This window comes from Amborella trichopoda, chromosome 4 (assembly GCF_054954075.1).
Source record: "Amborella trichopoda isolate Santa Cruz 75 chromosome 4, AtrichopodaSantaCruz75HAP2 v2.0, whole genome shotgun sequence".
Classification (NCBI taxonomy): domain Eukaryota; kingdom Viridiplantae; phylum Streptophyta; class Magnoliopsida; order Amborellales; family Amborellaceae; genus Amborella; species Amborella trichopoda.
Window position 1 is genome coordinate 8,772,895 of NC_142339.1, and position 60,948 is coordinate 8,833,842.

The 60,948-nt window shown below is 35.5% G+C and overlaps 2 protein-coding genes across 8 annotated transcripts; both read left to right on the forward strand.

Annotated features, from left to right (window-relative positions):
* Positions 1 to 20,216: 20,216 nt before the first annotated feature.
* LOC18442882 (synaptonemal complex protein ZEP1) lies at positions 20,217 to 42,048 on the forward strand. 5 transcript variants are annotated; one of them, XM_020672575.2, is made up of 21 exons: positions 20,217 to 20,649; positions 20,788 to 20,837; positions 24,695 to 24,902; positions 25,773 to 25,898; positions 26,343 to 26,441; positions 27,606 to 28,064; positions 28,163 to 28,380; positions 29,367 to 29,615; positions 30,872 to 31,000; positions 31,078 to 31,146; positions 31,262 to 31,372; positions 31,653 to 31,760; positions 31,841 to 31,951; positions 33,066 to 33,155; positions 34,550 to 34,639; positions 34,780 to 34,884; positions 35,092 to 35,178; positions 35,286 to 35,357; positions 39,612 to 39,711; positions 41,230 to 41,374; positions 41,738 to 42,048. In XM_020672575.2, the coding sequence occupies exons 1-19, from the start codon at positions 20,502 to 20,504 to the stop codon at positions 39,708 to 39,710; spliced, it is 2,628 nt and encodes an 875-aa protein (XP_020528234.1). In that variant the 5' UTR covers positions 20,217 to 20,501; the 3' UTR covers position 39,711; positions 41,230 to 41,374; positions 41,738 to 42,048. The 5 variants fall into 5 exon arrangements, with proteins under 5 accessions (XP_020528234.1, XP_020528235.1, XP_020528237.1 ...); XM_020672576.2 differs by having other exon boundaries at positions 41,235 to 41,374; XM_020672578.2 differs by lacking the exon at positions 34,550 to 34,639.
* Positions 42,049 to 46,352: 4,304 nt separating this feature from the next.
* Positions 46,353 to 59,570, forward strand: LOC18442884 (Tetratricopeptide repeat (TPR)-like superfamily protein). 3 transcript variants are annotated; one of them, XM_088864807.1, is made up of 6 exons: positions 46,353 to 46,630; positions 48,739 to 51,368; positions 55,321 to 55,476; positions 55,635 to 55,740; positions 57,151 to 57,647; positions 58,987 to 59,570. In XM_088864807.1, exon 2 carries the CDS (start codon positions 49,185 to 49,187, stop codon positions 51,363 to 51,365), a length of 2,181 nt encoding a protein of 726 aa, XP_088720933.1. In that variant the 5' UTR covers positions 46,353 to 46,630; positions 48,739 to 49,184; the 3' UTR covers positions 51,366 to 51,368; positions 55,321 to 55,476; positions 55,635 to 55,740; positions 57,151 to 57,647; positions 58,987 to 59,570. The 3 variants fall into 3 exon arrangements, with proteins under 3 accessions (XP_088720933.1, XP_020528317.1, XP_020528318.1); XM_020672659.2 differs by lacking the exon at positions 55,321 to 55,476 and adding an exon at positions 53,296 to 53,554 and having other exon boundaries at positions 46,398 to 46,630; XM_020672658.2 differs by lacking the exon at positions 55,321 to 55,476.
* Positions 59,571 to 60,948: the final 1,378 nt, after the last annotated feature.

Sequence of the window (60,948 nt, forward strand, 5' to 3'; positions counted from 1 at the left end):
CAGATATCCACTTTTAAGTGAAGCGTATGCATGTGCGAGAGATACCCTTATGCGCAATAAAGCTGTGGTCGCATTAGGTCGTGGTGACCTTGACTCGTCTCTAGGAGAGAACCTGTAATCCACAGACTGGGATTGCGACCCCTTGATTCATCGACCTGACTTTGGCGACCTACTAATGAGCCCCTGCTTGGACTGTGGGTCATGGGAAACACTGGGTCGGTTCGATAGAACTAGTGTGGTCTATAGTCCACAGTTGAAGGTGGAGTACCCCGTTATTACAGATTGGATTCCTAAAATCATATAAATCCTTTTCACATCATATTAATTTAATTGTGTTCATTTTATTATTGAAATGATTTTAGTTTTATTATTAAAATTTTATGAATCTCTCAATATTTTATTTGTGATTTTTTGACTTATAAAAATATAGTTATTGTTCTTAGAAAGTTATAAAAATTCAAGTATATTTTAAATTGTTTTATTCAATTTTAAAAATGATATATTTTTTATAATATTACATGGGGGCCCATAGTGCACATGGGCCCACCATGTGGCATGTAGGTGGGGGCCCACATGTGCCACAAAAGGGTGGCATGCCCCACCCTCTTTGGAATCTCTTGTTTACTTTTCAGATAAGGTTAGTTTGATTTGTGGCATGTGGTCAAATCTTGGAAGGGATATATTGACCACATAGCTTTATCTATTTTGTAGCAAGTTTGTTTTAAAGAGATATGGTCAATTTGAATTGATATAGATCTTATTTTATCTATATTTGGTAGTATTTGTCTACTTGATATTATTTGATATATCCTTATGGAATATGCGACATGGATCGTGCAATTTTATAGAATGCATGATATTTATTTTATTTAAATATATTGATGGAAAAATGGTTTAAGAAAGGGGGATAATGGTTCATACACCTTTCATAATATTAATGGCCCATTTATGGAATGAATGACTCAGATCTCTCACCCCACAAGTCACCCTTGATCGACAGTTTACGTTCAATCTCACAAGAAGAAGCAAACTAAGGAAAACCCTAAGAAATCCTAATCTTATTCAAAGCCTATAAAAATAGATTGTCTCTACCCAAAAATATCTACACCTTATCTCTTGTACCTAATTCTCATTTTCTCTCTCATATCCCAAAAAGGGGGCACGCACCACTCTCTCATGTTTGATCTCTCTCTCTCTCACATATTGTGAAAGAACCTAAGGGTTTAGTTTATAGAGTTATTCTCTCCAATCTCTCAAATATGGATTTATGGCTAAGGGTTTTAGGGTTTAGCAAAAAGAGAATCCATCTCTCTCAAACTAGGTTACTAAGAGAATTCACCTAAAGTTTGAGTTTGTGTTCAAAGGAGTTCATGTTCCATTGGTGTGGCTTGGCTGAAATTTGCTTTCCCGATTCGAGATTGAAGCCAGACTGTTGATTTCGCGCCATTGGGTGGTAGTGACTCGGTGTGGGGTATAATAAGCCTGGTTGAGGTAATCTCTGGCACTCTTATTTTTTTGTTTATTGCAATCTTATCTTTTATTCTCAAACATAGTGCATAGTTGTTTCAATGGCATCAAGTTGTCAAGATATTGGTTTTAATGTTATGTTGATTTTATTTTGAAATTTATCTTATTATAATAAAGACCACCTGTAAGTGATCTTTTGCCAAAAGAAAGGGGTGAAAAAAAAATGGTATTCCCCGACAAAAGATCGCATAGGTCTTTCTTTCAGTTACGCTATAACGGCGGCCATGGACAGAAGCTCACGATCTTGACTGTTCTTTATGACTGAAGTCAAAAGACCTTATACTCCCGGTGGTGTATTCTTTTCATTTACTCCCTCGGGTAAATCCAATATAAGAGAATTTGAGATCCTTCAAATTTTGGCCAGGCGACTTGATGCAGTCGAGATTATCGCATTCGACTATTTAACACGATCAGATTACAATCGCAAGAAAACTAAATAAAATATAATTTAATTTTTTAAATGAATCTTTATTTTATTTTATTTTAGAAGGAATAAGTCTTTATTTTGGTAGGACTTTTTAACTGTCATTTTGAATGCGTCATTTTTATTGGTATATAAGTTTTAGTATTTTCCTTTAGAATTTTTGCCTTATGTGATAAGGACAAGACTATCTACTGAAGAAAGAATCGTGTTTATTAGAAGGGAAAGGAGTGCGTTGAAATAAATGATAAGGTGGTTTTTTATGCACAGATAACGCCAACCTTAAGAACGAGGGTGGGATGTGCTTTCTTTAATAACAAAGGTTCGTGCTTTGTAAAGGACAGTTGGTTTTGACGTGAATAACAAAAAAAAATTGCTTTAGAGAGTGTAGAGAGAGAAAAATGGGTCATTGTGTGTTTTTTTTAATACCTCTTATGCTTGTGGGCGGTTTTGGAATACTTGGGTCCGCACGTTTTATTTTTTATTTTTGTTATTCCCTTCTCATTTTTATTTCTCTCTCTAAAACGCAGTTAATTTTTCCGGTGTTGTTTGCTGGTAAATTTTATACTGCGTCAAGTAGTATCAGATATTAGATTCATATACGATTGCGTGCTCTTAACAAGCGATCATGGTTCGTGGACGTCCTTGACAACAAGGTGCTGGGAATAAGCCGATCCAGCAAGAGCGGAACTTCTGTAAGGTAGAGTTTAAAATTTTGAGAAAGCAAGGAGAAAAACTAATCCAACAACGCTTGGTGCAAAATCCAACCCCTAGACGCTCCGAAAAAGATGCATTTCTAGATTTAATAAAGAGAAATTATCAAAAATATATATTCATTTTCCTCAAATTGGAAAGAAACCTCCAACTTTCATAAGCCCCATCCACACCCTTTTTTTTAGCATTTTTTTTACTAAAATAGCTTTCACATTAGTTGTATTATTGTGAAGCCCTAGCATTAAGTATTGTAATGACTCCCCATTTTATACGACATTTTAAATTCTATGATAACTCGAAGTATTTTAAATGCCAAAATTGAGGGAAAAGGGTGCGAACAAAGTCTATGAAAGTTGAGGGTTTTTTTTCTAACTTGTCAAAAATTAAGGTATATTTCTGATAATTTCCCTTTAATCAACTAAAAAAATAAGATTTTAAGAAATCCCAAGACTTCAAGTGAACAACTAGAGGATAATACATTCGGGTCCATATTCCATATCATAGAAACACAGGTTTTTTATATCATATACTGAGAATGGGCAAGTTTCAGAGGTTTAATCCTCTGTTACAATTTACACAGCCCGACTTAGGCCGAATACCCTTGATTTGAACACAAAAGTACTGTGATATGAATTATTGTTCTTTGAGATCAGGCTTCAAGTCGGCTTGGTAATTATAATCTCTTTCTATATCAGATATAGCTCATAAAACAGTTATAGAAGGCACTCGTCCATGGCGATACAGTCATTTTCTATCTCTCTCTCACACTATCACGTTGATTCAATCATCGCAATCCAAAAGAATCGAACCCCTCTCCCAATCAAGGAAGTGGGTTTATACAGATTTATTAACTCTTTACCATAAAATCTTCAGTCATTATCCATCTACTGACCTGCATCCTCAAAATTACGAAGTGATAAGCACGAAAAGTGCCATCATCATACATCTTTTGATCGTACGTCTTCATTTTCTTAATTCAATCTTCAAAGTGATGAATATGTATTTCAAAAGCTCGTATAGGTGTCTACTGATGACAATCACACATGTCATTCAATGCTTATCATCAATTTGAGTTCATGGATCCCAGATCCAATAAGGACATCGTGTGAGAAACATCAGGGATTATGTTATCTTTTGTAAGTAAAGCTTCTGCAGCACAGTCTCGACATGTCTTCGTATTTTTTAATCATATTCATATGATAGATTCATTAATCATAGAATTTAGAAAGATGAAAGAAGACACAAATATGAACACAATGGTCTAAGTTTCACTCTAAATGGATCACGGATGAAAGAGATCTCGTTCGTCAAAGGTAAGCATATTTATGCTGGAAATTACTTCAGCAAAACCAATATGATACCAGTAGATTACAAGTGCAACCTCTTTTCAATAGAAAATATTTTAAATTTGAAATTTGTGAGTTGAAATAGGACTTAAATACGAACGCAACAGTCTAAATCTCACTTTAAATAGATCACGGATGAGCGAGATCTCATCCGTCCAAATTAACTTATTTATGTTGGAAATTGTATCAACAAGACTAGTGGATTGCGGGTGCAATCGCTTCCAAATGACAAATCCTTTGAATATGAAATTTGAAAAGGTGAGAGAGGACTCAGACATGAATACAATAGTCTAAGTCTTGTCTCAAATGGATCTTAGATGAGAGATATATGATCTGTCTAAATTATTGTATTTCTGTTGGAAACTGCATCAGCATAACCAGTGGATTGCTGATGCAATCGCTTCAAATGTACAAGTCAATAAATGTTGCACCTTTTAAGAATAATAAAGCGTTGAATCACAAATCCAACGGTTTAAGTTCCATGAGAAAATTCCTTATATCGAGAGAGAAATCTCAATTTTGGTGACTACGTGTTATCATGGCTGTAACGCATGGGGGAGAGAGCTTTTAAGACTCCAATTGTCGGGGCAATGTGGCTGATAGGTTAAGCCACCTCCGATTGATATGAAACTTTAGTGAGATAATCATAATGCCTCAAACATGAGTCCCTAAGAATCTCAGTTTGATTGCAAAACATAAAGCTCTGGGGTGTCAGTCAAGGCAGATCTTAACTGATGGTGAATATAGACATGGGTTAAGCCAAGTCCAAATATTGTCCAAGTTATATCATTCATGGACTTTAAATCATATGAGGCATTAGGGATTTACCTCAATATATCAACATATGACGGTGTTTCTCTTATGTTTCATCTATTAAAACCCCATATCCTTAACTGACGGGTTAATAAAGTCATATCACATCTTACCCAAAACTCCTCTAATATCCAATTGAGATGCATCCATGTACCATGGGAGTTTATGTATCCCAGAGTTTCGTCTCAGATTGAAACATCTTCATGATCTCTTGTCATAGATCTTATATTACGATATATATGCGTAACTAACAATGGATTTAAGAAAATATGTATATCAAACTGTATCAGGTTCCACCATATATCACATGGATATGTTTGGGACTTAAGAGTATATATATCATAGAACTTGTCTCACAATGAGATGATTTTGATATCTTCTATCATTGATCGTAAGTTAAACTTGAGCATGCTTAACTAACGAACTATTAGTATCATATCTTTCATTAGCCGTAAGTCATGACATATAAGGGTTGCTGTCGAGTTAGGGTTCCGAAGGCATATTGGGGCCCTTTCATATCACGAATCCTGAGCATATAATATTTTCATATCATGGGGAACATCTGAGCAAGTGTTATCAAGAACCATGCTCATATCTTATCGACTGTCTGTTAAGACAATTATCAAGCGTGCATTAACAACTCCACTTTATATTGGCATCTTCAATCTATCAAGCATTCGTTGGAACACACTTCGTCTCATATGTGACTAAAAACACACCCAAGAGCCCCGACACACTATGGTAACAATTGTGAGTTAGAAGCTAATTTTCGAGAACCCGTTCCATGCACATGCTCTGCTGTGAGAGCCCCATGTTCAAGATAACAGATATTGAGATCTAGGTATTAAAGTTGATCTATCGGAGTTTGTGGGTGGATTGCAAGTGGAAAAATTTATTGATTTGAATGATTCTATCGAGCGCATCTTCGAATAGAAAGAGGTGCCCGATGATAGGAAGGTTAAGCTCGTGGTCATTAAGCTTAAGAATTGTGCATCAGCATGGTGGGAGCAATTGAAAAAGGCTCAGGATAGACAGGGAAAATCGAAAATCTCTGATTGGAAAAAGATAAAGAAAAAGTTAAAGGAGTAGTTCTTGCCATTTAAATATACGCAAATGATGTTTCAACGACTTTTACCTTTCGTCAAGTGGGGCGGTCTATTGGTGATTATACTGAAGAGTTCCATCAATTAGTTGTATGGAACAACTTGTCTGAGACTGAAGAGTAGCTAGTTGCTGATACATAGCAAGACTGCGACAATCAATTCAGAATGTCTTAAGTTTACACCCTTTATGGACTATTTCAGAAGTCAGTTAACGAGCTTTAACAATAGAGAAACAACATTCTAGGAGCAGGTTCACAAGGTCAAAGACTGTAGGAAGTCGAATAGTCGTCTTGATAACAGCACGGAACTCATGATTGTGGCTGAGAACCTAGATGATGCTGATGTGTATGATAGTGATTCAGTTTATGATGAGGAGCCAGATGATGATGATCTTGTCTATAAAGATGTTGGAAAGTCCTTAGTTATTCGAAAGAGCCTATTAACGCTTAAGCAAAAAACTCAGGAGGATCGGTTGAGAACTAATATTTTTCACACCACCTGTACTATTGGAGGAACGATGTGCAAGCTTATTAGTGATAGTAGGAGTTGTGAGAATGTAATATCAGAAGATGCAGTCACAAAGCTCAAGCTCGGCACCGAGAAATACCCCATCCATACAAGCTCACTTGGCTCAAGAAGGGCAATGAGGTACGAGTAAAAGTACATGTCATGTTTTTTTCTCTATTGAAAAGAAATATGTTGTTGATGTATGGTGTGATGTGTTTGTCATGGATGCTTGTCATCCATTATTGGGTAGACCATGGCAATATAGTCATAGAGCTATACATGATGGGAGGAGGAACACATATGCTATGTGGGAAGGAAATAATAAAACTATGTTAGCTCCCATGATAGAGAAAATTACGCATATGTCTAAACTAGTGGAGGGTGTAAATTTACCCTCAATGGTTAGATTTATGCAGCAAGTTCAAGAGACTGGGTTAATGTTTGCTTTAGTTCATGATGAGGGTTTAGATTCCATTATTCCATAGGAGGTTAAATATCTGATTGAGAACTATAGTGATGTCATGCCAAATAACCTCTCGTCGAGTTCACCACCCATGCGGGATATACAACATCACATAAATCTCATTTTGGGGTCTAGCTTACCAAACAGGCCAACATATCGCATGAGTCCCAAAGAGCATGAGGAACTTAAGAGACGGGTTATGGAATTACTTAAAAGGGATTTTATCTAGGTTAGCATGAGTCCGTGTGCAATGCTTGCTATATTGACACCAAAGAAAGATGTTAGTTGGCGAATGTCTGTGGGTCATAAACAAAATCACTGTGAAATACCATTTCCCAATTCCTAGGTTGGATGACATGTTGGACCAACTTTTTGGAGCCAAGGTCTTTTTCTAAAATTGACTTAAAGAGTGGTTATCATCAGATACGTATTAGTGAGGATGAGTGAAAAATGAATTTCAAAACATAAGATGGTTTATTTAAGTGGTTGGTTATACCCTTTGGATTATCAAATGTTCCTAGTACCTTCATGAGAATAATGAACCATGTGCTCAGATCGTTTATTGGCAAGTGTGTTGTCATGTACTTCGATAACATATTAATTTGCAGCCCTTCATGTGAGACTCATATGCAACACCTCAAGGATGTTCTTGAAACTCTAAGGCAAGATAAACTATATGCTAATATTAAGAGATGCAGCTTCATGATAGATAGTGTGGTATTTTTGGGTTATGTTGTTTCTTCTGAGGGGATGAAAGCAGATCAATCCAAGTTAACGGCTATTCTTAAGTGGCATATTCCAGGCAACATACACGACGTCTGCAATTTCCATAATTTAGCTTCTTTTTGGAAGTGTTTCATCAGAAATTTAGTGCACTTAATTTCACTAGTTACATATTGTTTGAAAGTGTGAAAATTTCAATGGACTCCAGAAGCAAAGCAAAGTTTTCAATTGATTAAGAAGAAAATGCTAGAAGCACCTGTATTGGCCTTACTAACTTTGATAAAAAAAATTGAAGTTGATTGTGATGCATCAGGAGTTGGTATTAGTGATGTGTTAAGTCAGGAAGGAAAACCGATGGCATTCTATAGTGAAAAGCTCAATGGGTCCAAGGTTAATTATTCTACTTATGATGTTGAGTTTTATGCCATTGTACAAGCACTGAGGAATTGGATACATTATTTGTGCAACAAGAGTTTATTCTTTACTCAGACCACGAAGCTCTTGAATACATCAATAGTCAGCACAACTCAATAAAAGGCATGCTAAATGGGTGTTTTACTTGCAGGAGTTCACTTTTACCTTGAAGCATAAAGCAGATGTTCATAATAGGGTAGCTGATGCTTTGAGCAGGAGAGCTACACTACTTACCACTATGAAGATGAATGTAGTGGGATTTGATACCTTCAACTTGTACCAAGATAATTCTAAATTTGCAATAATTTTTACTGAAGTTTTAATAGGAAAGTGTGATGATTATTTTGTGGTGATGGTTTTCTCTTCAGATGCCTGAAACTATGTATACCAGGTTGCTCACTACGGGATAAGATTATCAGAGAGTTGCATAATGAAGGTCACTTTGGTAGTGACAAAACCATGGCCTTGGTATCTAAAGATTATTTTTGGCCCAAGATGTTTCATGACATTGATAGATTTGTAGACAAATGCCAAATGAAATACGCAGAATATTGGACTCTATACTCTATTACTAGTGCCATCTGCACCTTGGGACGATATAATTATGGATTTTGTGTTGGGGTTACTAAGATCACAGAGAGGCATGGATTTATTGTTTGTGATGGTCAACAGATTCTCTAAAATGACACACATTATTACCTGCAAGAAAACTATGGATGTTTCTAATTTTGCAAAAATTTATTTCAAAGATATTGTTCGATTGCATGGCATTCTAAAGTCAATCACTTCAGACAAAGATATAAAATTCATGAGTCATTTTCTAAAGATCTCTATGGAAGTTGATGAGAACTGAGTTATGTCTTAGCAAAGCATATCATCCACAGATTGACGGTCAGACAGAGGTAGTGAATAAGGGCTTAGGAAGTTTATTCCGTAGTTTGGCAGGAAACAAGCCGAAGTAGTGGGATTTGGCTTACCTCAAGATGAATTTGCTTTCAACAGGTCCCAGAATCGAACTACTCAGAAGAGCCCATTTGAAGTTTGTCTATGGAGATAATCTAAGCAGTGTACTAGATTTGACTCCTATATCTCATGCAAGGAAATTTAGTGGCAAGGCAGAAGATTTAGCTAACCAAATCAAAGACATTTATGAGTAGGTTAAGAAGCAAATTGCAGTCAGTAATGCAAAATACAAGGTTGTTGTGGATAAGCATCGTCGCAAACAAGTGTTCGAAGTTGGAGATTATGTGTGGGCTATTTTGACCAAAGACAAATATCATGTTGGGGAGTATAACAAGCTCAATAATCGGAAGATCGGGCCATGCGAAATTCTAAAGTAGATCAATGACAATGCTTATAAGTTAAAGCTACCAAGCCACATACAGACTTCTGATGTTTTCAATGTCAAGCACTTAATTTCTTATGCTGGAAATGGTTATAGTGACGAAGAGCTTAACTCGAAGACGAGTTCTCTCCAACCAGGGGAGGATGATGCAGTCAAGATTTATCCCACTCGACTATCTGGAGTGATCAGATCGTGATCACAAAAAGACAAAATAAAAGATGATTTAGTTTTTTAATGAGTCTTTATTTTTATTTTATTTTAGAAGGGATAAATCTTTATTTTGGTAGGACTTTCTACCTCTCATTTTGAATGCGACATTTTTATTAGTAGATAAGTTTCGATGTTTTCCTTTAGAAGTTGTCTTATGTGATAAGGATAAGACTATCTACTAAAGAAATGATCGTGTTTATTAGAAGGGAAAGGAGTTTGTTGAATTAATTGATAAGGCGGTGTTTTATGTGGAGATAACACCAACAAAGGTTCGTGCTTTGTAAAGGACAATTGGTTTTGACATGAATAACAGAAGCTTTTGCTTTAGAGAGCGTAGAGAGAAAGAAAGAAGCCCTTGAGGTTTTTTTATTTACCTCGTATACTTGTGGGCTGTGTCAGAATACGGATCCGCACGTTTTGTTCTTTTTTCTTGTGATTCCCTTCTCATTTTTATTTCTCTCTCTAAAATACGATTAATTTTTGCCGGTGTTGTTTGCAGGTAAATTTTATATTACGTCATGATCTCTTTGACCCGTGAGTAAATTTCTAAAGGGATTATCTACAAAGAGACTAATTATCTTTTTGTACAAGCAGGTCACAACTATTTCTACTCATTAGATGTCAAATTGGATGATTTGGGGTAAGTCATGCAAAACCCAATTTTTTTTTTTTTTTGAAATTGTGTCTAATCAATGATACTTTTACAATCATCTATTTTGAAATTTAAAGAATAAGAATAATTGCGACCTCCTCGTACAAAATGTAAATAGTTTCTTTAAAGGCAGTCCCATTTCTAAATTGAACTATGTATTAAAAGAAAATAATACTCGAGATTGAACTCAACGCCTAATTTTTGAAGGGCATGTTCTAAGAGTAAGAAAAACTCAAACTTCAAATCTTTTCTTTTAAAATAATTATCTAGCGATTCTTAGATCGTTCCCAATATTTTAGAATGAAAAAATTCTCTATAGATTAACCTCCTAGAGTGTTAGTTGCTTGAAATGGGATTGCTAAACATAGTGAAGCCAAAAGATATTCTACTCCTGTATGAGTAGAATGTTCATTTACTCCTTTGGATAAAAGCCTACTTAGAAATAATTTAGGACCCCAAAATTTGGGGATCTAACCTATTCAACCTATAGATTAACCTCAATAAAAAAATTTCTAATTTTACCTTCTATGTACTTGAAAAAAATAATGTTTTAACATTGAATAGATTTAAGAGTCAAAAAACTCAAATTTCAATTTTTTTTTTTGAATAATCAACTAGTACTTCTTAAGCAGTTCCCAAAATTTTAGATTGAAAACAATCTTCCCAAGTAAGTGCTATGGCCAAGGGGTTAGAAGTAAACTTTGCTCCTGAGGGAGCATAGTACACGTGCTCATTAGTGAAAAGATAAAGAAATTTTTTACTAATGAGCATGTGTTTTGCCATAGAATTATATACTATGGGACCATTTATCTATGTTACAAGAATGTCACAATTATTCCTAGCTATTAGATGTCAAATTAGATAGCTTGGGGTATGTCATGAATTTTAAAATGTTTTTTTTTTTTTAACTTTGAGTTTAGTCAAAGACAATCTTACAACCATCCGATTTGAAATGTGATAGATAAGAGTATTTGTGACCTCCTTGTGCCAAAAATGAATGGTCTTTTTTAGTATTTTTCCTTGTATCATTAGTTGTTGTCAAATACGTTGGGCTTGAGCTAGGTTTCAATCGAGCTGAACTCAAAAGTGATTCACAACTTGTGGAGCTGGCTTAGTCCGCATTTATCATTGAGATCTTAGCTTGAGCCTAACTTGGGCTAGCTAGAAATGTTAGGCCAGACATGAGCCTAATTGTGATGATATACCTATCTAGAGGAAAAAGCTTATTTCAAGTGCCAATTTTATACTAGAGAAGTAATGTGCACCTCAAAATCCACCCAAAAAGGCATTTGAAAGACCCTACCATTGATATCTTGACCTCAAGATATATAACTATGAAAAAAAGGAATTCAAATATTAAAAATAACACATATTGTACCACATAATCTAGACGTCTATCTTTAAGTATTTATAGATTTACTTGATCTAACTATCTTTGGATCTTTGAATTTCATAAGAATAAAAATAGATTTTTAGGCCATCATGAAAATTTCCGACATAAAAACTACATCTTTTAGCGAGACTCATAGAAGGCATGACCACTTGGCTACCCTACTCATGGACATAGTAATACGTGAAAGATAGTAAGAGTTCCACCGTATAGTTTTCCTTAAATTAAACAAGCAGCCTCCAAACTTCATGCAGTTTATTTCTTATAATGGTACCCTAATCATGGATGTAGTACTACAATTAAAGATAATGAGAACACCTTGTTATATATTTTCTTAAACTAAACAAGCTGCCTAGAAACTAAAGGTAGTTTACTTTATATTTGTGCCCTAATCGTGGATTTAGTAATAGAAAAGTAAACAATAAGAAAATTTATCTTTAGTACAAGGTGGTCACAATTAATATTGATAATTAGATGTGAAATTAGATGGTTGCATTTATTTCATTGACCAAGCTTAAAGTTCAAAATAAATTTTCTTGAACTTTACGTTACACCCAAGCTATCAACTTTCACATCAGACAATCATAAATAATTCTGACCTATTTGTACCAAAGGTAGACAGTCTCATTGTATATGATCCCATAATGGAATATATTGAAGATAATGAGAGCATCACTCTTTATAGTTTTGCTTAAACTAAATGACCTGCCTAGAAACTTCATGTTATTTATTTCGATATTTGAATATAAATAATAAGAAGTAGACAATAACGATAAACATAAGATAGATTTTTTAGAGTAATAGCCGCCCAAATCATCATTTGTTATCATTTCATAGTAAGCTCAAATATTGGTTTTGGTGTTCGGTTTTTCCCATGCTTCATGTTGACCATGTTATTTTCTTTCATTTGAATATTTGCTTCTTCTCTTTCATTGTTTCAGTTAAAGCTAGGGCTTGCCTTAGTTTTCACCTTCTTTGCTCCTTCAGTTTATGGATGAGTGAATCAATGTCCATACCCTTTTCTTCTGCGAATCTCGAAGAGTGAGAGATGAGTATGGCATATTCATTGCTCTCAACTGAAGAATAGGATTTTCTTAAAAGTAGTTTTCATTCGTCAAGTATGTCAACGTTTATATATTTAAGTGGTCCAGTAAGTTGTAAGTGCTCTGCACTTTTTCTCTTGGGCCAAGTCCGCAGGATTAACGGCACTGTCTTAAAAAATAGGTGATCAGGATATGAGCTAGCCTCGCTGGATTGAGAGTCGGACATGCTGATTTGGATCCCATAAAATGTTGGGAATCAGTCAGTTTCCCCATGAATCGGTTGGTTTTGGCCGGTCTGTATTGGTTATCTGACAGAACCGACCAGTTATGTCAGAGAAACGGTGTGAACTAGTTCTGCATTTTTTTTAATTTTTTAGCTCTTAATCATTGAACTAGCTGATTTTGACTAGTTCTAGCGGTTCTCTAACAAAATCGACTGCCTTCACTTAATTTTTTTTTAAAAAAAATTAATGTTTTTTAAATTGCTAATCCACTAAACTGGATTGGTTAAACTGCGATCTAGAAAGTGTAAAGCATCCATCTTAAACATGGATGCAAGTAGGTGTTCCATCTAAAAACAATGGAAACCAACAGTCCAAATGTTTTCTTACTAAAACTATTATTTTTAATTTTTAAAATTTATTTAGTAATTCATATTCATGATTTTCATGCTAGAGGTTACATTTCCTTAAAAATTAAGTCTTAAAATTCATCTCAAAAATAGATTTATTGAGAGGCCCACATTTCTCCGATCCCCCTATAAAAGTCCTTTTTTTTTTAATTTTAACCAAAGAAAATTAGAGATGGCCCCCTACAGAAAAACAAATCGCCTTGGTCAAATTTGTATATCGAAATTGAGCTATTTTTGTGCTTTTCGAAAAGATATGGCATCCTGTACAATCTAAAGCCTAATTTAGTCCAAGAACAATTGTTTCATGCGGGCTGGACCGACAACATTTCTACAATATGTGGTCCATATGCATAAAGCATCCCTCTTAAAGATGGATGCAAATAGGTGTAAGATGAATGCAAATAGGTGGACAATCTAAAAACAATTGTAACTAACGGTTCAAATGTTTTCTTAATATAATTATTATTTTTAGTTTTCAAAATTTTTTATTTATTTATTCATATTCATGATCTTTATGATAAAGATTATATATTCTCTAAAAATTAGGATCAAATTATATTATATTATATATATATATATATATATATATATATATATATATATATATATATATATATATATATATATATATATATATATATATATATATATATATATATATATATATATATATATATATATAAAGAGAGAGAGAGAGAGAGAAAAAAAAAAAACCTAAAAAACGTTGTCCGTGACGTTTTATTAAATGGACCTGCAACAGACGGCGGGCCGTCCGTTGGGGTTCCGCGTGAGTTTTTTACCGTCACGGACCTAGCATGTCCGTGGCAGTACATGCTAGGTCCGTGACGGTAAAAAACTCATGCCACCTGATTTTTTCGAACGGTGATGCGCCTATGGGCTAAAACACTGTTCATTTTCGCCCATAAACATTGCGTAAATGCTTCATATATATATATATAGCCAAGCCCGCATTTCTATAATGTGTTGCCTGGACGCATGCTAACCGCGTCCCTAATCCAGTTAGGATGAGTTTTGAAAGGGTTATGGATTGAACGCTACATTTAACGCTTTTGAATTAGACTAAAACAGGTTGAGGATAATGGGGTTTAAGGTCGATGAGGATCCGTAAATATTTAGCCAAAATTAGGGGGTTTACAAACCTAATAACCATAGGGAACTACAACGTACAATAATTTGGCACCCAAAACCCTTGGAATTAAAATATAAAAATCCCCATACAAATCTAATCTAAATTGGACTAAATTTGAGTTAGATTATAGAGTACTTCACAAGCTTTGTAAATGTCCAAAACTATTGTTCAAAACTACTCATTCCGATATACCGTTTGAAAGTTATGGCAACATACTAAAATTGATAGAAATTTTAAAGAAACTAAAATTGATAGAAATTTTAGTTTAATCCCTCTGCACACAAAATGTAGATACACATACCAAAGCATGGAGGCACAAACACAAGTGTCTGCGCAGACACAATATGTCGCTACATGAGTGAGTAATGACTTCCCTTGGGACCCCGCTTGCCTTTGGGGCACTCTAGAAGTGTCCTCGAGTTACTTTGACCCTAGAAATATGAGATTTTAAATTCAAAATACCCTTCGATCAGATCAAGCCCTAAACTCCAAAATAACATTCCTTCTTAAGCTGAAAATTTGAAAAAACTAAAGAAAACCTACTTTGTCTGGGACCGTAACTTGATATTATGGATAAAATTTTAGTTCCAAAGTCCTTCTCCCAAATGGATTTTGGTGAGAGATGATGGAAATATGACCTATCAAGGCCTAAATTCCGGTAGTCTCTCATTCAGTGGGAACGATTGAGATATTGAAATCTTGACGTCTCGCGAAATGAAGTCCAGATTCTTTTACCCCGATTACGCATGAGGCATCGAGAGTTCACGTGTTGAGAAAACAATTTCTTAATGAGGTGTGAGGGTCACATCCTAGTCAGGATTTTATATATTAGCCTCATGTTTAGCTGCAATCGGCCAGGGCTTGGAGAATCCAAATAAGAAAAATAGAACCCGAGTACTTATTGATTATTCACCTTGTATGTAATAGTCAAGACTTATGGGACATAAGTCCGTATCCTGACACAAGACCATTGCATGACATGTGCATTTTCATTTCGTATGAGAAGCTACTCTTCCAAATGCATTATCCGAGTTTGGAAGAGCCAGTGCACATGTGCTTTGAGAGGACCCCTGTAATTAAGTTAGATCATGTCCCACAGGGATACACCTGTAATCCATTGAGAGCCGAATGATCGGAAGTTCTGGCTCAGTGGCTTTGATGTGACCAGTTATGTGTCTCTACTTTAAACTGTGGAACATAGGTATATTGGGTTGATCTAAGACTCGACGGAACATCATTCGGGACGAGCCCAATAGAGTACTCTGATTCCTGTATTTATTAGGTTGAGATCTTATTATACCTTTTGTCCAATTTTATAATGATGAGAAAAACCTAATAATTTCTCAAAAATATTTTAAATATTTATTGTGAATTTTAGAGAATTTTTCAGAATTTTATTTGCTAAAAAAATGAGGGTTTTCAAATTGTTTGACTCAAATTCTACTTTAGTCCTGACCTGATAGTATCATGTGGCGCCCGAGTGGTCATAGGGCTGCCACTTGGCACCCCACGCCTAACTCTAGGATCACCGCCCAGTGGATACTGATCCTTAGGAGGGGATTAGATTGGCACTTGGTTTCTTGTTTTTTAAGGGGTTGTATTATGGTGTCTTGTTATATATTGTTATATTTTGTTACATAATATAATAAATTAAGACCTTCTTTTTATCACATGTTTTAATTAACTCACAAATGGGTCATGCATGGCATGTGTAAAGTTTAATTAATTAATTTATTTGATATTAAAGAGAAAATGTATTTTCAAATTTGAGTTGAAAAATATCTTCGTACACATGTGTGAATGAGACATTATCTTTAAATTGATTGGTTTTAAATTTTAGATCTACAAAATGATTGACTTTGATAAAGTAGAATATTTTCACATGTGTGGGCTTCACCAATTACTTTTTTGCCCTTTAAGCATTGTAGTTATTTACTGTAATGCATTATTTAAAAAAAACTAAGGGTATTTTTGTAAGGGCATATTGGATACAATTGGAACAAAACATGGGCCAGTGACAAAGTGGTAACGTGACATAACTTAAAGTTAGGTTGAGTTATAATGGTGTTAAATCTCATCCCTTCATCCTAGTGGTTAGATGGGGATGTGTGGCTCGGTACATTAGCATCTCATGTGCCTTTGGATTAGGGCATCAAGGGTGTTGATTGAGTCCAAGGTTACACCCATGTTATAAAAAGCACATCATGAGATCTCAACCCTAACTATCTTAACTCTTGAACCATTTTGGAAAATTGTTGCTCCCCTCCTTCTTCTAAGGTTTTGTGAGAGAAAATTGAAACGAGAGAGCTTTTAGAATTCCTTTAAAGGTGATATTGATGGTGATCCTCGTTTCTTATGCTTAAGTCCATAATGTACCTTTATCAAGGTAAACTCCATTGAATTTTCTTTTATCATAAGATCATATTCTTAGCATCTATAGTTGTTAGAGTTTTGAATTTAGAAAAGTTTCTTTGATCTTAGAATCCCCATTTGATAATCTTTTTCATCATGCTTATTTATAGTGTGGTCTTTCATGAGTTATAGCCTACATGCATGAGAATCCATGATCATGCATAGTATCATTTGATTACTTTGCTTCAAATTCATTAAATAATTTAGTCTTAGAGTGTCACTCAATTTTCGAAACTTTTTCATCACATTTTTACCTATGGGGGTTCATAATCTTTCCATACAATACTGTTTTGGTGGTTCGAGGGACCACAGTGTGTAGTTTAGTTATAACTTTATTGTTCTTTATCCGATTCGATTCAAACCATTTGCATTCTATTTTAGATGATAATTCCAGTGTGTTGAGATATTAAGAAGTGATTTTAAAGTGTGTAATTGCTTTCCATTTTGATTAGACCTTATTGTGAGATTTAACCACTTTTGTACAATTTGAATGGACAAAATTAAGTCCTTATATGGTCCGATTGCGTGGCCCCGACACAAGGGGTTCCAAACATGGCTTCCCTATTTTAATTTGAGATTTTAATTCCTTGTTTAATTGATTTTATTCCTTAGAATTTTGCTTTGTTTAGATTAGTTGCATGATGTATTTAAGATTGGAGACATAGTTTATGTAATTTGTGTTATGAAATTGTAATTCTTAAGTTAGTTTTGCTTTATATGTAATTACCCCATAAGGGGTTGGTATTTGAGTTTATTTACAGTGGTTATACAATGCTAGAAATGGTTATAATTGTTATTTAAAGGATTGTAATTTATTCACGTAGCTTGGTTTTTAACAAGTGGCTTGTTGAAGTTGCCCATTTTGCCTTGTTTTTTGGCTTGAAAATTTGCTTTAGTCTTTGTATCCACTATCAAGAAATGCTTGTAAACATTGGTAGACACATAGTTAGCAAGTCGTGAATAATAATACATTTGCAAATCAAAACATAAGTGATAAATTAGTATTGTTCCAAAAAAGAGGAAGAAAAAAATGGGTAAGAAATATAGATTGCTAAAATTAGGTAAATTAAAGAATCATGAATTTCAGATTTGACTAAATAAAATTATGATTTGCAATTGTTTTAAGGGTACACTAAAGTGAGCAATAATTTTATACCCTTACCTAATATTTTGAGGTATTACTTGACCATTGTTTGTCTTATTTTTTGCTAAATAAAATAATGATACTTACTTTGCTATCACGACACAAAATATTAAACATAGAATAAAAGAACAAAAACAATGTTAAACATAACAATTATATTAACAAATAGCAAGAACTACAACCCAAGGTATAGGATTACTGTTAGAAAAAAAAGAAAAATATAAGCTCCTCAATATAAGACTATAGTTAGGACTGTTAATGGGCCCGAGCTAGTCATGGGCTTTCTGTCCATTAGTTTCAAGTCGGGTTTGGGCTATATGTTAGCCTATGGGCCGGGTACGAGCACGGGGCAAGCTTGGTAGGCCCAAAACATTTTGGGGTAGGTCCGGGGCAGCATAAAATCTAGGTGGATCCAAGCTATAATCCACCGAATCTCATGATTTCATATTGGAAAAGTATATAATGAAACCATTTACCTTTGGTACAAGGTGGTCACCGTTATTCTTGAACATTGATATGAAATTGGGTGGGCACATTTATTTTATTGACCAAGCTCAAGGTTCAAAATAAATCTTTTCAAACTTTGTGACACACCTAAGCTATCAGTTTTTATATTGGATGGTTGTAAGTAATTGTGACCTTCCTATACAAACGGTAAATGGTCTCATAGTATACAATCCATCTTGTATGACCTAGTCAAAATCATATCATATTTTCTTGGACAAAACCTATACAGAAGATTTTTGAATCTTTTGAAAAAGTCAGATTGCTTAAGTGCCAGTTTGGATGTACCCAAAGTTGCAATATTTTGGATTGCAATTCAAAATTCTTGTGAAATAGATTTGAACCGTTTGGACAACCTCAAAATTTTGTTAAATTTTTAGATTGAAATAAAAAATACTGCAGGGTCAAGGCAAAAGTTACCGTAAAAAAAAAAAAATTCAAGTCAGACTTGAATTTTTTTTTATGAAAGTGCAACTCTCTCACCCCCGTGCAAACCTCAACCCGTGACCCAACAACTCCGTGATACCTCACAACCCCAAATCTACTCTCTCTATGAAACAAAACATTTTCATTTTCTCTCTCTTTGAAAAAACACTCAAGCCGTGACAGCCCTAGGTGACATCTTTGTAAAGCCAAAACCCTTTCTCTCTCTACAATAGGCGAGCCTTTTCTCTCATACCACACCCATAGAAAACCCCTTATCTTCATGAATAAGGAGAAGCTCGGGTTGTAAAAAAACCAAAGAAGCTCAAGCCCCATCTATGGCCACCCTAAGAGGCATCACGAGCCTTTTCTCTTATACCACACCAATGGAAACCCCTTCTCTTCATGAATTAGGAGAAATTCGGGTTGCAAAAAACCAAAGAAGCTCAAGCCCCATCTATGACAGCCCTAGGCGAGGTCTTTATAAAGCCAATGCCCTTCTCTCTCTACAAAAGGCAAGTATTTTCTCACCCATAGGGAGCCTTTTCTTTTCATGAATAAGGAAAAACTCTGGTTGCAAAAAACCAGAGAAGCTCGAGCCCTATTCATGGCAGCCCTAAGCAGCATTTTTGTAAAGCCAAGGTTATTTCTCTCTTGGATAGCCTTTTCTCTCATACCACGCCCATGTGAAACCCCTTCTCTTCATGAATAAGGAGGGTTGCAAGTTTGCTTATTGTATGAAAGCAAATTTTTTACTACTGCGAGACATACAAGAAAAACTTTTGGATCTGCAAGAGAATTTTGGAAGGGTAGAATGCGATTTTGTTTATAGTATGTTAACTCTATCCAAACAATCCAACATAACAATGAAAAAAGATGGCAATGTTTCTTTAACCGAAAAAAGTTTATATAAGGATGCTACCTTACAATGTAGAACTATGAATGCCCCTGAAAAATCCATCAAAAAAAGTAGTTTTAATGTTGAAAAACCCTTTGATTGATGATCTCGACATCAAGATGTATGACTATGAAAAATTTAAAAATTTTAAGTCTCAAAAATAGTGCATTTTACAACATATTATCTACAACGTCCATTTTCAAGATTTTCTTATGTTTATATATCTACTTGATTTTAACCATCTTTGAAATTTAAAATTTTATAATTGGATATAAAAATAGATTTTGAAATAATCTTAAGAGCATTTTACATCAAAATTATATACCTTGAAGGTGCACCTTACCTCACCCTTCTTAACCAAGAAAACTTAACGAATTTTTTTCAATGCGAAGGTTTAAATTTTTTTTTTTTTCTAAAAGATCGACTCGCCGAGTATGCGCGGGACTTCGCCCGTAAATAAAACGCCGCCACTCAAGCGTAATTTCAAAAATTACAAAACGGAGCGGACACTATAAATACCTAAGCTTCCCGCCGCATTTGATTCATTTGATGCGCCTGGTTCTGGCGCTCTTTTCGTCTCCAGTATAAGGCTGCTTTTCTCTCTACAGGGTCTTCTTCTTTTAATCTAGGGCTTCTCTCTCTCTCTCGAGAGGAATTTTATTTTCCTTATGATGCAGAAGCTTAATTCTTCTGGTTTGAGGTCTCTGGATCAGTTCACATCACTACCTGGAACTTCGAGATTCTTCAATAACCCTTCACGATCTTCTCACGAAGTTGCATCAGTAGGAAGTTTTGCAAATCTTAAGCTTACTGCAGGTTTTCGCTCTTTCCTTCCTCATCCATTATCTCTCTATGTAAAACATCGGAAACCCCTTCCTCATCCATTATATCTCTCTGTAAATCATCATATTAACATTTATCTCTGTTTCCCTCTCTATATCTATTTGATTTCAGAGAAGCTGGTTCACGATCAAGCCTGCGCCAAAACAGACCTTGAATTTGCAGTAAGATAAATTTGTTTCCTTCGCTGCTCTCATGAAATAATCTATTCTGGCATAATTTATGTAAAGTGCCTGTATCTTCTACTTGACACTTCCAATTTAGGCTTAGATTGCAGTAACGCACTATTTTACTAAAACACTGAAGGATTTTTAAAAAAACTGAAGCTTATTAACTGCAATTTATGTAGAGGAGTGGAAAATTTTGATTAAAGCCCCCACACTTGGAAATATAGCATCTCCTTTTTATATTATGCTGAAATACAGGCAAATAATTTGGAGATTTGTGCCCCCTTTTAGGGTAAAATGATCAAAATAATCATATGAATGATTCATCATACATAAATCTTGAATTGATGTGAAAATTGACAACGTTTGATCTCTTGTGTTATAAAACATGTATATGTACATAGGTTTCTATTATAAAATGTGTACTCCACTTAAAAATATCGAATTCTGGTTTAGAATCATTTTGAGATATGATTTTGACCAAGATGTAGGTTAGTCAAGCAGGAATTCATGTATATCTACTGTTCCTAAGATCAATAGTTCTGGTTGGATGAATCTTACTTAAGAGAACCTGGTATATGTGGCAATGCAAAGGAGAAATGCTTAAATACTCTCAAAATCTTCGTTGAAATCATGATAATACAGATACTAAACTGGAATGTAGAAGAGTTATGCCTGAGTGAATGGGTTCTTATGTGTGAAAATGTTCAAAACTCAGAAGAAAAGTTAAACAAATCATGGTTAACAATAATCTGAGCTCATTCTCCTGTCTCAAGGCACATATATTCAGCATAATGCCATAATATGTTTCAAAAATACCAAATTTTTTATTTTATGCCTCTCAAGTTAGGGTTGCAGGCCACTATTATATGCTGATTATATGGAAATGTGAAAGAATTAATCAGGTAATCATGGACATTTAGTTTGCAATGGATCAATGTATGGAAGATAAAGAAATTTCAAAGAAAAACCTAAGTCTCATTCTTTTACAGGCTGATGTTATAAAACAAGTTCTGTTTGGTGTAATTTATTTAAAGGAACTGTACATTCTACTCAACTTTGGAATCAAGGATAATAATCATGATAGGATGCTCCTTGTACTGAAATATAGAAGTTTTATGCATAAGCATGTGGGACTTTAGTGTACAATTGACTGAAAGCATCGAGTGGAATTGGAGCAGAGAAAATCTTAAGTTCAGGATTGAGCTTGTTGTTGTGGCAAAATGAGTAAGTTGGAATTTATGTAAAAGAACTGTGTATTCTATTGAAAACATCTAATGTGCTTTACCAACATCATTTGTAAGGTTTCTATACTGAGATATGGGTGAACTAATAAAAATTTCACAAGAATTTAGCCTTGGTTTCCCTTCAAATCTCTACTCCGCAGCCTTAAGAACCTCTCATGGTTCATGATCATCATTAGAGAGGTTTTGAGGAGATCCTCTTAAAGTGCCTTTAATGTTTGAAGGCACTTTTATTATTCAAACTATCGTAGTAAGTAATTACGATAATACCCAATATGGGTGCCTTGCGTCTGGTTTTATAACATCTAGTCTGGCCTCTACAATTATTTTAGGAAAACTGAAAAGAAATCCATTTCTATTGATGTCTTACTGAATTACATCTCGGTTAATAAAGAAACTGAAGCACAAGACTAGGGAATAGTCATTCATGTTTCATAGAAGATTGCAGAAAAGAAATGTGGAGAAGTGAGAGCATGGGGTGCACAAGGATAATACAGTGAGTCTTAGAGGGTTCATTGCCGTCCAAAGAGTATTGGAAATATGATATGTAATTTAACAAGATAGAAGACATCCTGTGCAAATGGATGTTAAAATCTGAGTTCATGTATCCAACTATCACAGAAAAAAGATTTAGAGATTTCAAATTGCTTGAGGGAGGTCAAGGACTGATAATTACCTGCAAGTCAATGAACAGAATTGCACTAGAATAAAGAGAATGAATTAAATAGTTGGAAAAGAAGAAATTCATTTCAAGGGAAGATTAATGCATGTGAAGATTTTTCAAATGAATAATGTGAAGTTTCTGTTGAGATGCTAATGAGAGAATTAATTGCTTACATTCAAATGAACTCTATGGAATACAATAAAAACAGCCACCATTGGTTTGTGAAAAGAGAAGTAGACAAGAAGGTAGGGGTGTAAATAGATTGGATCAGGTGCGGGTCAACCTGAACCCGACTGGGTCCTTGTTTGATCCCAACCCAACCCGGGCCCTGGTCAAGTCCCCGTCCAATAAGGTCCAGGCCAATTGGACACAGCAGGTCAGGTTTGTACGGTTTGAGAGAGTATATAAATTATATTTAGTATGTATATATGTGTGTGCATGTGTGTGTGTGTGTGTGCGTGCGTGCGTGCGTGCGTATTCCATTCCGCACTCACACATCAATAGAATAGCGCTTCTCCACTTTGTGGGTAGGCTTGGCACTATAGATTAAATTAATTTCGTTTCTTTTGTAGTCTGGGTGGTTTGTATTTTTATTAATAAAATAAATATTTAAGATAGTTTTAAATGTTTTCTGTATTTACTTGAGGCAAATAAAATTTTTGGATCTCAATCCTTTTCTATGGGTTTTTCGTAGGAGGGACAATATTCACAAGATGTGCCCAAAGTCTTACTAGATTCGAAAACCTCGCCGCCTCTCTGAAGCGGTAAAGGAGGCTGTTGGGCCTCGCAAGAACAGAAATTTAGGTTGAATTTTTGTTGAAAAGATCTCTTCTGAGGACATCTTTTTTTGTGGTCCCACTGGTTTATAATCATCACCTAGATAAATAAATATAAAAAATATTTAACATCTAACTTTTTACTAACTTGAACACCCAAGTTTACATTGGCCAGAGTCATGACTCATGAACAATATCCTAATTTGGTCATTGTTTGAGGAAGCAAATAGGTAGTTTGTGCCCAAAGGAACACAATGCAAATATCCGTTGCTTCTTTATGTTCATGGTTGTCGTCTCTTTTGTCCTCTTCCTTGGTAATAATGTAACACTTAACAATATAACATATTATAATAGAATATAATATATTAAAACAACAATACATTATAAGGGCAGTTTGCATACGGATGCATCCGTAGGTGTAGAGGTAAGGTGCACCTTCAAATTTTATCATGGTATATAATTTTGATGTAAAATGTTCTTAGGATTATCTCAAAATCTATTTTTATATCTAATTATAAAATTTTAAATTTAAAAAATGGCTAAAATCAAGTAGATCTATAAACAAATGAAAATCTTGAAAATGGACGGCGTAGATAATATGTTGTAAAATGCACTATTTCTGAGACTTAAAATCTTTTTATTTTTCATAGTCATACATCTTGATTTCGAGATGATCAATCAAAGGGTTTTTCAACATTAAAACTTCCTTTTTTGATGGATTTTTTAGGGGCATCCGTAGTTCTACATTATAAGGTTGCATCCTTATATAAACTTTTTACATATTAAAGAATGAAGGTGTGATGCCATTCCATTATCAAATATCTTGCTAGTTTATGTTCACACTGTGGTTATTAGGGACCATCACCTCTTTTCAGAAAATCCATTATAAGGTAGCATCCTTGTATAAACTTTTTCCATATTATAATCTATTATGTAATATTAGATAATATTGTAATACAATAGTTAAATAATTTGTAATGCAAGGAATTGAAATAGGAAACTTTTGGTTTAAAATTTTTATGAAAAGTGATATGGTTATGTTTTTTTATTCTGCAAAATGTGAATTATAACTTTAATTATTTTTTTTTGTAAAAAAAAGATTCAGAACAACTGGAACTTTACTTCACGAATAGCATAGGGAAGGTTTCAACTATTGGATTAATGTTGCAGAACTCAAAGCTGAAAAAGTTTGCAGAGCAGATTCATGCTTTGGAGGCAAAATTACAAGACGCAAGCAATGAAAATGCAAAACTTAAAGTCAAACAGAAAGAAGACTCAAAGCTTTGGAATGGATTGGATTCAAAACTCTCTTCAACTAAGACACTATGTGATCAACTCACTGAAACTCTGCAGCACTTGGCTGGTCTTGTTCGAGGAGGTAATGTTTTCTATCAGATGTTTTGTGAATATTGATTCTTAATTTTCCAAACGTTCTTGCCTACATATGTACATCGAAAATTCTGGGGAAAGGTAACATATTAGGATGCCGCTTGTTGACAATACTTAAAGCTGATGAGGTCTGCTCAGTTTTAGTTTTCTTGAAAATGATTGGGTCATTTCAATGTATTACAAAATAGCGAAAGCACTATCTTTAGAAAGAATCAGTTTATATTCTTCATCTGGTTGGTATTGCTTGTGCTTGTTACTGGTAATTTTATTGATTCTAGAGAATTTTAGTATTGTAAAATACGGAAAATATGGGAGGAACAGAAGAAGAAGTGCTTTCAAATATTTTCTAATGGCGGTGTGAGGCCTGAGGAGAGGGGAGTGGGTAACCTTGTCCTTTGAGTTCTGAAGTTTTCAGATTCATGGAAATATAGAAATTTGACTCAAATTAGCCCTGCCTTGGTTGGCGTGCCCCAAGACGGTCATGGCTGTCCCAAGCCAGGGTAAAGGAGGAGGGTTGTGTAGGGCAGCCAACATAAAACTTTAACGAATCTTGTCATTAATCCTGAGCTTATGAGTAGAATGGTAGAACAAGATTCATGTAGCCAACCCCAAATAGTTGGGATAAGGCTTAGATGATGATGATGATAGAAAATTGACTCAAATTGACAATATCATCCCAGTATTGGTGCATAAGTTACTAATATTGGTTTCTTTATACTTTCTTGTGTTAGATGTGCTTTTGTCGATGACAAAAGTTTTGGATGGTGTATCTATTGCTCTTGTTCCTTTGGCTTTGATTTTGATTTCAATGATTGGCTCAGATATGAAAATAACCTGTTGATGTGCTTTTGTCTAACAGCTGAGGAAGATAAAAAATTCTTTGAGGATAAGCTGTTAGAGAACTCAAAAGCTTTTGATGGTTTGCATTTCCAATTGAAGGACTTTTCTTTGAAATTGGATTCTGCTGAGGAAAGAATCAGACATGGTGAGTTCTCTGTATGACTATTCCCTTCTCATATACCAATTATTAGCAACCAGCATCCATGGAACTTCTGTGCTTCCTTAATGATGCAGTGCAGGGGTGCTGCCTGTTTTCCATTTTTGGTTTGGATAGAGAGTCTTGAGAAAAGCTACACATTACATCGCATTTCTTTCTAAAGTCGAAGCCCAGATGCAGTGTTCTTTGTTTGCTTAATGCATGATACTCCTGGTCCTGTCAGATTCGCTTGCATGTGTATGTTCTGTTAGTTTATTCCTCTGCATAACTAATTTGATACTGATTGATATGAATGGATGACTTGGATGTAAGAAGTTGGGTTTATTGGTTGGGAAATCTGAAATTTCTGTTCAAACCATGAATGGCTTTGCACTTCTATAGAGAGATATGCACATGTTGTTATAATAATATTTGTCTTTTTTGATTTGGAAGGGAAACATGAGTTGGACACGCTCAAAAGAGAGAAGGAAGAAATGGAAAGATCTTACATTGATGAGCTTCAATCGAAAGGCATGCTTGTAATCGATAAAGGTAAGGATGAATCACTCATATGATACATATTCGCACAAGCTAGAGTAAGTAGTTGCTGACAAGGATTTTGCAAAATTATTCAAGAATCTAGATTTTACTATAGTGCTTGCAAATAATTTGAGATGGATTTGTGAGTGTTGCCTTAGGTGGATCCTCATTACCAAAATGCCTCTTGACCTTTCAACCATGACCTTTTCCGATATTTCATATTCTATTGATTTTCTCAAATTGGCGTTCCTTTTCCATATGTGAAATCACTGATGCCTTCTATACCAACACAACTTCGAGAAATTTAGAATAGCTAGGTTTGCTTTAGAATTTGAGGGAGGGAGGGAGCTTATACAATGCTGCAACATTTTTTCTCATCTTCAATATGTTATTCATTAGGGTTCCTGAGCAAGGATATTACAAAGCCCCTACGCTTTTTTTCAAGTAGATTAGGAGTTAGCATTTTGAAAGTATTAGTGGTGTGGTGTTAGTGGAGGGAATGGAAACCACAGCATGGTGACTATGGTGTAGGGGTGCCACCACCATGACCCTTGCCCCTTCCCAAAAAAATTCAAGGGTCAGATGTGGGATTTGAACCCACGCCCTCTCACAAGGACCAGAACTCGAGTCTGTCGCGTTAGATCACTCGGCCATCCTGATGCTCGTGTCCAAAAATTAAGAAAATGCATTTGAGGGGAATTGAATCCTCAATGCAAAAGGATAGAGGCAAATATGCTAACCATCGTGTTGGCCAAACGCTTTCAAGTTTGGGAGTTAGTTTTTTGAACGTGTTAGTGGGGTGGTGTTAGTAGGACTGGAAACCACAACGTCTTTATGGTAAACATATACATATAATGGTAGGTTGTAACCATCTATGCGATGTCTATGCAGCATTGTGTGCATTGTTCCATGTGTGAAACTGCACTGTTCCATATATTTGATCTTGTTGTTTTGCGGCAAATTACATCCTAAGATAGATCCTAATTAGAGAATGACTATAACCTGCTTCTAGATGTCAAGGCCATTCATGCTGTGGCAAAGAAAACCCTATCTGCTTCTTGTGTATATGTTACGCTGCTGTTCATGTTAGTTTTATGTAACTTCTAACTGTGCTGTTTTGTGTGTTTGTTATGACACTTGTTGCTAAAATCATTTTCTTTTGGAAAAACGATATAGATGCTGCCATCAAACAGTTAGAAGCAACTGTTACTGAAGATAAAATAAGCTTGCAGAGTCTTGGCTGTCAGCTTCAGGACACACAGAAAGAGTTAAGCATGAAAGATGATGCATGTAATAGCCTCAAAGCCACCAACGGTACCTTAGAGGAAGATAAGATCAATCTGCAGTTTAAATTCCAAGATTGTGAGAGAAGGTTACTGGAATCCAGCATTGAGTTGAAGAATTTCAAAAACGAAGCAAACAGTTTGGCCAAGAAGATAGCTGAGCTTGACAAAGTCAGCAGAACAACTTCAGATTATGTCATTCAACTGTCCTCTTCTTGGGATACTTGTTACAGTATGGTTCAACAGGAGAAGTCCCTTACTGCAAAGTGTGCCCAACTCAAATTTGACAAACTCCATGCCCAGTTTGTGGATGTAACATTGGCGAATGGAGTATTGCGTTCAGAAGTGGAAGGTCTGTAACTTTCTTGTTTTTACTTACATTATGTATCAGTGATCTTTCTATCTGCTCTTTTTTATTGTCTGACTGATTCAAATTCAAACTTCTTCCAGGCTTGAAAAATCAAATCACAGAGCTCCAAAAATCCAAAAGGGCCCTGGTTCTGCAGCATGATGAGGCAAACAAGTTGGCAGAGGAAAAAATGCAAAGATCTCAGCTTGTTATTGAGAGTCTTACATCAGAGAAGATTGGGTTGGAGGTGTCTATTACTAACTTAGAGGCTAAAGGTGCAAGTTTAGCTGAAACTTTGGGTGAAATTGATAAGCAAAAGGTAAGTTGGGATTTTAGTTGATAAAATGAGCTCTACTTGTTTATGTTTATGTGTGCTTTGTAGTGTCATGTTTGTCATTGTCACATGAGCGGTTCTCAAAACCTGGATCCACAAGATAATCTCTGGGTTTATAATACCATTGGTACAAATGTTTTGAAAGGATATTTCTCCTTCATCAAATTCTCATACTTTGTCTATGAATCTGAACCTTGCATGTTCTGGTTTTTGATAAATTTCTGGAATAACCTCTTTGAGTCTGAAAGTCGAAACATGCTTATTATCTTTTAAAAACTTCTTGGACATGTGGACATAAACTAATAGAAAATTATCCCTCCCTTTATCTTATCGTTTTTCTCCTTCATTCACTGTGCATTATACATTTCTTATGTTTGTTGCTGATGTTATATTTTGGAAAAAATTGCATTTGGTGTTGGGACAAATTTTCTAATAATTTAAGAGATCTTATCTACCTGAAGTACCAAAGCGCATGTAATCTCCCTATATGTTGGTGAGATCTCCAGCTCCCTTCTGATATTTTCTTAATAAATGAAGTATGGTACTGAAAGAGGTAAGCACTGAAAATTCCCTATTATATGATTTGAAGGACACTGCTCTCCTCACCCTTTTCCTGACCAACTCCACCCTACAACTGGAAAATTGTGCAGCCCACTTAATGTGGATTGCTAATGTTCTCAAGAAGTGATATGATCAAACTCTATTTTCTCTGAGACATTTCTCAGGTGTCATTCAGATCTTTCTCTTCCTTATCTCATCAACAAATGAATTAAGCAACTAAACATTCACTTCCTCCAAAAACGAGATTGCCATATTTTTTATTTCGCCGTGTGACATTGGCATTATTTTGTCAGTTCTTATTGGTGTTCCTTCCAATTTCTGAAAGATATTATTCAATTTTCTAATGCTGAGATTGAAAGATCTAATATCAAATTGAAATATCTGTAGTGACATTTTCCTATAATGTACAGCAAGATTTGGTGCTTAAAATGTCGCAATTGGAGTCACAGAATCTAGATATAAAAGAAAAGGCGGAGTCTATGTTACATGAGAAGATGGAGGAAATTGAAACTCTTCAGAAGGAAATTACTGAGAGTGGTACTCAGGTTAAGTCACTGGAGGATCAAATACGCAATCTCCTTCAAGCTTTGGATGAGAAAGACCAGCTTCATCTGCAGTTTCTAGAACGAGAGAAGCATTTGGAAGATCAGAGATTGGAGGTTTGTAAATTCCATTTCGCTGATATTTTTGTGTTGTATTTGTTCCCTTTCATTTTCTTGTTTCTCGAATTAATAATAACTCACAATATTGGATGTACCTTCAAACGAGATTTGTATTTGTTGATTCACATGGAAGGACTGAAACACCCACGTTCTTCTCATAAGATGCATAAAACAGCCCCATCTGTTTATAACATATATTCCAATTAATCCTTGTTTTCCCAATGCATTAACTATATTCCTCACTGCTGTAGTTTCTTGATTAAAATATCCTAAGTTCCCCAAAATAGCTTCTCCGAGTGCAGTTTCTTTAATATTGTGTTCAGGGAGAAGAAGAAACCTATGACATCTATCATTTTCATATTATAACGCATCAAAATTTTGCAGCATCAGAATGTTTACTAATGCCTCATTGTGCATATTTTTCAGCATTGCTTTTGGCTTGATTAGGGCTTCTTATGTTTTTCTATGTTACACTATCGAAGCCTTGTTGGCTCCAAGAGTGTTTCCAACTTCCTCCAATAATGATGTGGACATGCTCTCTCTGTCCAACTATGACCTCCTCTCTTTATTCTCACTACTCCCCCATATTTCTTTGTTCTCAAATCAACCCTTGATACTAAGCATTTTAGACATTCTAAGCATTGTTGTTTCTGTGCTATGTGAGGACTTTCATCTTTTTCACCATTTATTATATATTTTTAAATATTTTTTACAATAATCCTCAATTGAGCAACTGCAAAGTTTACCCATCTTCTGTAAATTAAATTTTTTTTAATTATTTACTTTATGGAACTAGAAAATCACTTCTTATTTTTCTCTTGAATTCTTTTGATGATTTGAGATAACTCTATGTTTTCTCATTTATTATTCAATTTTTTGGTTTTATTTAAATTTGACAATGCTAGATTTATTTGTAGTATTATAACTACTGCAGCATTATATAATTTTCTCTTTTCATTTCTACCATGTAGTGCGAAATACTTCAAATCTTATACGTGCATAGAGATTTTGGTAACTCTTGGTGTTTCTAGTATTATTCCTTCAATGTTCTTGCTCATGAAAATACAGGCAGTTTGGGTTATGCTATATACGATTGGTGGTTCTAGTCTATCGATAGAAAGACCTTTTGTTATTCCCCCATTGTTTCATGGATAATGGAGGCCAGGCTTTTTGTCTTGAGCAAATTGTTTGGGCTTCATTATTAAGAATAACAGTTAACAGACAACTGAGTTGTACAAGCTCTGTCCTTTCAGATGCAGGCGTCACTTGCTGCTGCAGAATGCTCCCTCACAGATGCTAAAAAACAATATGATTTGATGCTAGAGGGTAGACAGCTGGAGCTAATTAAACATTTGAAGGAAATATCTCAAAGAAATGACCAGGTACTGGAATGTTGTATCATTCCAAATGCAACCTATCGCATACCATTTATTTTGGAAGCTAATGTTGCACGGTGTAGGAAATCAATGACATCCGAAGGAAATATGAGATGGAGAAACAGGAGATCCTTAACATGGAGAAAGAGAAGGTCCTTTCTTTTCCTTGCATTTATGAAGTTATATTGTATGAAGTTATACTGTACATTTATGTGATTCTATTCATTTTGGACATCTGTCACTCCTTGGACACGATTGCTTCTTCAGGCAGCTAAACTTCTTGAAGAAATGGAAAGAACTTGTGAAAAAAGAATTGCAGAAAATAAAGAGGAAGTACAGCACAATCTACAGACTTTTCAAGAGGAACACAACTCATTGGTAACTCATGAAATTGTTTAGTGTATGGGTTACTAAACTGAAGTTCATATTTCCTGTTTTCAGGAATTTGGACTCTGATATTAAATATGTAAAAATAGAATATGGACTTGATGTTCACATCCTGTCGTGCTGATATTTGTTTTGGACTTTCTGGCGGTGTAATTAAAGAACTTCTGGCATTATTTTGTGGTTCTGCATAACTCTCTTATTATTAGTTAATCAAAACTTTAAAACTATATTGGTTGCGCTTTCCCTGTTTGATGTTGCTTTTCATGTGCAGATTAAACAAATTCAGCAAGAGTACAATAACAAAGAACTGGCTCTTAAAGCTCAGAAAAGTGACGAAATAAAGAGATTGCAGATTCACTCTGAAAATGAATTGAGAGAGGTTCAGTAGCTCTACGATCTATCTACATTATGCTGGAGATTTTGTTTGCACTGACGGATTTTTTTCTTCTGATGTATTAGAAAACCATGTTGCTGAGGAAAGAAAACGAATCTCAGATAAAAGCTTTGAGACATCAGCACATGGATGAACTTAAAACACTCCAAGAGGAACTTGAGCTTCAGAAGTCAAAGGTATTATCTGCTGTAGGAATGTCAAAGTCCAGGTTGACCAAATTAGTGTTGTGACACTAGCTTAATAGCATAACAGAAAAGAAAATCCTACAGATCATGCCTTATGTGTTCTCTGACACACAATAACATGTATACAAAGCTTTTAGGCCAAACCATAGTTAGCAGCATGCAGTTTGGTATATGTTTTTTGTATCCTCTTTTTGTTTTTTTCAAAATGGTGGAGATTTTTTCAAAACTATTTAGGACTCCATTTTCAAAATTCTGGCAAAATATTATGGTTTTTGGGTCACATCATATTAATCTGGTATTATATGCTTTGTTCAAAGAAAAACTTATTTTTAAAAAGAAAAGAAAAAAACTGTGTTTTGTTACCTTCTTTAGAGTTGAACTTTTTAAAACTTCTCTTAAATGGATTTGAACTCCCTGATTTTTGCTGATTATATAAACTTACTAAAAGATTAGATTTGCTTAAGGTTTCTTTGCTTATTAGATTACTCACTAAGGGATAGGATTTGCTTAAATATTCACCGACAATTGGAAAAGTAATATACTTAAAAATTGTGGTGGCGATGACCTCCCCCCATTGGAAACATGGATCAAATGCTCTAAAAAGTAAAATTCAAGGATGAGCTAGGTTCGTGTCCTTTTTTTCAATGGAGGATGATATTTATCCTCCCAGAGCATTATTATTGGGAAATAAAAATTGGGTTTTCAAGATTGAATGGCTCAGCATGGAGTACTCTCTCTCTTTCTCTCTCTCAGTATTTCTATTATTCCAAATAATCCATTTTATCATATAACTTTTAGGCTTTGATTGTTTTGTATTCAATTTACACATGTTAGTGTAGTGTAATGTTCATATCTGTTTTTTCACTCCCTTTTCTTTTGGAGCCAAATCCGACCTATCTCTGAATTTTTAACAAACTGAAATGTTTGTTTTTTATTCGAATGGTTCGGGCCAAAATAAATCAATACTGATTTATTTGTTTACCAATATATTGTCATTACCCATATCGCTAAACAACCTTTCAGCAGTTGATTAGAATCCCCTGCTTATTTAGCATTTTCATCTTGAAACTCTGTATTATTCTCATTTATACATGTTTCTTCATAGGAAGAAAAGCAGAGGGCTTTGTTACAATTGCAGTGGAAGGTAATGGATGACAATCAACAACACGAGGGTCTTGAAGTGAACTCAAAGAAGGTAATGCAAGTTTCTCCCTGTCAAGTATTTCCTGATCCACTTATTTCTAACTAGTGGATGTTAGATTGTATTGTATGACTAGGATCTTGGCACTGGCTGGTAAAGAAATTAACGAATCACAGTTGCATTATTACATTAATTACAATTGGATTGATCTTGATAAGCAATGCCTTTCTTGGGAGAAATAATAGAATGATTCTTAGGATTCCATGTACGCAAGTGTTGAAAATACATTGCATGGGTTGCTTATATGGCGCATGTTCCTTCTAATAAGATATGTGGTAAAGAATGACAAAGTTGAGATTCGTAATGTTTTGATAGAACAAATGGTGCTTGAAAGATAATATGATCTCATTGTCTAAATGAGTGAGATTATTAGGGAAAGGTACATGAACCATGATTGCGCTGATTGCTCTGGCTGACTCAATAAATGGGTACCCGTAAAAATTTACACACATAATGGGTCGATGACGATGATTATCCTTATTATAGAGCTATAACTGAGATGGTAACAGTAGCTCTTAGAAGATATGAAACAAAGACGTGTAAAGGCATATTGTTGTAACTGCTTGTAATTTTCTTATGTTGTAAAGTATGAAAATTTCTTGTTGAGCATTCACAATTTGTAAAATGGCCAGACAAATACGCTCAGGCTTAACCCAATGCATGTCCTATATGCAAGGGGCGGTTAGACGGACTGTCTATTACGATAGTCGAGAGTTGATGAATCTTTTCAAGACTGGAATTTACAGAATATCCATTTTCGTTAAACAGGGTCCTTAATATAATTCTTAAAGTCTGTTGATTAATATAGTTTACTCGTGAAAAGTTCATCTCACATGGTTCTCCACCAAAACATTTGCTCTCCACTATAAAAATCCTTAATTAGCATAACTTGGTCACAGACCATTGAGTATTTCAACTTCCAGAAATCAGGTTTTGCAAGCAGGTTTCTTTCTTTGTATCGAGCACTTGAAATGCCTACTGACTGCTTTAGTTTGTTAAGAGACTGATGATCATACAATTGTAAGTGTCAAAAGCAGAACCAATTGGGTCGACTGGTCAGACTGCCAATCGGACCCAAAACCTGGATCTTGGAAATACACCCAACTTTGTAAATCTTTTTAAATTTTTTAGGGTTTGACGAGTTTTCATTATCCAACCAATTTGATGACAAGTTGAACTGCTAATTTAACCAGAACTGACACTTCTGGTTTGCTGCTGGTATGGATGCATGGAGTAAAAAAAGTTTATTTGAGTCCTGTGAATATAACCCATATTCATTCAACATGACAGCATATGGAAAGGGATCAACTTAGCACATTACAAACTTTTGTGGAGAATGAGAACTATCAAGATTTTCTGATGAGAATAGATCTTGATTTCATGAACAGGAATACTCTGTTTCGTCAATCAAGAAGAAAGATAGTGGTGGTTCAAAAGGACACCATCTTGATACGACGAGACATAACAATGAAGGGGAGGTGGCTTGGAATCATTTATAAGTGTTTTTTGTTAATTTTAATTGTTTCAATAAAATGTTTAAGATTTTTATTTTATACAAGTTAAAGAACTGGTATGCTTCATGTTCTTGATCTTTTCCTCTTATATTTGTTCTGTTTAGGTTGTGAACTTTATGGGATCAATGCGCACACCTGTCCTGAGTTTATCGCAGAAAGTAGAGAAAGGCAAGGGTGAGAATATAAGGAATATTCCTAAGCATAGGAAGGTGAGCCTCAATCAGCATGAAATTCTTGTTTGTATGGACCATGGATTTGAGACTGGAAAATAATTTGATTTAGGGCCACATAATATTAAACTGTGTCACCGTGCGACACCTATCTTGTTATTTCTATTCATTTCGTGCGTATGATCTTTTTCTTGTCGGTTTATTTGTACGCCTTTTTTCCTACTTTTGGAGGTTCTCTTGTGGCAGGTGACACGGCATGAATATGAAGTTGAAACCACTAATGGGAGAACAATCACAAAGCGCAAAAAAACCAAGAGCACTGTCATGTTTGCGGTATTCATCCACTTACCTGATCGCATTTTGATTTGTTGAAATATTTTGGACTTATACCATAGATCGAGATATGTATCCTCTAGTGTCTTTTGCCTTTGCTATATCAGGATCCATCAACGCATAAAAAGATGAAAATGAGGACTCCTAATACTGAGAAGCATTCAATGACACTACGAAAGGTACTGCATGATACATACTTTGATTTTAGTGCATGTGGAGGTTTTGAATTTAGTGTAGGTAGATATGAGCCTCTTAGAAACTCACTTTTTTTTCCCTGCTATGCTACCGGGTTTTGCGTTGTAATCTCACCATTTGTATTAATACTGAGAAGCATTCAATGACACTACGAAAGGTACTGCATGATACCTACTTTGATTTAGTGTATGTGGAGGTTTTGAATTTAGTGTAGGTTGATATGAGCCTCTTAGAAACTCAATCTTTTTTCCTTGCTATGCTACCGGGTCTTGTGTTGTAATCTCACCATTTGTATTAATTTGTGAAAGAATTTACATTTTCCTCTTTGAATACTCGGGGATATTTGTGATATTTGACAATATATTGTGGAGATCCACCAAGATGCTTTTGTCATAAGGGTGATGAATGTGAGCAATATTTGTTAGCTCTTGTTGTTTTGTATATTTGAGGCAACTCAATCTTTCATATCCTAGAAACTTTAACTGTCAATTGGCTTTATTCATGATCTTAAAAGGCACACAGTCCCTACTTGCCATCTACCAAAACCAAGTTGACTCAGGGCTTGGGTGAGTCGACGTGGTGAACTCTGGATTTCAGAGATAAAATATAATATTATAAATACAGAGTTGAGATATTTGAATTATTTTATTAAATAGACAGCCAAAGGCATGCTTTACATTTTCTGCACACAAACCAAAATCATTAGTACAAATACAGTGGATATTGTACAATGCACAGTGAATGTTGAGGTCTAAATGAACCTATTGCAGCCCCTCTCGTCCCTTTAAATAAGGCCTGGAACTCAGAGCTTTGGATCCCAGGTTCACCCCTTTGGGAAAAAAAAAGAAAAAATGAAGAAGAAGAAGAAGAAAAAGAAAGAGAGGGAAACGTAGCTTGAGTTTGAAAATGTCTGTTAAATTAGACTTGAAAACTCGACTGACTTTTCGAAAGAATTGATTAAAACTGAATTTTGCATGTTAAAAAGGCTGACATCTTTCTGAACCCACTTGCCTTAGGTTTACTTCTTAAACACTGCTTCATATGTAAAACACCTGAGTTTTCATGGAAACTCCTCCATCTCTTAGCTTTTTTAGTTTGTTTATTGCACTTATGAGAGTCCAGTATGCCAGTGATTAATAATTAGCAATGATTTATTTTGTGTGAAATTATGATGAGATCACCAGCTGCTCTCACATCTGAAGAGAATTTTTAAGGGTAATTAATTTGGAAGAAACTATTGGAAAACAAACTAAAAGAGGGTTTGGTAAGAGTTTTTGTATTGGTATGCTTGCTAAATCATATGGTTATCAGCTATTGGTTACTTATTAACGTTCTTTAGTACATGGACGCAATCTGGTAGAAGGGCCTAGGATATCAAGTAGTGGTTGGGATTCCAACCAATTTTGCGGTACATGATGATTAGTTTCCTTTTAGTTTCATATGCGGTTAAGGATGGCTCATGTTGAATATACTGCTCCTTTAGGTAACTGGTACACCTCGTTTAGTGCACTATATTGAAAATTTTAAAGAAATTGAATTGGTAATTAGGAAGAAAAAAAGTGGTATGGAATATTTAGAATGAGCACCTTTGTTTTAGAAATTACTTGGCGAATCTTGCAGTGACGCCCAGGATTGCCTATAATAGTTAGAATAACTTTCTCATTGAACAGTGTATGATCAGATATGATTATCACACAAGTTAAGGACGAGAGGTGATGCAGCCCAGAATATTGGTCTCAAGTATCTAGACAAGAGAGATATGCTTAACGTTTACAAGAGGAACCATAGAGAGGCAAAGTAGCCATTGAGTATATCCTTTCATGTCTTTTATTTATTTCTTGAATCTTTTCACTTAGGGACATAAGTAGTAATTTCTGTACTCTTTTATGTCTTTTTATTCACTCTCGTTTCTAATAAAGAGCCATGATTAGATTAGAAGGATGGTCATGATTAAGTCTTGTTTAGAGTTTTTTTATATAAAGGATGTACTTAAGCATAATGGCTGATCTTGTTATGGATTTTTATTTATAACCCTAGAGCAGTAAGTGCTCCTTTTATCTCTAGTTTTTGAATCTTTCTCTATTTCTAGATCTTCCCTATCTCCTTCTTTGCTAAAACCCTAACTCAAGGTACTAGGTCTGCACCAAGAGGTGATGTTGAATATATTTCTTTTGTAGGTACTACGATATCCTAGATTAAATGTATTAGCATCATCATCATCAGAGCCTTATCCGAGCTATTTGGGGTCCGTTACACAAATCTTGTTCTGTTTTTTTGCTCTATTAAGGGCCATACCCTTAATAAGACCGTGAGTTACCGTATATTTTCTTACTACTTTCATCCATGTCTTTTTGGGCCTTCCTCTTGCTCTTTTAGGGTCTTCTACTTGAACCATATCGTACTTCTAATCAGTACTGTATTGGATCTGCACTACACATGGCCAGCCCACCTAAATCTACTTTCCCGCATATTGTCGCCTACTGGAGGCACCCTTAGGTTCCCTCAAATGTATTCATTATGCATTCTATCCTTTTTTGTCTTGTCAATTATCCATCTCAACATTCTCACCTTAGCTATACTCATCCTATGGGGTATGTTGTTTATTGACTACCCAACATTCCATCTGGTAAAGCAAAGCTGGTCTCCCAGCTGTCCTATAGAACTTCCCTTTCACCTTCATTGGTATGCGGCGATCACATAAAACTACGGTTGCAAATCTTTACTTAGCCAACTTAGTTCTAATTCTATGTGTGACATCTTTCTCAATCTCTCCATTTTCTTGGATTATCGACCCAAGATATCAAAAATACTTTCTTTTAGGTATTTCTTTGCCATCAATCTTAGCTATTTCCTTGTTTCTACTACTATTATTATTAAACTCGCATTCCATATATTCTGTCTTAGTCCGGCTAATCGTAAAACCTTTAGATTCTAGAGCATCCTTCTAAAGTTCTAACTTTGCATTGACATCACTTCTAGTCTCATCGATCAAAATTATGTCATTTACTAGCAACACATACCACGGTACATCATCTTGTAGATGCCTAGTCCATAATTAAAATAAAGAGATATGAGCTCAACGCTAACCCCTGATGTAGGGGTATTGTCACTGAAAATTCACTTGTCTCTCCACTAGTTGTCGTACACTAATTAACTCTCCCTCATACATCTCTCTCATCATGCCAATATAGCATCATGACATCCCTCCAAAGTTCTAACTTTGCATTGACGCGACTTCTTGTCTCATCGATCAAAATTATGTCATCCGCGAACAACACATAATACGGTACCTCATCTTGTAGATGCCTTGTCCATAATTAAAATAAAGAGATATGAACTCAACTCTGACCCCTGATGTAGGCTTATTGTCATTGAAAACTCACTAGTCGCACACTAATTAGCTCTCTCTCATACATATCTCTCACCATGTCAATATAGCATCAGGAGACTTATTTATTTTCCAATACCCACCAAATTAAATCTTTAGGTACCCTATTTTAGGCTTTCTCTAAATCAATGAAAATAATGTGGAGGCCTTTTCCCTTCTCCTTGTACTTATCAATCCGTTGGCTAAATAGGAAAATGACCTCAATTGTTGACCTCCCTTGCATTAATCCGAATTGGTTTTCTGATACACTCGTTTCATGCCTTAGTCATTGCTCAATTACTCTTTCCCGCAGCTTCATAGTATGGCTCATAAGTATTTTAGATTTAATGTATAAAGGCCAAAAATATTGATTGGCACCTGTAATGCAGGCTGCATTATGGCTTACTCTAAGCAGGGTGGGATATTTGTTTTTCTTCGATTTAAATAATCCCTAGTCTAAGAAAGATATGATACTGTTTCTGTTTCCTTTTGTGAGATAAACAAATCCATAGTTGGTCTCACAATTTAAACATAGTTTTGATAAAAAGAAAAATATTGTTATAGTAGTACTTGTGGTACTTATTAGTGCCTGTGATATGCATTTAGTGAAAAGTAGGAAATGAAAGCCAGTGGTTTAAATCTAAGTTATTTGTTTCCTATCATGACTGTATATCACGTTCTGTTTCATTTTTTTGTTAATTTATGTCTAATCCCTATTCATGCTATTGAATTGAATGCTTCCTCTAGAAAGTATTTGTAAAAGATTTAGGTACTTTCCGTTTGCCTTAACTGTGACTCTGTGCTCTTCATATTAATGCTTTTCTTTAAGCCACATGTCTTGCTGAACTGAACTGAATTCATTGCAATGTAGGGAATCAAAGATGATCATCCAATTTCCTCACCTATTGGTGACTTGTTCAAGGAGGGATCTCTGGATCCTTATGCCGATGACCCCTATGCATTTGACTAAGGTATTTGCACATTCAGCAGTGTATATCTTGTATGAACTTGAGTTTAGAAGAATTCGACCGGTCTCCAGGAAACAGAAGCTTTTATTAAACTGTGTCAAACTCTTGCCAGAAGGCATAGAGATAGAGTTCTTTCCACAAGAGCAAATTGTGGCACTTGAAAATGAAATGTTCCCTTTTTGCCTATGAATTATTTGATTGGCTCCCTAAAAAATTTCAGAAAGTTGATTTTGTTTAATCTATATATTGACTTCATTATAGGAAAAGCTATTTTTCCTTTTACTTCTTTTCTTTTGCTTCTTTGGCATTGACATTGACGATTTAGTTGGAGATACTGATAATAACTTCTCCTAAATGAAAGAAAGGTTAGTTTATCAAAATCATTATAGAAATTGTTAACAGTATTCAACTTGCTATATTAATATATTCTACTGTATGATTACTCTCGACACCTCTAGTATATGGTGATGAGTATCTTTTATTTACTAGGCGCTTACTGTTCAATTTAAGGTCTTGGCAAACAAGCAACTAAACATTTGTTTTGAATTGGAGTACAAAGGATACTGATAGCACCATGAAGAATATGTTTCTTATGTTGGCATATTGTATCCTACAATGAAGAATGGATGGCTACTACTATCTGAATCCCTAACTAGAGATGTGCAATATCACCGGGGGTAGCTGCATAGCTTTCTCTTACTTTGCAAATAACTTGATGCGGCTTGTGTCAAGACTCTAAAAATGAATGTAACCTCTAAGAAAAATGCAGTGCCTGATGGTGGACGAACTTGTGTATAGGCATTAAGCCCATTTGAAACTTTCACGACCTATTAATTGGAGGTCAGATGAAGATGACCTAGTCTTAATTATATTATATATGATAGGAGTCTTGATTTGTGCTGTGCAAAGGTCTCGTTAGAAATTCACTACAAACGAGAGGTTCCTGGTTACTGAAAAAATTCTCTCACCTTCTGAACTGCATGTGACGCCTATGGTTTAATTATGGTCAGACAAAGTTCTCCAAGAGAGCTTTTCTAGGTGGTCACTTCGTAACTTTGGAGTGCATGATTAATAGCCTATAGATGACACTTAAGACTATCTTGGCCAAATTAGACAACAAAACCTAAAATGAATCATAAATAGATAAAACAGAAGAGTTTTGATGTCTTTCACAGGTTCTCACTTACTGGGTACCTTTTGATAATATGCCACTACGTTTTTCGTATAACATAAAAATAGCTAATTATGTAAACAAAAAAGCTCCTTTGCAGAATTTTGTTGCCATAAAAGCTCCTTTGCAGAATTCTGTTACTTTCTTATGTAACATCTCGGTGCTCTAACTGGTTAGGTGAGGTAGGTGCTCAAATGTTGCTAGCATTTGTTGCTGTTATATTAATTCGATTAGTTGGATTGCATAAATTTCTTGTTATTTTCATTTATGCCATTGAAAATCTGAGTTCTTGCATATTTTTATGTCAATTCTCTATTGCTAAAATATTTTGTGCATTTTCCATGGTCCAGTGCAGCTTTTTTTGTTTTCGGCATGACAATAATCCCCTCAGAAAGCATGGTATGATGCTCGAAAGCTTTTCTTTGTGAAGAAACGGCGCTGTTGTATGAATACCACGGAATGACTTTGACATCTGTTGTTGGTCTCATGCTTCAGGTCAGAATTGAAAATTCCCTAGGAATATCTCTCTCCCTCTCTCTTCTCACACACATATGCATGTGCTTTACTGTTTGCATGCTCAAATTGCCTCATTCAATTCTTTGCCATCCACACATATGTTAGTAATTCTCTCTCTCTGGTGCATACATCCCTTGTCTGCCCACCGGGCGTTCGCTTCTGTTCACCTTGTATATTCTATGTGTATCATGTGTAGCCTATTTTATATCCATATTGGCCCAGCAATCCCATTTTTTGTTCCATGTAAACATGTTTCTGTACACTGTACTTTGTCTCTCTGTGTTTGTATGCCTATGGTTTGCATGCATAAAGCATGAAGATAATAATGGCTTGAAATATCAGATTGGAAGTGGAAATGGAGGCGGTTGGCATTTTGTGAAGACTAAGAAGATGGTATTCAATATTATAATTGAAGATTTCAGGATCATACGAGAAGGTATTATTGGAAAATGAAATCAAACAATGAGTATTGAAATGACCGCAAAGGGGAGGGAGCTGGGGTTTTTAAATGAATTTGGCACTTTCTGCCTGCATTTGATGGGGGTCTTCATGTAAGAGTATGTTTCTGGTCACACGTCAATCATATTCAATACTTCATTGAACCTGTGTAATTCTCCATCTTATGAAAACTAACTAATATGTGCTCCGTGTGATGAAGCGTGCACGCAACAGAAGATGGTTTTAGAGAGAGAAGGGGGGTGTTGCAACCCATTTCCAGGTCTTCTAAGAGAGAGAACAAGTAAAATTATACAATGAGACCTCGAGGTGGTCACAATTAATCTTGACCATTGGATGTGAAATTGGGTAGCTGTATTTATTCCATTGATCAAGTTCAAAGTTCAAAAGAAATTTTCTTGGACTTTATGATAAATTCAAGCTATCAAATTTGACATCGGATGGTTATAAGTAATTGTGACCTCTTTGTACAATAGATAAATGGTTTCATTGTATACGAACCCAAATAATAAAAGATGGGGTTGGGATGCTGAATGAATTTATGTAGCTACAATACTTTAGTAACATTTGAGGTTATGCTTTTATTTTTTAATTTCAATTAGATACCTTGCCAATAAAAAAAAAAAAAAAAACCTAAAAGGGCCATTATTAGATATTTAGAATACTGAACAATCATAGGCATTTATGTAATTTAACCCTTGAGAGGTTTCAGTTGAATGATTAGAATACCCCTAGTTCTCCGGTACAAATCATGAAAATATTATTTGTATTAGAAATGTAGAATAATTAGGGTTATTTTTATCATTTTGCACTTAAACCTTTGCATGTATTAAATTACAAAAGTATCCTTAATTGTGCCATATTATTAATATGGAACGCACTATCCAGTGTTTGTAATGCGTAAACAATTGGGGGTATTTTTGTCATTCGGTTGAGATTGTTTTAGGGTCAAATTATTGAAATAGCTCTCACTGTTCGTCAATCCAACTACTGGATAAGGGCAATTTGGGTACGTTTAAATTTTTATTGGAAGATGTATCTAAGTGAAATAAAAAAAAGTAAAATATACCCTTAGATGATAATAGGGATAATTTGACCCTTCAATGATTTTTTAAGGTTATGGTTTCTAAGATATTTTTATTTTTGTTTTGATATTTAAAAATTGTTCCATATATTTCATATTTTACAATAAAGTCCCTTTTTAATAAGATAAAATGTATTTTAATTTGTTTTCTTTTATATACATTTTTTAAGCTCAAATTTGGTATGTCCATGTTTTTTACCATTATATATCAATAAAAATATCAAAATAATAATTTAAAATAAATAAAAATTAGTTATAAGTTAATTTTATTTATTTTAAATTATTTTTCATATTCGTAAGAATTGTATGATGGTGAGTAGGAATGATACACCAAATTTGAGCTTAATGTATCATATAGAAAAAGAGATAAAATGAAAATGCACTTCATGTTCTCAAAAAATGGGATTTGATTGTAAAATATGAAATACATGACATTATCTTTTAATATCAATAACAAAATGGGAGTTATATATGGGTGCGGTTTGTATATAGCCTAGGCTCTAAACAATCAAATTAGAGCCTACCTTTAAATAGTGTCGAGAAATATGGTTTCAATACTAGAAATCTTTTTGATAGCCTTAAAATATATTTTCATATTTATTTATAAAGTTTAAAACTTCAAAAATAATGTAGATCGAGAGATCTATGAAAACTTGGAAATTTTGAAATTTGACGGTCCAAAAGTGGGTTACAAAATACACTATTTTCAAAACTTGAAATCTTTTTTGTACCATGTCCATGCATCTGGATATCGAGATGATGAATTTGAGGATATTTGGGCATCAAAACAATATCTTCTAGTGAAATTTTTGAGGTAGGCTCGAATTTGATTGTTTAAAGCCTCGGCTCTATATAAACTTTTCCCTTTATATATAAATTCTCTTAGGGTCAGTTTGGGTCATTGGATTCCAATTTCCAGGAGTCAATTTTTTTGGAAAAGCTGGGTCAATCTTGTTTGGTTCATTTAGAATTAGAATTGACATTTTTTGTTGGAATTGAGATTTCGTGGGATTCATGAATGTTCATTTTGAGCTTAAATTTTGGAAATCTCAATTCCACCAAAATGGGTAGATTTGACATTTCATGGAAATGATCCATTTTGTTGTTGAAGAATAAAAATAAAAATAAAAATAAAAATAAAAATAAAAATAAAAATAAAAATAAAATTTATATTTTAGAGAGAGAAACTATATCAAATTTTATAGAATGAAAACATACTAAAATTTGAGAGAGGGAAACTATATCAAATTTTAGAGAGTGAAAGTATACGAAATTTTTTAGAGAGAGAAAATATACAAATTTTTTTAGAGAGAGAAACTATCTCAAATTTTAGATAGAGATACTATCTAAAATTTAAAGTTTTAGGAGATCATATTAAAATTTTAGAGAGTAACTATCTAAAATCTTAAATTTTACAGAGAGAAAGTATATTAAAATTTTAGAGGGAGAAACTACATTAAATTTTACAGAGAAATTGCTTAAAATTTTTTAGAGAGAAATATCTCAAAACATTTAGATTGATAAATTATCTCAAATTCTAAGTTTGGGAGAAAAAGAATATTAAAATTTTAGATATTAGAAATTATCTCAAATTTTAAGTTTGGGAGAGAAAGCATATTAAAATTTTAGAGATTAGAAAGTATACAAAATTTTAGATAGAGAAACTATCATAAAATTTTTAGACTGAAAAATTATCTCAAATTTTAAGTTATAGAGAGAGAAAATATCTTAAAACTCTAGATAGAGAAGCTATATCAAATTTTAAATAGAGAAAGTACTTGAAATATTTAGAGAGAGAAACAAATTAAAAATTTTAGATGGAGAAACTATCTCAAATTTTAAATTTTAGAGAGAAAGTTTATTAAAATTTTAAAGAGAGAAACTATTTGAAAATTTTAAAGAGAAAAAATCTTTGACAATTTTAGAAAGAGAAACTATCTCAAATTTTAAATTTTAGAGAGAAAATATCTTAGAACTTTAGAAAGAGAAACTATATCAAATTTTAGATAGAGAAAGTACCTAAGATGTTTTAGGGATAAAGTATATTAAAATTTTAGAGAGAGAGCTATATCATATTTTTGAGAGAGAAACTACCTAAAACTATTTAGAGAGAGAAACTATCTTAAAATTTTTATAGAGAGAAACTCTATCAAATTTTAAATTTTAGATAGAGAGAAAGTATCTCAAAATTTTAAAGAGAAAAATTATATCAAATTTTAGAGAGAAAAAGTGTATTAAATTTTTATAGAACCATCTCAAAAATTTTAGAGAGAGAAAGGATATGTATTTCTAAAAGAAAGATATTCCAAGCAATCCAAACATGAAATTTGTATCGCAATCCAAACATGAAATTTGTATTTCTTTGATTTCTACCCGATGCGATCCAAACAACATACACCCTATTTCAAGAAATGTCAATTCCAGGATTGAAAATTGAAAAATCCAGGAGCTAAACGGGCACTAAGTAAAAAATATCTACAAAGTAATTAATCCAAAAATAAGTATAACCTAGAAAATAAAAAAACAACTAAGTGGATAGATATTCACTTTGAGGTGGCTACCGCCTCACAAAAACAAGGTCAATTTGCTCACCCCCTACCCACCACCCAGGGCACTTTTTTATATTATAAATAAATAAAAAGGAAATAAGGAAAAATTAACAAAATTTCATTGAGAAAATAGACAGAATGGTTCTGTTGGAGGCGAAGAAGCATCCAGAAAAAAGGAAAAAGAAATCCACCTACCAGGATAAAATTACAGCAGAGTAGTGGGTTTGGCTAAAGCATCAGCTTGGAATTCCTTTCCCCATTGACATGTGAAAAAGCTACTTCCCTTTCCCTCCGTAGAATTTGAATCTCCTCCATGACTCCATTACCATGCCCAAGGGATGGTAGAGGGTACTTGTACCAATTGGTGGAGTCACCTTCCAATAATGTTGCTCGAGCTTTGAAACGCAAAATTTAAGTGCCATGAGTTCAGTCTCCTTCGCATATGACATGTTGGTCGCTGAATGGTCCAAATAATATGTCCCTACCTTCTCTTAGCTTGGGGTGACGATGGACACGAACCGGATCCAAATCCAAATCCAAATCCAAATCCAGGTAAGGGTCCAAACATAATGCCTCGTAGGTAGGGTCCACGTCCTAATCGCGGAAGGGAATACTATTTGGGTATGAGCCCGGCTCTATATGGATCCAACCTGAATAATATTAATATTTAAATAATATTCAAATAAATATAACTATGTATTTTAATTATTATATATATATATATATTTAATATAACATTTATATATATATATATATATATATATATAGTTTTTGATTTTTCGATGGGTGGGTCTTGGTCTGGGTCGGGACACCGAGTCAGGTTGGCGAACTGTCGGCGCATAGGTAGGGTGCGTGGGAGTTTTCACTTAAACCGCGCGTGCTATTTTCACCCCTTCAAAAACCCCAGCGCGGTGCTCTTCTTCCCCTAAAGTGAGTGATTAGCTTTGTACCTGCACTTGCTGCTGACCTAGCTCAGAGAGAGCGCTTTGCATTTGATTTTTCGGCAGAGAGAGAGCTTTGTATTGGCCGTTGTAGTAGGGAGAGAGAGAGATTCTCGGATTAGCCGAGAGAGGTGAGGCCTTTATTGCTCATAGAAGACAACATCGAGGATCAGCCGAGTGAGTTGAATCTCTTTTTTTTCTCAAGGTAAAATTTCTCATCATTAATGCTTTTTTTTACTAATTTTTAATCATGTTAATCTGTAGAAATGGTTTATTGGTGGGCTATTTTGCTTTCTCATGATTAATTCCGCATCGTTCTTTTTTTTTTTTTTTTGGGATTTATTGGTTATATCTAAGTTTCTTATTTTTCGTTATTTTATTTCCATGTGTGTGAAAGATAATGGCTTTAATCATTATGGACTGTAGATAGACATAAATATCAACGTTTTTCTCACTCTATTTCCTATGGTTTCAATTTTCTGTATCTTCAGTTGATTTGGGGTTTTAAGGTTCGGATTTGAATTAAGGTGAGGGCCTCTTAGCCCTTTCCATCACATTGAGGTTCTGTTGATGCGCTTTCTCAAATTTTAGTTCCATGAAATAACCAAATGCCTTGAGTATTTCTTCCTGTCAATTGCTTTGTCCTCAGAAATCTGTACATTACCCACATTTGCCATGCTATTTATCTTACTCTTGCTGGAAGCACATGCTTCCTTTTGACAGTGAATTGCAGTTCATTATGTATTGCTTTATAGGAATTGTTTGCTTTTGTATAGGGTTCTGCCCCATCGTTAGTGTATTCATACATGCACGTGCCATAATATTGTCTTCTCTTTCTCGCTCACATTATCTCTTTGCTCAAGTGATTGCTTTCGTGTTACTATTTCAAAAGAGACAAACTTATCTTCTGTAATTTACTGATGTGGTGGCAAAATGGAATGATTAGCTTTGAAACTTTTAAATATGTTTGCTCTTGAAGGCTGCCTGTGCATTGAGTGAAATTTTGATATCAAGAAATCAATTCTGTTTCTTATTTATATAAATATTGGTAGTATCGGAGGGGTTTAGACTTTTATGAAATCTCCTAGCACAATAAAGTATTCGTTGAATTTATTTACATGTCTCAAGGTTGCCCGACTATCTCAGAAATAAAAGGCTCAGTGGTGGTTCCTTGATGCCCAAGCTTGTGGTATTATATTGGATAAATGTAAGGAGCTTTATTTAATTACAAAATGTTATTAAAAAATGCATTTCATACATCATATCAATGAAATACATAATAAATAGTATTACAAGCAGCTTTCAGCTTTGCCAAACAGGTAAAATTACCAGCACCATAGTTTATCAGACATGGTTTCCAGCTCACCCTACTATTTTCACCTGCATCCCAGAATCTAGGAAAGTCAGCAGCAGGGGTGATTCCCAAGGAGACTGTCGTGAAAGTTATCAAACTCTTTGTGGCATGCACCCAATAGATAATAAGTCTGAGAACAACTTGCCTTCTCTACAGTGAACCTCTAGCTTTATCTTCACCTTCACCTTCTTCATCCTAATCCTACACCTGAATTTTACATAGAGAATCTTTTACTAAAGAGAGGCTTTTACTAAATCTTGGAACCATAATCCTGATCGATCCAGTGGAAACCCTGGGCCTGAAGCATCAGATGACGTACCATATACATGGGAGAATTGAAGCAAGAGGGTGAAGATTACTTGGGAGAATCTAGTAGGGTAGTCCATCCAGGTCATGGAGGTCTATGAATGCTAGGGAAAAGGTGGATATGCGAAATAGAAAAGTTTCGACTTCAAAGTCTTTGCATTTTTGGTTTTCATTTTGTTTATTTTCTTCTTAAATATTTGGAATTTTCTTGTTTATTGGTGATTATGGAGATTCAATGGTAATTAATTGTTTTAGGTTTTGACGATGATCAGATTTTGCTTTATATTAGAGGATTCTAGTTTGTCTGTGTAGTAAGAAGATAATGGTGCCTCTAAAGTGGGTTTTTCTTGGAGAGACTCGATGGCCTATTTGTTCTTCTTAGAGAGAGAGAGCATGTGGAAAAGCTGTCCACCATCTGTTTCTCTCTCAGCAAAGCTCTCCACAATCTCTGTTTCTCTTTCAGATATGGAGAGAGAGAGAGAGAGAGAGAGAGAGAGAGAGAGAGAGAGAGAGAGAGAGAAATGAGAAAGGCAGCAAACAAGAGAAGGTAACCTAGAGATTGCTTCCTTTGTATCAGTCAAGTGAAAACTCTAATTGTAAATGTGCATCAAAACTAGAATTTACACTGACAATTGCTTGCTTTCTTTTACTAGGACTCAAAATTTTGGCTCTGGCTGCGCAGCTCATTGGGGAGGGAGAGGTAACCGAGCATGGTAGGCTCCAGTTTCTCTGTTTGGGCATTGTGGAGAATTCGTACCATCTGAATAAATGAACGTTATAGATGGTTGCAGCTCTATTTCAGTAGATAAGGCTGGAGCCTAATGCCAACCTCATCCCTACAAACCAGATGTACACTTCTCTCTCAGCCTATATCTCATCTGATTAAAAACTCAGCAGCTGCCATTTTAAAAGCATGTCATTGTTAAGGCTTCTTGGCGCCATTCAAGATGAAGGGTTGGACTTTGAGCAAAGGAGATTCATGAGACAAGAGGGAGAAAGCAACATGGAGAGTAACAGAGCATTAACAACTGCGTGAGTGAGAGAGATCAGGGAGGAGAGAGGTCACAAGGCACCCACAAGTTTGTGTGTGAGAGACTCTATGGCTCTAAGGCTTCTTCTCTTCCTCCGCCTCCCTAACAGAACCTGGCCGATGCACCAATATAGGGCACCATACTCAAGCCACACGGCACCATTGCCACAAGGCTCAGCCCCTTGCTTCTCTCTCTATCTCGACCGTGCCAAAATCATCGACCAAATCCGCCTCCTCCTCCGCACTACCAGTCCGAATGCCTTTCCCTCTTCTCTCTCTTCTCTTGCCCCGCACATTGACACCACCATTGCTGTCCACGCCCTTCGGTCCTCCCCCTCTCCCTCTGCCACCCTCTCTCTCTTCCACTTCCTGCACAACCTCCCCCACTTCTCCCACTCCCCCAACACTTGCCGTGCTGCCCTCTCCTCCCTCCTCTACACCACCGTGCACCACCCCCAGCTCTCTCCCTCTTCTTCATCTGCCACGCCGTACACTGCTTTCTCTCTCCTCATTGATCGCATCAATTCCAGTCAGTTCCCTGGTGTTTCTCTCTCTTTCATGGACCACCTCCGCTTTCTCTGTGCCGCCAATGACCTCCCCAGAGCCCTTCAACTCTTTTCCCACACTGCTCGTCACAACCCTAGTTCTGCAAACCCCCAAAACCCCATTTTGAAGCCTCTACAAAATTCTAGTTCTCCTCAAACCCTCAATCTCAAGTCAAAGAAGGTCCATTTGTGCACTGAGGCCTATAACTTAATGATGGAACTCTTTGCTCGTAATGGTCGTCATGACGAATCCACTCGCCTCTTCCTTTATATGCTTAATAAGGGAAACCTCCCTAATTCGCGAACGTATACTGTGATCATAAGGCATATGGTGGATATGGGCAAAGCAAAGGAGGGATTTGAGGTGTTTAAGAGGTTGCCTGGTATGAGAGTTAAGCGCACTAGGTTGCAGTACACCTTGTTAATTCAAGCTTTCTCTCAGTTGGGTGATTCTGACATGGTGCTTGTTTTGGTTAGAGATATGCAAAAGGATGGCGTCCTGCCTATGCGATCCTCTGTCCAGGCATTAAGGAAGGTTGGGCTCAAAAAGGAGGCTGAAGAAATGGTTAAGGATTTCTTCACACTTGATTCAAGAATTGGGTCTATACAAGGCTCGAGCCTTTGCACTAGTTTCTTTGATGATGATCAAGAAGGTGATGTTGATGATGATGGTGATGGTGATAATGATGATGATGATGATGATGATAATGGGTTGGATGGAAATGATGAATTGGTGTCATTGAAGCCATGGGTGGACCCTTATGCAATTGCAAGTTGCTTGAGGGACTGGGATCATGCAGAGGTCTCGGCTTTAGGGAAAGCGAACATAGTTTGGACTGCTCGTTTAGTTGGCAAAGTGTTGAGGGGTTTCAAGAGAGCAGATTCAGCATGGGAATTCTTTTGTTGGGTTGCTTATCAACCCGGTTTCACACATGATGTCTTCAACATTTCGAGGATGGCAGTCCTTTTAGCACGGCAAGGCCATACCGAATTGGTTAATCGCCTCCTATCAAAGGTGGTAGAGAAAGAAGGAATTCAGATCTCTTTTAGCACTATAAGGCTTATAATTGATGCCTTTGGGATTTCGAAAAATGCAGATGCTGCACTGAAAGTGTTTCGAGACTTCTCGTCGAATTCTTTGGGATATTCAGAGAACCACAATTTGTTAATGTTGTATTCTTCACTTTTGAGGACCTTTATCAAGTGTAAAAAAGGTGCCAAAGCTACGGAGCTCCTTGAAGAGATGATGTTAAGTGGAATTCAACCCGATATCCCGATGTTATTGGGTTTGTTAGAGCACTTTGCAATGGAAGGAGACTTGAAGAGGGTGGAACAATTGTTTGGCATGGCTAGACAGTGTGTGATTGAGCCTGATGCTTATATGTATAAGATCCTTATCCATGCTTATTGTAAGAGGGAGAGGTCAGCTTTAGCAATGAGGGTCTTTGAGGTTATGCAAAATGCAGGGTTTATGCCTGATGTGGCCACCAAGAATGTGCTTGTCAATAGTTTGTGGAAGGAGGGGAAGCGAAGAGAGGCAGCTTCGATTGAGGAGAGAATTGGGAGCGATGATGATAGTCTTCCAAAAGTTATTCTTGGTCATCCATGGACAGTGAGTGGTGAAGATCTCATGTATGTCCATGATATCTATGCCAAATGCTTCACAAGAAGTGAAGCAGAGGAAGATATTCAATTAAGCGGCTAAATGGTATGCTCCACTTGGCCCTAGTTTTCACATTTCTTCTATTCTTCCACCTATTCAATTCATTTGTTACTTGTGCACATTCCATTAGTAACCCTCTTTTTGTTGCTATACTTTTCTCCAGTAGTGATTCTCATGAGCCTTAATATTTAGAGTTATGATAACCTTGATAACAATCAGTATAGTGCTATGCCTCTCCTTTCAAACGTTAAGTTTCTTCTTGACTTGTTAAGGCTTACTAGAGAACATTTCCCATCTATTTTCTTCTGGGACAGGTTTATATGCTTCCCCTACAACATAGAAGTTCTATCCTCCCCCTACCATCCAGCCGTCCAATTTTGATCAAGAGAGCCACTCACCGTTTGATCTTAGATCTGACGTCTCAAAGTATTTTATTTTTAGTTTTTTTTTATACAAATTGTATGAATATGAAATTTGGTATGTGCCGTCTTCTCATTGGGGCGCACCTATAAAAAATATTAAAAATAATTTTTCGATAAAATATAATAACCAAAATACTCTTTGAAACTTTCAGGGGTATTTTGGTCATTTTATTTTATTGAAAATATTTTTTTTATATTTTTTGCTAGTGCGAGTTTAATAGAGGAATGAACGTCCAAAATTTGGTGTCAAAATGGTTTATAGAAAAAAAATTAAAAATAAAATAGTGTAGAGACGTGACATTGTGATTGGGGCAATCTTAGCCTTCCATTTAAAATGGACGGTTGGATAAGGGGGAGGATAGAACTTCTATGCTGTAGGGGAAGCATAGAAAGCTTGCCCTTTTCTTTTTTCTCATTTTGAAGCAAGAGAGGGTGCTAGGAATTGTCACTAGAAGAAGCTCCCTAGTTTTGGAGCATCATAGGAATGCTGTTACAATTAATATATATTTGGATACACAGTAACCATAATACGGATATAATTATTTTACTAACAAATATGTTTGTTCAAGTAAATTTTAGAACTTGTATTTATTTACTTGACTCTTATCAATAAAAGTCCTGGATAATAATATCTGTGCATACTACAAATTTATTTGATTACTATATATTGAACCTTAATAAAAGATATTGATGGATTTCAGTCCAATTGGGTTTTGATCTTTACAAATGAACACCAGGGGATGAGGTAACCAAGGAGTTCATTAGTTGGATTAGATGTTCTAGATGGGGGATGTATTATTTTGGATTTGCTCCTAGAAAGGTCAGATTATGCAACGATCAGGATGAAAAAGAATGCTTGACCTAACTATATGATCGTTTCTTACTTTTCCTCATTCGAGAATCTCCTCCCTTCTTCCACCCTGCCCTGAAGAGTAACTAGGACCAATCTAATCGCGTTTTCATGTTCCAGTGGAACACTTCCTATTTTTTATAATGATCGAAGGAAAAGATTTATTGTTTTTACCTAACATATGTGGATCCAATCACAATCTTCCATATGCATCTAATCATAAACGTGTTCCAATGAGGAAGGAGGATTTTCAATGCGGGATATAAAAATATTATTATAATATAATGAAATTGTACTTCTAAAAAAAACCATGTTTGTGGCATTTGTATGACCTCAAAATTTGCAAGTGCACCCTCTTCATCCCAATAATCAATCCCCCCTACCCACCCACAAAAAAAGTAAAAAATAAAAAATCAGCTTCCACCTTAGATATGGTCAAAATGAGTTCCCCTCCTACAATGAATCTAGACTGTCCATTTGATGAATTTTATGATCTATGCCATTAGGAATTCAAAATCAAGTTTTTCTTTTTTGACGTTTTTGATCTAATGATAACAAAGCGAACTAAAAAATTTGGAAAAGGAAAACAACTTGTCCAAGGCCTAAGTTGGTTAAAAAACCATTTTGGGAGGTCAATGGTCATGAAGTGCCTAGTGAGCTTGGTGTCACATTGGAGTTAAAGGTGGTCATTTTTATTCAGGCATTCCCCAATCATGGGTTTTACCTAGTCCAACCTCAAGTGGTCGTATTCCAGCTCGGAACTCTATCCAGTCCTACTCACTTTGGCTGATCCTTTGGAGGACAAACTAGTTTGGATACTTGTCCCTGATGGTAATTTCATGGTTAAAATAGCTTGAGAACTTTTCAGTGGAGAGGAACCTTGCGGCCTGATATTGAAGAGGTTTGGGAAGGACCAGCTCATCCAAGGGCATAATGGTTTTCTTGGCTAGCTCTTCATGGTACGCTACCCACCTCTAATTTTTTTTAAATCTAGGAGGGTTCAACTAGCTTGGTGTTGTGTTCTTTGTCATGACTATGAGGATTACGCGAACCATTTGTTGCTTGATTGTAGTTTTCCTAAGCTTTTGTAGTGTTCCCTTACTCTACGATACAGTAGATCTTTCCAGGTTGAACATGATCTACTTCAAACCTTCCTGAAATAGAGGGAATACAGGTTCATATTAAAGAGTATGACACATGTTTGGATTTTTATTTTCTTGATTATAATTTGGTATTTCTTGCAGTGAAGAAACATGTGCATTTTCAATGGCCGGTGTGAATCACGTGGAAGCTTCTGTGATGTACCCTTGCTTTTATCAGGGATTTCATCAAAGTTCAAAATTGGAAGTTCCATCAAAGTGAAAAGGCCATTATCGGCAACCTTAACCTGACGTAAAGTTAACAGTTTCAGGAAAATAAAAAAGAAAAAAGAAAAAAAACCTTAACCTGAGTTGATAGGACTCCAATGCACTCAATCTCTATTATTTGAAATGGGCATCTCCATCGCTTGGCTCTATTAAGTTAAAATATAACTTATGTTTCTTTTGGAAACGGAGGGTGGTTGGCAGTGGGGGCTTAATTTGGAATCATGATGGATGTTTATATGGTTTTGCTTTAACAATGGGCATGGACAGCAGAATTCAAGGCCCTTGAACAGCACTCTGCGCCCTCCCCATCTTCTCGATTTGATGTAGAGAGTTTTTTGGGCCCCAAGTGGGTTTTTGCATAGGTCACCCAAGTGTCGGGGTGCCTATTTTTTGTATATTGCTCTTCGTGGTAAATTTCTATTAGTGATATATAGTAGTCAACAGATTAAAAAATAAAAAATAAAAATATTCGAGGACCTTGAAAGGGGCATAGATTTGGCCTTAGAATGTAATTGCACTAATCTTATTGAGAGTGATTCTAGGTTACGAGCCTTGAAGGTGCGATCCTTGGTTACGACCCTCTTACCTAACTGTCATTGGAAACTTCACAATATATCATGGTCACTCTGCCACAATATATCATGGTCCATCTGCCATTCTCTTCATGAAGCAAACAAGATTGCTTTTGCACATGCTACATTCTCTCTTTTCTGACATACAAATGCTACCCATCAATGTTTGAACTGTTTTTTCTTTGAATTAATAAAACTAGGTAGCGGACCTTTTCCCCGCTGATTAACCCAAAAAGAAGTGTTCTTGAGCTCAAATTTTAGGGCCAGCAATTTTCACCTGTTGTTTTATGAGCATGTTACGTGGGTGACTTCCATTTGGCCCCGGGTGTGGGGATAGAGTCTGATAAGCATGGAAATGGGGAAATCCAACCTGCTAGAAAGGAAGTTTACTTTAAAACCATGTTGCTTGAACTAAGAGAAAAAAAGAGAGTTATTTAGCCGAGTTCTCATGTTAAAAAATATGAAAATATAGAAAAACACAATGAAATGCAGGAATCCTACCCAAGGCATCAGCTTACTCATGGAAACCTCCCGACCTCACGGTTATTGCAAAACAAAATCTGAGACTGGCATTTTAATACCTTCTTGTACATGAAATTTTCAGGCGAACATTAGTATGTTAGCCAACAAATGTTTAACCGTATAGTAAATATAATGCATTTTGTGGATCAGTATTATGTTTTATATGTTACATATGCAACTGAATTACATATTGTCTTTTGTAGATACAAAGTTTTGAAGTTCTTTTATTGTGTAGATACAGTTTTAATGATATCTGTTATACAGATACTTCCCTTAATGAAGTTTTACTTGGTATGTGGAATGAATATTTATTCACTCATAAAACAAAAGAGAACCCTAATGGGAAGCACACGGAAGCCCATGGACTATGGAGAGTCATCGTTTTGCTGGGGTCAATATCATCCAATTAAATGATGGATGGTAAGGACAGCATGAGACCCACCATTGGAGATGCCCTTTTCCCGCATTCCATGATGCTTATACTTTACCATGCTCATACTTTACCCGACTTTAAGATCGTCCATCCTTGTGTCTCCCTTGTCCATGTATCGTTAACTGAATCTCTACAACTTGAACAGGTGTGGCTGCATGGATATGCGCAAAGAGGACTACCAGACCTTTGAGCACCTCCTAGTCAATGGCCCCCAGAAGTTCATCTGAAGAGAGGCACAAGAGCACTCTAGTGTAAGATTTTTTTCTGGGGCTCTATTTCATGCCAGAATTCCTGTAAAATAAACTGTGTAAAGATAGAGAATCATATAAAAAATTATATTTCATATTTTGCATTCATTATAAACATCTCTCTTTCTACAATTTCTCTCTCTACAAGAGATGGCCCACGCTACAACACTTATCTCATCACTAACACACTTTTCTCACTTAAGCACCACAATCTCTCTACATGCTCCACTCCCACACTTTCTCTACTTCACACACTTATATCACATGACTTTCTCACTTTACCACTCAATCAACCCCACCACTCAACTCAATCAATGACTCACTTCACCTCACTCACTTTCACTCTCTCTCTTTCTTCATTTCATTCTCTTTTTCTCTCATACCTTCACCTCACGCACCACCACTTTCTACCTCCTTGGATTGACACCACTCTCTCTCTCAATATATATATCACATACTTACCCCACCACTCTATCACACACACTAACACTACTTTACACCCACTTTCTACCCTCTTAACACGCTTCACCACATTCCCACACGGCCCTATTTAGAACATCCTCCACGGTCATTAGGTTCTTCTAATTTTCAAATAATCACACTTATTTTCAATTTTTTCATACCACCGAATTCCACCAAAAACATGGTTGGTCAATGTTGACTTTCACGCTTCTCCCTCTCAACATTGGCTTACCCTTACAACTGATCTTCTAATCATTTTTGGTCGCCGTTCACTCCCTTCTTCACTTCAACAAATACAAGACCAATAATTCTCTCTCTCTCTCACTCTCTCTTACTCACTAAGGATAAGAGTATCAAATAACCATCCTAACCCATTTCATATTTTCCTCCCTTCCTCTCTTCTTTTTCTCTCTAACAAATACTCACCCATTTCCTCTCTCCTTTTCCTATCTCTAGCTAGGGCTGGCAATGGATGGGGTGGCTCAGCTTAGTCGGCCCAGCTCTAAAAATGTAGAGCCTGGGCCACAAACTGTAGTCTGAGGGCAAGGCTAATGCTAGTGCCAGCCGGGTTCAGCTTTTTTTGTTTTTCTTATATTTTCTTCATTTGTTTTTAGCCCAGCCTGGCCTAGCCCTAGGGCTAGGCCAAGCCTGAGTCGGCCTTATAGCAATAAGGACCTGGCCATTGCCACTCTTAGTTCTAGCCATACCCATTTGCCCTCTCTCTCACACATGCGCGCATGCACACAATATCTTTCTCACGCACACACATTTACACACTCAAAATACTCCCTTCAGCGCTGATTCTCTGTTAACCTCATCTTTGATGTCTTTACTTTCACTCTAAGAGCATCAAAAAACAGTTACCCCAATATCTCTCTCTCTCTCACACATCGATTAAACCAATAATGCGCTATCTCTACTAAGCAGAACCAAATGCAATACTTCTTGCAGGATGCGATACCCATTTCAATTTCAACCCCCCTCTCTCTCTTGACGACCTCCTTTTCCCCCACTTTGCCACCAAAGCTTCAATGGTGTAAACTTGGCATCTCTGGTCCTGGTAGAGAGAGAGGGGTAGAGGAGAGAGAAAATGGATGATTAGAGGAGTTCCAGGGGTTGTTCTGTGTAGCAGGGAGATGTCAAGTGGGTGTAGCTGCATAGTGTGGTTCAGGAGGGATCTAGAGTTGAAGCTAACCTTGCTCTCTCATCTGGTGTGAGAGTTGGTTCAGTGGTTGCAGTCTTTATATGGGCACCTGAAGAAGAGGATTATTACTATCCAGGAAGGGTCTCTAGGTGGTGGCTTAAGCAAAGTCTTGCTCATCTTGATAGTTCATTGAGGAGCCTTGGAAATTGCCTCATAACCAAGAGGTCGTCTGATAGTGTTTCCTCTCTCTTGGTGGTTGTCAAGTCCACTGGTGCAATCTGCGGCTTCTTTAACCATCTCTATGGTAGTAACTCTCTCTCTCTCTCCAACTTATATATCATGTTTTTTATCCTTCTTTGTTTATTTGTTTTTTTAATGTTCTGGTCTTTCTCTGCTTATTTTGTTTCTTGAATTCAGTTTCTGTTTCATGTGGGTTTTCTCACTCTGCCCAATTCAGTGCTTGTGGTGTTCTGATGTTTCTTCTTTTATTTTAATAATTATTTATTTTTATATTGAATGTGAGATTTCTTTGTGCTTTTGTCTCTTTCTGGCCATCATAGTGCATATGGTGTTTTGATCCTAGGTTTGTAAAAAATTAAATATTTGGGTATTCATGTACTGATTGGATTATAGGTAGGTGGTGAGATGCCTTGATATGGGTTAATTTATGGGATTATATAGGTTTGATCTTGTTCACTAAAAGGTTTTCACTTTTTTTCTCACCTCTTTGAAATTTATTGTTGTTTTTATATTTTATTTCGAATGCATGCTTGTGATTCTTGGAGGTGAAATTCTTGAGGGCTTTGCATTTTTGCCTAAGAACACCATGGTGCTCTCCTTCTCTATCCGAACATTTGAAGATTTGGGCTGTAAATCGTATATCTACGCAACCAAAGCTGTGTTTTTCTATTAAATAATTGCAGATGTTGGAAAATAAATTCTTGAATATTAATTTTATTTTTTGGGAAACCTAGAGTTAGAGCTATGGCCTAAGGGTATTTGCATTTCTAGTAAATTGGCGTTTTATTTTATTTTTATTTTTATTTTTTGTATGAATGTATTGATTGGGGTGTAAGTTTCTTTTGGAAGGTTGATTCAACCACTGAAGTAAGCATCTGAATTTGGTTTTTCATTTCTTTTTCACTGTATTTCATTACAAAGATGAACCACAATCACAAGAGGTCCCGAGGGGTCACGCTATATAGGCCCAATCATGAAATGGATAAAAAACCACACTGAGAGGCGGAGAGGGAAAGTGGTTTTAGGTCCCCAAGGGGGACCTGGAAGCCTCCTTCTGAGTTGGCTTCTCTATACATGTGTTGCTAAGCGATTCTGAATTCTCTGGTGATATACAAAATCTCTGGTTTTTGATTTTTAATGTTTGATAATCAAAGATGAATTCTATATCATCATTCTTCTGTCAAAATTTGGGAATTCTGTGATTAATTATTTCACTGTACTCTCTCTGAAATATTAGTTGCTTGTCGTATTAATTTTCGGTTCTCTCATTCTTTTGCCGTTTTGTAGAAAGTACATGGAGATTTTTTAGGATTATGATCTGTCATATGATGACCAACCTTGTTTCTTTTCTTTATGTTTCAAGCTGCTCAATAATTGTTCATCACACGTAACTTCTTGTGCAGACCCCCTATCTCTTGTAAGGGATCATAGATCAAAGGAAGTTCTGACAGCTCAAGGAATAGTGGTCCATTCGTTTAATGTGGATTTGCTCTATGAACTATGGGAAATTCGCGACCCAAATGGGCAACCCTTCATCACTTTTGCAGCATTTTGGAACAGATGCCTTATGCCTTATGACCCATTTGCCCCAAAAGAATAGTTCAGGTTTTTGATTGTATATATTTACTTCGTAGCCACTTTGTTTGATGTCAATCATTCTCAAGTTACTTTGGCAAGTTACCCACAAAAGAAAAGGAAAAATTGATATCGAGTGTGGTGCTCCCAGTTATTGGCATTCAAGCTAAGATCTCCCTAATTCCTACATTGTTTTTATTTTTAAGGAGAATTAGTTGACGCAGAAACGAGTGACTAGCTGAATATTTTGAATTATACTTTTTTATCTGCTGAGAATTGTCATACAGCTTACTTAAGAGGAAACAAATTGTTATACAGCTTGCAATTTTTCACTAGATTAAATTTTTTTGATGCAACTACTTGAAGATTGTGATAAATTTGAAATTCCAAATAAGGAGATTGTTTGATGAAATTGTGTAAAATAACTATGAGAAGTTGATTTGCATCACAAAGAATGGCTTATACCAGGATAATTAAGTTTGTGATATTTTTCCTTTTGAATCGCTTGCATTCCATACCTTGAATCAGCTTTCTCCTAGTTGTATGCTGTCCACTGGCTTATTCAGCAATGATTCAGTCAAGGCTTCAACGATTGTGTGTGGACCTCTGTTACTAATTTTCTAGGCTAAAGATCTATGATATTCTTAGATGGCGAGGCAAAGGAAATCGCAAGGGATTAGCTCACTCATTTTTAGCCTTAAATAGATTTTGTTAATATTATTTTTAAACTTAAAAATAATAAAAATAGAAAAGGAAGAGAAAATAGTGAAAGACATGTTGTGTCACATATCTTGACATGGATACTATATGGAAATAACTATGCACATAGCATAAAAGCATTAGATTAAGGTTATAAAAGCACTAGAATATGGTTATTAACATTATTGAGGATTATAACCTCATATGCTGCTATATGCCTTGTGAATGGAAAATTTTGTTGAAGCTGTTTGAATTTTTTTTCTTCATAGTTATCGATGCTATTAGAATTATTGTATTTGGTGGCTGAATGTGAGAAAGGGTATGTTAGGAACTTGTTTACTTCTTTATTGTTAGGGTCATAGAATCCTTATGTTACTGTCGAGACGAAACAAAATATCTGATATGATTCAGATATGTTTGACCGTTCTTATGTCTTTACTTGGCTTGAGCGAATTATTAAGGTTCAATGAATTAGGTAAACGTGTTTAGAAGTAAGTTTTGGGTTACCCTGTAATGCTAGTTTCATGGACGAGAGAACTTCCATTCGTGATTCTGTGTTCTTTGAGAAATGTTGACTATTTTTCCTATTATGATTATTTATTACTGATTCATACGTTTTGCTCAGAATTTTGAAAGATTGTTGGCTGATCCATATCTTGTTTCTATAGTCATCGTGCTTTAACAATCCACAGATTGCAGCTGTAGTAGCTATGCATCACATGGTTTATTGTGGTCATAAATCTTTGCTTGGTGCTACTGGAAGTTTGCTACTAAATTTTTTTCTCATTATATTATGTTCATGTGAACTCATGCTTGTAGAATTCAATCAAATTATTACAAATAGTTTAGTTTTTCTATTATTCTATTGGAAAATTGTTTCACGCGGGCTGGACCTCATTTTTACATATGCGGTCCAGAAAGTGTAAAGCATCCATCTTAAAGATGGATGGAAGTAGGTGTTCCATCTAAAAACAACGGAAAACAACAGAAGCTAACGGTCCAAATGTTTTCTTACTAAAATTATTATTTCTAATTTTTAAAATTAATGTATTTTTTTTCATATTCATGACCTCCATGTTAGAGATTACATG

Coding starts and splice junctions, on each gene's coding strand:
- LOC18442884 (XM_088864807.1), top strand. CDS start 49,185: ATGGCTCTAAGGCTTCTTCTCTTCCTCCGCCTCCCTAACAGAACCTGG.
- LOC18442882 (XM_020672575.2), top strand. CDS start 20,502: ATGATGCAGAAGCTTAATTCTTCTGGTTTGAGGTCTCTGGATCAGTTC. Junction 25,899..26,342: donor TGAGGAAAGAATCAGACATG/GTGAGTTCTCTG, acceptor TTGATTTGGAAG/GGAAACATGAGTTGGACACG. Junction 35,179..35,285: donor AGAGCACTGTCATGTTTGCG/GTATTCATCCAC, acceptor TTGCTATATCAG/GATCCATCAACGCATAAAAA.